The 72,089-nt window shown below is 41.7% G+C and overlaps 1 long non-coding RNA gene across 1 annotated transcript; it reads left to right on the forward strand.

Annotated features, from left to right (window-relative positions):
• Positions 1-18,851: 18,851 nt before the first annotated feature.
• On the forward strand, positions 18,852-22,198 carry LOC137495951 (uncharacterized). Its single transcript, XR_011015952.2, has 5 exons — positions 18,852-18,907; positions 20,145-20,250; positions 20,375-20,445; positions 21,758-21,942; positions 22,103-22,198. It is a non-coding gene; the product is annotated as an uncharacterized lncRNA (long non-coding RNA).
• The last annotated feature ends 49,891 nt before the right edge of the window (positions 22,199-72,089 follow it).

Here is a 72,089-nt window from a genome sequence, read left to right on the forward strand (position 1 = left end):
GGCACGACCATTTTAATTTCTCCGCTGGCCAAAAGTCTTGTGCAGAGCTTCAGTCACCACGGTGGAGGCTGGAAGCTGGCCTCAGCGAAGACTCGTCTGTCCCTGGAGCGTCGCAGAAATCAGACTCATGTTCTCCACTCCCCACGACCATCAGCGCAGCAGCAGCTCAGGATATGGCCTGGTCCCGGATATGGAAACCTAAGGATCATCTTGTCGCTGGTCTTGGATCCAATCAGTGACTCCGCATAATCTGAGGACCACGGGATGAGTATCCCCAGGTGGAAAAAGAGGATATTATTGTCTTATTGTATCAGTTCCAGTTCTTATTATTTTTCTTCTGGCTTCTTCTTCTTTTGCTTCTTCCGCTCTGGGAGTTTATGGCAGCCCTATAAACCGTTTGCGGCATTTGCGCAAACTTTATAACTGCAAACTGATAGAGGACAGTCTGATCTTTAACCACAACAAACTTGAACTCTCTTATTCCAACTCTCTTGTCTAGCAAAACCACTTATCCAAAGTTTCACTTATGTTAATCTTTATAACTTTTGAACCGAATGTGCTGGAATCAAAATTCCATCATGAATTCTTTGTAAAACCTATTTGAACAAACTTGTCCTAGGCTGTTTTTCGAATTTTTGCCAAAATGGAATTACATAATCTACAGACCATGCTGACCGAAAGTTATTGAATTCAAGTTGATTAGACCAACCTTTTTGGTTAACTTGCGAATTTAATGCATTTACGTATTCTTGGCATATTCAAACTTAACGTGTGTTTTCACAACCATGGTCTGAAGTTAGCTGCAGCGTTTTGGCGCACTACTCTATAGTGATCCGACGATACAAAAAATAGTTTTTTTTTGCTTATAACTTCTCAACTCTTTGTCTAAAATTCATTAAGTTGGTCTTTTTACATTCGGTGAAGCATGCCAAATCAAATGTTGTCTCATTTTCCCAGGTCAGCCATCTTGGTCGTCTGCCATTTTGAATTATGTCAAAAATGGCTATATTTTACGGGCGCATTGGCGAATTGTTATGAAAGTTGGTATGTGTCTTTGGGACTATACCCAGAAAGTGCACAAAATGTTTCGTCATAGTGCCATCTTTTAGTCAAACGTTATAATGATTTCTAAAAATGCTAATAACTTTTGACAAATTTTACCTATTGTTATGACTTATGAAACTTGTCTTAAAACATTCATTGGGTTGTCATGAATTATGCCTTAATTAACGGAACTTTCTATCCGCCATTTAGTCTAAAGTCAAAATCTATTTTTTCGAACTCCTCCTACATCATTTGGCTGATTTGCACCAAATTACTGCATCAACAAAATCTGAGGCTGTATCTCAGCGATAGTTAAAGATAATGACACCATGTTTTAGGTTTGTCATTGTCGCCTCACACTGACCACAATATAAAAATTGATGATAGTGTCACCTATGGGTCAAGAGTTATAAGACATTTATCAGCTATTATTAATGAAACATTCAAATTTGGTAATACATTTTGACTGCATATTCTTATTTTTATTGGTCCATCTCAAATTATTCCTTGGCTCATGCTGACAACACAGATACCAATTATGCCAAATAATCTGCCAAACTTCCTGTCCGCCATTTTGATTTTGTTCAGACAATTTTTTAACTCCTCCGAGACCGCTGGTCCAATCTTTACAAAATATGACTCGGATCATCAAGTGACTCGGACCAAAAGTTATAGAACTCATGTTGATAGACAAAACTGTTCTCATTTAGCATATGAACAAACTTGAAGTAATGTTGCCAGATGAAACTACAGGCTGAAACACTGAAATGGTTTGAAGCATTGATGTGTGTGATCTAGACCTGACTTTGACCAAACTGCGTCAGTTTGAGCACCTTCTGGGTAAAATTGACAAACATAAATTTTATCAATAGAAATCCTAGAAATTTTATGAGATGACTTTTGAATAGTTTTGCCTATTGTAATGAGACTGGTCTTGCAGATTCATTGTATCATACAGAGAACATTGATATAATTTATTCCCTAATTCCCACCATCTTGAAATAGTTTGAAAATCTGTTGTTTTGAACTCTCCAGAGTTCATTAGCCCAATTTCCACCAAATTTGGCTCAGACCAAGCTGCCAAAAAATTATAGAATTTTCTTGTTGCTCTGTAGCTTGTTGCTGTGCTCGTTTATGATGTGGCCACTGGGTTGCTTGGCCCTGATAATTGCTGCTTGCAGCTATAATTTAGATTTTTTTTTCTCCTTCTTCTGTCTTGTACTTCCTTACTCTTTTATAATCTGCACTTCTGTAAATGTTTGAAATTATTCCGACTCAATGGTCCATAGCAGATAATTATGGATATAAGATACTTAACAGTTCTGTGCATGATAAGCTACAAAAAAGCAACATTAACAACAGCAAACCTAATATGCTGAAGATTTTCTTCATAAAAGAAGAAACCAACTGTTCCAACTGTTTTAGATTGCTTATACAGTCAGAACTGAAATAAGCATACACTAATAAATGGCCTCAATGAAGTCCTCTATGACAGAAGTGTCTTAGTTTAATTTTAACCCTGCTTCAACACACTCACCTGTAGGTTTTCAAAAAAGCTGTGGTCAAACTGGGCTTTTCCTCCCATAGACTTCCATTGATATGCACGTGAATGCCTCAGACCGGAAACACAGGGTCATGCGTCAAGTTTGGCAGGTTGCTGTGGTGCAAAGTTCAAGCTTGGTGAACTCTGACCTGCGAAATTGCATCACTTGACTGCGTGAGACCAATCGAGGATCGAAACATGACATCTCTGGACTGAAATTTAAAACATGGAGCAATCGCTCGCTTTCTTAAATGTCTAATAAGCTTGTTTGATCCCGCTCCTTTTCGCATCGCCGTACGACAGAATTTCACACACACACACACAATCTCTAGTGTGACCGCAGCTTTAGCCTGAAGGACTCGATTAGTTTGATCAGTTGTGTCTAATTAGGGTTAGAACTAAACTGCCCAAAAAACAAAGAATAAATAAAAAAATATAAAAAATTTATAAAAACAAATGAAAATGTGTTGAAACAAACTTTAAAGCAATGAAAAAGAAATTAGGCGATGCTGTGGCACAGTAGGTAGTGCTCAGTACCGCCGCTCCCTATACGCAGAGTACGCAGGCTGCGTAGGGCCTCAACTCCGGAGAGAGGCACCATCTTGGCTTTTAAAAATATATATATATATTGATATTTATTTACTAATATTAACATAAACTAAGTGTAAATAAAATGTATATTGATAATATGTTGTTAAATACATAAAATAATAATTTTTTATTATTATTATGCGGCTGCTAGGTGCACATAATTATAATTGATGCAAATTGCAGCTCTATGCCCTGTAAAATACAACAGCAGTCCACAGCCGAGAAGAGGAAAAAAGAACAAGATGAATCCTGTGCATCACTTTCAGGTTACTTCCATGAATCTAGAAAACATATTTTTGGTTGTAAATTAAGTAAATTAGTGAGGCTAACGTTTAAACTTTACCACAACTGCACCAATCTGCCTTTTGTGTTGTTGTTCACATTCAGTTTTTGCTTTGCAGCTGTGCATTGTGCTTTAACTATGACAGGACATGTTCTATGACTTTTCACATTTGCTCCTCTTTCCCATGTTGCTGATAATTACACAAATTATTTTTATTAACTTGTGCAATACTTTACAATTCTGTTTGCACACCAGCTACATACACATGCACTGCATGATTATTTCACTGTATATATTGTTTATTTTTATATAGTTATTATGTATATTATTATGTATATATATATATATTTTGTCAATATTTTTTACATTTCGCCACCTTGGAATTAGAAGATTTTTCATTTTTGTACATTACTATATGAAAAAACAAAACTGAGTCATTCTGTGATTTCTGAAAGATCAATAATATAAAATGAGTCAAATTACTGTAAGCCACAGGCCATAAACCATTTTTATTGCATGAATTATTTAATTATTATTTTTTAAGTTTTTTGTTTAGAAATACATGTAATAATTCTTAAAAACCACAAATGTCTTTGATTTATTCTGAAAGCAGGGGCCAGCTTTTGTCACCTGATAGTGCAAGTTAAATCCACATGTTGGTTGTAGTTTAGACACATTATGAAGAGTGCTTGACTAGCCCATTGTTTTAATAATATGTCATGAGTTTTTCTTTAAGTGTCTAATTTCTTCTGTATTTTACATGGAAGTTTAAAGATGAATTTTGTCACAAAGAAAAAGAGGTGGAATGACTAGCACTGCTCCAGCAGCTGCACAGGTACAGACAGAGGATGCAGCCCTAAGGACCGTCCGTCTCTACAGGTACAGAGAGGGTTTTATTCCTTACCTTTTGTAAATGTTTGAAATTAGGAATGCTTCTGCAGAAGACATGTCAGTGTTTATTTTTTTTTAAGTAAGCTATTATGTTGTAGTGTAAATATTAGAATGTTTAAGTCCAATGTTGAGTGTTCATATGCATATTTATGTATATAAATAAATAAATAAATAAATAAATAAATAGATGTTTGAATACATATGTTTGTGTGATTTTTGTTCCTCTGGGTGGGGGCACCACAGTAAAATTTCGCATAGGGCACCCTTTTGGCCAGCAGCGGCTCTGGTAGTGCTGTTTCTTTCCCAGCAAAATTAAATGATTGTATTTCTTGAAAAGTAATGCTTCAATTAATGATCTGCCAGACAGAACAATTAAATCCAAGTGGAAAATGACTTTTTAGTATGAGAAGGTTCTATTTGTATTTGCCCTGTTTTTATGACCCCAATTTGCAAATTTAGAAGAATTTTGATCATTTACTTTTAGAGTATATTTAGGGTCTCTGTCATTTTAATGTATGAAAGAGAACTGTAACACACATATTGTTTGCTATGGAATGCAAAAACTTTAAAGCTCGATAACTCAAAATCATTTAGAATGCAGAGTAAACCTTATAATTCCAAGGCGACAATTTTGCCAAGTGACATCCCCTATCAATTATCTCCACATATCATCCACATTTCTTTCATATTTAATTACCTTCCTCATTGGAGAAGCAGCAGCAGGATAATCTGCAATTCAACAAATCTTTCATGCTGAGAAATCTCCACAGGTCTTTGAATAATTATGCATTCAGAAGTTAAGTTTCAAAAATATCTATTAAGTTCACATTGTTATTGCAGATGAAACATAACACAGAAGACAGGGTTTATATATGTTCCACTAATATTAATTAACAGTCATTCAAACAATTGTACCGAAGCCTCTTTACTTGATGGTTGGTCTCACGCATCTGCCATGTTTGTAGTTTATTTACACTTTTTATCTGAGTTAGTAGTTCTAATCAAATGCACGTCCAATGCACAATGTATTGTTGGCATTATTAGTGGTTGAGTATGGATGCTTGTATACTTTGAATTTTACAAAAATAGTAAACCATATGGGAACCGTTGACATACTATTTTCAACAAACTATGGTTTGTGACAACTAATTCTATTTTCAAATACTATATAGGATAGATAATAAGCAAATTGAGATGCAGCAAACCTTTTCCGTCCTCTGATCACAGCTTTGAAAAAAAAAAAGGTTACCTCTTCTTCTTGTTCTTTTTGGTGGACTGGCAAACCAAAAGGTTAATTTTTTCGCCACCTAGTGATCTGAAGTGAAATACGTATGTCCTCTCACAAGATCATATGTTAAAGATTTGTTACAAGATCTTGACAGCACAGTTTTGATTGTAATTTTTTTTTTTGGTTATGATGATTACAAACGCTTGCTTAAAGAATGTCACTTGTGGACATAATCACAACATGGTATATCGTCCTGCCTTAACCCCTTTTGGTCAGGGAGATGACATTGCCGTTGGACCAGTATAAAATATTTCAGAATGTTAAAAAAGTATGTGTTACTGTACCACTTACTGCTTAAGTTGCATTTGGTTCACAGAAAGTTGGAACAGATCTTTTCCAGTTTCTTTGCAAATCCTGCCTTGTGGACGTGATAATACGCGTTAATATTAAAATATGATAATACATGCCTGTCAATCATCATAGGTGGGCATAGGAAAATTGTACCTTGATGTAGCAGAGTGGTTTTCCCAGCCCACCAATATTTAATGACAGGTGGTAATTATCATGGAAATAAAATAAAGATAAAAAAAGAGATATGCTGTGTTTTTATCAGTCCAATATAACAATATGTGCACATATAGATGCAGCCCCCATGGAAGTGGACACTGCTGAAGCAGTGATGCAAAGTAGATACGGTTCTTGTGGAAGTGGACACTGCTTTGGCAGTGGTGCAATGTGGTCCTGTGGGAGTGGACACTGTTGCGACAGTGATGCAATGTAGATAAGGCTCCTAATGGGAACAGACACTGCTTCGGCAGTATTGCAATGTAGATAAGGCTCCTGCAGACACTATACTTTGGCAGTGATGCAATATACAGTTAAAGTCAGAATTATTAGCCCCCCTAAATTACTAGACCGCCTGTTTATTTTTTTAACCAATTTCTGTTTAACACATTTCTAAAGATAATAGTTTTAATAACTTATTTTTAATAACTGATTTATTTTATCTTTTCCATGATGACAGTAAATAATATTTTACTAGATATTTTTCAAGACACTTTTATACAGCTAAAGTGACATTAAAACACTTAACTAGGTTAATTAGGTTAACTAGGCAGGTTAGAGTAATTAGGTAAGTTATTGCATAATGATGGTTTGTTCTGTAGACTATAGAAAAAAAAATAGCTTAAAGGGTCTAATAATTGTGTCCTTAAAATAGTGTTTAAAAAATGAATATCTGATTTTATTCTAGCCAAAATAAAACAAATAAAGACTTTCTCCAGAAGAAAAAATATTATCAGACAGAGTGTGAAAATGTCCTTGCCCTGTTAAACATAATTTGGGAAATATTTAAAAAAAAAAAAAATCAAAGGAGGGCTAATATTTCTGACTTTAACTGTAGATGTGGCTCCTATAAGAGGGGACTGCTGAGGTGCTGAGGTGTATAGGTAAACGTTAGAATAGACGTCAATTTAAATTTTACCTGAACAGAACACAGACTTCCCCAAGAGAACCATTAAAATTGTCCCATCACCACAGAGCTGTTTATAAATGTCACTTTCATCTAACCTTGAAACACAAACACATACGCACACATCTAACAGAGAAAAACCTTGAAATAAAACAAAGAAGAGATTAAATGAAAGTGTGACTGGTCTAGCCTTGGTGAATGCTGTGTCTGCTATTTTTCAACCCTATCTAATATCCTGAGTTTGCTGTGCTAAGAGCCCTCCCCTAGTCTATTGCTGTATTTCAGGGGCAGATAACAAATTCCAGGTCCATCCTGCCATTAATATCATCATATAAGCACCCCCACATATCGAAACGATTGCTGTGACAAGCCACCAGGTGACAAAGCGAGTCAGAGCAGTGGAACAGATTGCAATGTGGTGGCTGCTTCTCTCGGCATCATTACCCCCACCCTTCTTCAAGCCCTGGGTCCTGCTCTTATAAGCCAAGTCTCAGTTCCCTGCTATTGCTGCTGATATTGCCTTGCCATTACATCAGTCACAGCAGCTGCCCCTTAAGGATCCACAGAGCGACACGTGGGAGGAAAAGCTATTTCACTCCTCATGTCAGAACTGGCTCCTGTTTATAACTACCCATCTGAGCTCAGAGATAGAAATAAAACACACTCAAACCCAAAAGAGCACCATTTACTTGGGTATTTTTGTACTGTACACGCTGTCATCATCGATACATTGGTAACCATTTCATATATGCAGTACTTTTGATTCCATCCAGTTTGTACTAATGCCAATACCTCTTTTTTTAGTGCCTCTATAGCTCACATAGCGGAAAAAAAAACAAAAAACGGCATTCATTCAGCATATTATTCAGAAAATCAGAACGGTCAGAAATCTTTGTTATAAATAATCTTTATTAAAAATCTATGTATAAAATAAACAAACATTACATATGTTTGTTTTAAACAAGATTTCAAATATTTACCCTCATTAATTTTACAAACCATATGTTATTTAGTCCTATACTACATGGTTGTTGAATGCTTGATTTTGATTGACTGATGAATAATCTGTCAGTGCAGTTATAATAAGCAGTATAATTAGTCTAGTATGAATTATTCCCCAAATGATAATAAATACAATTTATTATTATGAATATGATTTCTAAATTAAATTGTTTTGAATCCTGCATACAACAAAACAAAACATATGGGAATCAGGCATTAGAAGCAATTAAATGCTGTATGTTGTTTGGGTTTAAGGTCAAAATTGTGCATTAATGAATAAATCTGATGAGTCAGTGCTCATGACATTTGAATCTTGCACATGCTGCAAACAATTAGCATATTCTCTCAATTTTCCTTTTGAAACACAAACCCACCAAAGAGTAAAAAAGCTTGCTTTTCCAGATATGCTGCTCGGCACATGCCTGAGAGATTGATGTAGTTGGCAAGAGCGTTGCCATGGTGCTACCTGACGATGAGGAATGAACTGCAAAGTGAACACAGGGGGTGCAGAAAGAGGAGGTGAGTAAAAGAGGAGAGACCACGTATAATTCAGGGAATAGAGAGTATTGTTTTGACGTAGCTGCAAACTCCATCTGCAGAATTAAATCACAGGGCTTTCTCACAGACATCACACTGAATTATTTATAATCTCTCAACGTCTGCTCAGTCTCTAATAAAGTTACAGCAGCTGCTAATCTGCAATTTGATGAGGTGAGCTTTAAGCAAGGGATTCTGGGCAAAAATTAAATAAATATTGTCTTTTTGGACTTATTTTTTTAATTGATGTTTTTATTAATGCTCTAGACACAATTCCTGCAAATGCCTAATCATTACATTATTGACCCTCAGCCATGGAGCTGCAATTTAAGTTTGCACACTAAAATATAAATAGCAACCACTAGATACACTATAGTGCTATACTGAATTTTTATTTCATTTTCCTATTTTAAAAAATTTAGTACAGTAATTTTGGCAAACACCATCAGTGCTTTTTCTTCCATCTGGATTTATTAGCAAATGTAAATGTTTAATCTGTGTCCTATGTTTTAAAAATAGTTAAGGTAAATTCAAGTTAATTTGTATGGCACTTTTTTGCAATAATTATTGTTCCAAAACAACTTTACTACATGATCTATTAAGGCTACATGATAATACAATACAATTAAAATCAACCTTCTAACTTTGAAAAACTTTGCAACAAACATGACAACACTTTTTTAAACAACATAGTCATGTTACAATATCTAACAATTTTTTTTTAAAATAATTTTGAATTAAACCGACTAGAATGTAAAATAACAACAAAGATGACAACAACCACACAATTATATTTTGCAAATATTTCAACCAGGAATTATTTGAATATATTTATTACTAAAATAGAGGAGACATTTCTAGAAATACCACCAGAAAGTGACACAATTAGTTCTGGAGTGGCATGTTTCAAGCTTATTAATAGTCCCAGTGAACTGTTTTTACAGCACAAACCAGCATGTTGTAGTTATTAAAGCCCTGTCCCTTATTATGACTGCTAGTTAAACAGAGATAAAGTGACTGTTTTTTTCTGTATGGAAAGGCTGTGTACTGTAGCTTCAGTTTAATTAATCAAAACAGAACATCAATTGCCGAGATTCTCTAGGCACCCAGAAATAGCAGTCACTTGTCACTTGCAGCCTTGTCTTTATAAAGGGAGGAAAGTAGTCACCCGTTGATTTGTGTTCTTAGGATGTTTCAATTTAATAATAAAGAACAAGAAAAAAAAGTATTGTATTCTGAGCTCACAAAAGCTTTTGCAAAGATCCTCTTTAATGCATTCATCTAACTAAATGTGAAGTAAAGTGTCCTTTTGACTAAATGAGCAGCTTAGACATCCAGAGCTCTGTATGCTTTGTCTGGAATGACAGGACAAAACAGCAGGGTCTCTCTAAATAATAGCTGAATCTCAACAACTTTGACAGAGATATATCAATATGTGGACTCATTAGATGCTCAGCCATCTGACATATGGAAGTGCTGAGGCTGAATATGATTCTGAAGAACATGGAATGGAATGATGTGTAGCTTTACAGATCAATACCATGCTAAAACCACTCTCTTCCTCGCAGAAATGAATACTGTTTGAGTCACAGTGGATTCTCAGAAGAGAAAACCCCTCATAACTGTTATGAAGGCTGTCATCAATCAGAGTGTATTGACTGTTCGTGTAATAACTCCAGTTCCACTTGTTTTTACAGTGGTGGTCCCAGTCACTGTGATTCTGCTCTTCTCTAATGGTTTAGGCCTCGAGCCACAGCTGATTCACCACTTACAGGTGTCAGACTCAATCTTCAAGGCTGCCTTGATGCATGAAAGTGATATACAGTATAAACTGACAAAAGGTAAAATAATAGAAATAGCTTTCTGGACTCTTCTGTCAAAAAAGACAGTCTAAGAATGTGGTCTGTAAAAGTGAAATATTTTGTGTTAAAATTGAATGTATGATCGAACAAACAAACAAACAAAAAAACAAACAAACAAACAGATGGTCATATTTATTTCAAATACAAAGACAAAAGAACAAATACATGAAAAAAAACTTTTTAAATGAGGGTTAATTTTTATGAAGAAAATAAAACTTCCACCAACAATCAGATTTTTTAGTTTTGTTCATTCCTTATAGTTAGATGTTATTTTCACCAGAGGTTAATTTACCTGAATTTTAAACAAATAACAAGAATACCAGATGACATTCCTTTGATGACATCTTACATGACTGCCTGCTTTTGAATGTTGTCATTTTGTCCTGTTTCTTTGTCAAAATCTGCATCCTATTTGGAGGATCTATCAAGAGCAGGATACGAATATAACAACAATTTCTTTCGATCATGTTAGGTCATTATGCAGTAAGTTGGCAAAGTGATATTGCCATCATGACAGATAGGAACTTTAAACCAGTTCACCAGTTCCTCCAGGTTATTTTTTCTATCTATTCCATAAGACACAGTAATATTTAATAATGTAACGTCACCAAATCAGTTCCAGCCAGCACCAAGAACAAAAAAAGTCAAAAACAAATGCATTGACACATGTTGGCTTTAAATAACTAAATGGACAAAACTATATAAGAAAAAATTCTATACTCAACCAAGAAACTGTGCACCTACATTAAAATCATCATTTAGAATAATAACAAACGTGACCTACAAATGCAGAAAAACAGCAGAATGTTACCTCAACCAACTTCCTTTATAATTGGGCTCTATGAGTTCAGGACATCATCTTTGGAAAGGATGTTGAAAAGAGATTTTCTAAGATCTTAAAACACTGTTTTGATTTACTATGTATTTTGGGATAAGACAAGCTCCACAAAATGGAATGGTGGGAGGTAATGGGCATACATCTAAATAAGCAACAAACCAATTATATTACTTCATTTTGAGAGGCAGGGACGATCAATCCCTCCTCCAACAGGAAGAAATAAAAACATTAAAAGAGTTATAGTTTCTACCTGATAAAGAAAGAGACAACAGCACAGCCTAAATTTACTTTTGCAAGTAAATCCGCCCCACAAAATTATTTGATCACACATTACTTTTGCCTTGGATTCATGCTATGTACAGCAGTGCCTGACTTTCAAGGCTTCTTCAAGTGCACTCTCCAGTCAATGAGAATCGATCATCATTTTCAGGGCACTGAATGGCTGAAGGACAATTGACATTTATTCCACTGCAAGCCATGTGATACCCCAATAGTCCAGATTTGTCACATAATAAACTCCAAAATTAGTATAATTTATTTCATCAATCTTTCATTGATTTATTTATTGAAGTGACCAAAATCTCAATATTAATATTAATACTAAAATTAATGTAAACATTTTACATAAGCCAAATGATTGAACACTACAACTCTATTCTCCGCTTGATAGATTGACTGTGTCCCATAAAAAGTGACTTTTTACCATTTCCCTGTTTATATATGTAAAGCAATCAAAAAGTGCAGTAGAAACATTGGTAGCTTGACTTGACAACAGGTAATGATTTGCAACAAATCAACAGACTGAAAAAAAAAATCATCACATTGGAATTATAAGATTCTATCTGTGTTATGAATGATTTTGAGATATTGAGCTTTAAAGTTCTTGCATTCCATAGCAACCATTATGTGTGAAACCTTTGTTTTTTAAATACAAAGTCTTAAAATGTAAACAACTTATAAAAACATCCCATAATGTAAATAAGTTGTTAGATAGAAAAAAAAATGTTAGATAGAACCTTATAATTCTAAGGTGATGAAATACTAGAGACATAAAATAATGAAAGACAAAAAAGTGTATTTTGCTTCTGAATAAAACAAGAGGGACTGATTTACTATTGTACTACAGTACAGAATTTCACAAAATTTGCATGGTTTATGAGCAACACTCTCCAAATGCTTTACTATTTAAATGAATCAAACAGCAACAAAGAGCAGAGAGAAAAGAAGTACATTAACAGAAGTCTTGCGGCTCTAAATCTATTTCAATTAGATGACATTTTCAATATAGTGCCTGTCATTTTGAGATATTGAAATATCTTTGTTCTCCACAGAAGCTCTGGAAAAAAGCATTCTCCTTTCTTCTTTACATAAACTGTTCTGTCCATATTTGGGGAGATATTTTTTACAACCTTATTTCTACAATTTCTTGATTTTGCAACCCAGCAGAGATTTACAGCAGGCATAGGAAGAGTAATAAAAAAACGCTACGGTTACTAAAGTAACTCTCGGGGGAACGGAAATGCTATGTGAAAAACCTTCCACTATGGGTTTTCGTCAGAAACCAATCATCTGAAAGAGTATAAAATCGGGCCAATGAAATGCCAAATGACTTGGCGGCGTCAGCATGCACAGCTGGTGTCAATGACAATCAGTCAAGTATATAAGATGCGGCTAGTGCAATGCTCGACAACCTTCCACTATAGGGAAATCTATGGAAAACGCAACAACAAAAGCACCTTACCACATCCATGGCGAAGGGTGCGCCACACAGTAGAGCGAGCGCACCTACAACGCTGCGAGATGCAGTCTTCCAACGTGTCCCCTGGCCCTTACTCACCTTACTTACCTGTTCAGGTTTAGGTATATTTTTTCGGGGAGTCGAAAATAACCCAGTAAAAGGGTTTTTAATACGACAGTACGTTGGGAAAGCGTTCAGTCCCGATAGGGTGGACACTGCGGAGTTTACCTGCTACCCAAGGAGAGGAGACCTGGTGACAGCCTGTGGCCCAGCTCCGGAAACAGGGGAGGGATACATAAGAGGAGGATTAGCGGGAAGACACGAGCCCTTCTTAACACAGGGGGGACAAAACCGTGGTTGAGTGAGCTTATGGGATCGCCCGCAGGGGATCACGTATAGTAAGCACCTATGCCCAGAATGCTGGCTGACCAGCGGGCATGCCAGCAACGTAATGGGCCAACGTCTGACTCCTCCGCTGAGTCAGATGCTGGGGGCCTCGGAGGAATTCTCTAGGGTTCATCGAACGGGGAACTGAACTGACAAAGCTGAAAAGCGCACATACCTCCGTGTTAGGGAGAATGGCACAGCAAGCGTGTTTCAACACCCCAACCGAATTGTTTCCTCAATCACCAAGGGTTACCTAATACCCTTGAGGAAACCGGCTCCACTCGCAGATTGTAAAACCTAGCAAATGTATTAGGTGTTGCCCAGCCCGCAGCTCTGCAAATGTCTGTCAGAGAGGCGCCGCGTGCTAACGCCCAAGAGGATGCAATGCTCTGTGTGGAGTGCGCTTTCACTCCTGGGGGACACGGCTCACCCTCGCTCAGATAAGCTTGGGAGATGGCATCCACTCTCAAGTGGGCCAACCTCTGTGTAGATACGGCACTTCCCTTCTGCGGACCACCGTAACAGACAAAGAGCTGATCAGAGAATCTAAAGCTCTGAGTGGGGTCCACATAGGTTCGAAAAGCGTGAACAGGACACAATAATGAAAGGGCTTGGTCTGCCTCCACCGTGGGCAGCACTTGCAGGCCAGAGAGGTGCAAATAACAAGACCTGCTCTTCGTCCTCCCTGGGCTTGCACAGTAACTGCGGGAGCAGGCTCACTGGGGAAAACGCAAGTTTGCGCATGCCCCCAAGCCACCTGTGGGGCAGTCCCCATGAAAGCTGAACAGACTCGGGGTGGATTCGCCATTCTCCCGGGGCAAAGAGCTGCCGTGAGAGCCCATCGGCCGCACGGTTGGGCTTGCCCAGAATGTGAACAGCACGCAGAGACTTCAGCCATGTGTGACTCCGGAGGAGTAGACGGTGAGCGAGCTGAGACATGCGGCGGAAGTGCATATCCCCCATACGGTTGATATACGCTCGATGCTCATGCTAGATCTTCGAACGCAGACCGCAGAAACTTATGGTTGCGTAGAAGGATGGAGACATGCAGATACGCATCCTTCAGATCTATTGCTGCAAACCAATCCCGAAGACAAACGCATCAGTTGATGCGCTTCTGCGTAAGCATTACAAATCGCAGCCTGTGATGGCAGCGGTTCAAAACTCGCTGATCTTGGACTGGCCGTAACTCATCGCTCTTTTTGGGCATGATGAAGTACGGGCTGTAAAATCCGCTCTCCATCTTGGCTGGAGGGGCCGGCTCGATTGCATCCTTCGCCAGTAGGACAGCAATCTCCACTCGCGAGACAGTGGCGGAATGCAGGACTGAGCCTGGTGAAATACACGCCTGTGAACTTGGGAAGCCGTTTCATGAACTGTATCGCATAGCCGAGTCCGATCGCACGGATAAGCCATTGCGACGGGCTGGCCCGTGCTAACCAGGCTGGCAGAGCCCCTGCAAGTGATCCTGCTCGCGAGATCGCTGACATGCCAGCTCGCCCGGGGATCGCTGGGGTCCCACGGGAGAGCGAGAGACTCACTCTCGTCTTGCACCCAAACTCCGGCGGAGGGGCTGCGAGAGGGAGAAAAAGGAAACTGTTCTCTCGCGCTCTGTGAGCCATTGGCAAAATGCACCAATCCTGCGAGCTGTAAAGCATAGCGTCCCAAACTGGCAGTGTTTGGGCTGTCACATCCAGGAAAGGGGAAAAAAGCTCTTTGAATATTTTATGTCATTTTTTTTTTTTACGCTGTTAAATGAAGAGCCCTGAGCTTCAGCGGGGAAAGAGCAAATTCCCTCCTCTCCGCATGGCCCGTCTCAGGAATGCTTCGCAGTCCGTTTACTGAACTTAGCGGCATCCTGGGGCGGGGGGCGCTGGTTGCTTGCGAGATGCTCAGCACAGCCACTTGGCCGGAGGCACAGGCAGGGCGGCAGAGCAAAAAGCTACAGGCGAGTGCCCTCGGCGAAAAGCAGTGGATGTGAATGGCTCGGTGGGAGAGAGCGGTCTTACAATGCCACCGATAGAATATAACCCATCACCTCCAACTGCTCCATCACCGGCGTGAACTCCTGAGCGAGTTCTCTGACGGTGTCGCCGAACAGGCCAGCCCGGGATATGGGTAAGTTAAGAAAGCGAACTTTGTCAACATCACGCACATCACCAGATTTAGCCTGAGGTGGCGTTCCTGGCCACTAATGTGGCCATCATCCTTCCCAGGGATGCAGAGCTCATGCCCAGTCCTGGGTCGGAACCATCCTCGCACAGCTGGGCCAGCACCTGCTCTTGGTAATGCTGGTTGGTGACCGTAGCATGGAAGGTGAGGGTGGAGGCGCACGCAGCACACTGCGTAAAACCTACTGTGCGCATCCAGCCTGAAGGCAGCGGATTTACTCCCACTGTAATCCTCAGATCTGAACGTATCAACCATAGTGCGGGGAACAACTGGGGTGGGTCGCTCTTTTGCAAGAGCGAGCCGCGATTTTAACTGTGCAACAGACATGACATCAAAGAGATGGCATGCGCTGCCCATGAGCACCGCATTAACAAGCTGGACCCCCAGACATGAAACAGTGCTTATGCCCATCATCCGGGGATGAGAAACCACCGCATCCAGAAACACACAGTTATAGCGACGTCTTGAAAAAGACACGCTGCAAAACCATGTTCTTTATTTAGGGCAAGTCACCTCTGCTGCTCCCCACCAAGCGGTTAGCACTCGGGCAGGCCTGAGGGTTACAGTGGGGGCTAATCCGTCACCTTAGGGCCCGCCGATCCCTCGCTCCTCATCAGTGCTCTCTGTCTCTGCTTCGAGTGTGAGCACTGGTCCATTCTCTGGGCTAGCCGCGCTCTCATTAGATGACACCGGGGCGTGATGTCCATCAAAGCATCGGAGGGCAGTTTGACATGCTTCAATGAAGATCCGGACCCCCTGCCACCCTTCGGGGTTGTTAGCAAGGTTTCTGACCTGGAGTCATGTTAGCCGTGTTATCCCAGGCTGCTTCGGCCGGGGGACTGGAGATGGCTTGTCCCACACAACCGCGGCCAGACCGCTTAGATGGGTGATATGTGGTTGTAAAGAAGAAGGCGAAGCCTTCCAGACCCCACGTCCCCATCTTTCCCGGTACACAGAGAGCTCACACAGGCATGGAGGGCTCCGCACAGCTACCAATTATGCACTCATGACCACCAAATCAACTGCCTGTGCCCTGGGGAAGACGATGGCCACTTTAGTGGTCCAGGAACGCCACCTCAGGCTGATCTTGGCTGATATGAGAGACGTTGACAAAGCTCGGTTTCTTAACGCTCCCCTATCCCAGGCTGGCCTGATCAGCGACATCGTTGGATAGTTCACCCAGGAATTCTCCGCGGTGAAAGAGCAGTTTAAGGCGATGGGGGAAGTCATCTACCGGAAAACTGCTCTTTCCACTGCCCCTTCCATTGCAGTCGCTCCTCCCCGAGGGCATCCACCCGCTGCTTCTATTTCTGCTCCGCTTCCGCTGCCTGCTCCACCGGCCAAGCGGCAGCGCCGAGCCTCAAGCAGGGCTCAAACGCCCCTGCCCCAAGGCGCCGCTAAGTCCGGTAAATGGTCCGCGAAGTGTCCCTGAGATGGGCCATACGTAGAAGAGGGGACCTGCTCTTTCCTCGGTGGGGGGCCGAGGATCATCACATCAGTCCATAACAACGACTTTAAATCCATCACTGCCGGCCTCCGGGTTGGCGGCAACTAAATTTTAATTAAAAGAGCAGTTTCCTCTTTCTCTCTTAGGTTGCACAAACCCAAGCACTGCCAGTCTGGGACGCTCTGCCTTCCAGCTTTCAGCGCCGGGACCCTTCGCCTCAGGCCCTTAGAGTGCAGCAAAAAGACTCCTTTCTCTCACTCCGGGATCCAGGGAGGATGGTAAGAGAGATTCTCTTATTTTCAGCTCTTCCTCGGGACGCACTGCTTATTTTTTTGCTGATTTTGGCAGCCTCTTTGAAATTCATTGTGTAATTAATGTGTTGCACATTTTTGGTGTATTCCAGTTTGTTTATTTGTTTTGTTTTTTGCGACAAAAAAGCATTAGTGTATACAATTTTAGAAGAGTTGTTCTTTAGTGCCATTCATTAAGCGTTTAATTCTAAATCTAACATAGATTTGTCAGGAAATATGGAGAAGTTCAAAGGAATTTATTAAACAGAATGAAATCAACAATTCTGCTCTCCTCGGCAGTAAGTAAACAGTCACTCAAAGATATCATAGAAAACACAGGCAGTCTGTAAACGACCCTTTTCTGGGCGCTGGTGGACTGATCAAACGAAAAAGATCCTCTTGGTTTAACAGTAGTAAAGTAAGGACAGACCTCAGGGAGCCAAGCAGATGAGACCTCACTCGAGCGTGGACTGTGGGCAGAGCAGAGGTGAGCCAGAGCACAGATAATTGGATAACAAGTGAAGAAATAGTTAATACAGGACTAGACGAGACGGAGTACAAAGTGCGGATATTTATTTAACAGAGAACCGGTAGCACACGTAGCACTTGAACACAAAATCAATTAACAAGCACAGAACGAGGGAGAAGGGGAGACTAAATAGCTAAATAATCAGGGAGAACAGGTGAGACCAATGGGGACGGGGAAACAAGAGAATTGATAACAGGTGAAACTGCATAAAAATGACAATACACAAGAGGAAGACAGAGAAGTCACAAAAAACCCCGACAAGATCTCACTAATGGACAATTTCGCTACCAGAGCTTACTCACTTACCCGGGCTAAAACACAAAATAGATCATAATCTCTTTTGATATAATTTCCAGGAATTAAAACAAGTGTGCCAAATTAAAGTGTATTTCATTTCAAGTGAACAAGGTAAGTTTATATGGACATACCCTTGATCCCTCCCAGATAGCAGGCAGTAATCGGCCCGAGCTCGGCTGCCCTCCGGCGCCTCTGGCTCCGACTCGGCATCGGCGAGTGTTATCCGGGCCGAGTGCGGCCCGCAGCTCGCTCGCGCACATGCGGCTGTGATGCGGCTGTAAAGCACTGGCCCGATTCCGGTCAACCATATGGCAACCGATTAAGGCTGATGGCAACCGATTAAGTTCTTATTTTATCTAGTAATCTGTTAGCTCCACGTTTAATGATAATTTGAGAAAATATTCATGGTACGATAGCAAAAAAAAAAAAAAAAGAATATTTAGTGTGGATGGTCGCAATGTTTAGACGCAAACAAAACAATATTATTTATAAATAGATTATACATGTCATCTAGAGAAAAACTATGTAAAATTCGCTTATTTTTGAGATAGCACGCTACTGTGCTGACTGTTTTTGTTTTAAAGCAGAAGTTGGTTTCATAATAAACACATGCGTGACTAAACTCATGATCCACACTCCAATCCAGACGGTGGCGGTAATGCTCCAAAAAGCTGGTTGTCAACCACCATGGCACGAAGATCACAAGAAGAAAAAGTTTGTTTTTTTTAAATATTTCATGTGGATTCCGGTCAGAAAGGTAAGCTTTTTACTGCTTGTGTACTGTATAATTAGCGAATTTAGAGCTTAAAACATTTCCACGGTGTTTGGTTGTAACAGCGTTTAGTAATTTACAACAGTTTGATACGAAATGTAACTTGCTTTAAGAAACACGACTGGAGCTAATGTATGCTAACGCTAACAGTTACAAACACGTCTGAAAGTTCCTTTTCCTTTAACACAATGTTAGATTGTAACGTGTGTAGTAACTGAAAACTATTTTATTATTTTAAAGAAACATGTAACGAATTTGTGTGTGTGCTAACTTTGCGTTAAAGAAAGTTTCTGTAGACGAATCCATTACCATGGCAAAACGTGTTTTTTTCCTGATTTAACATTATAAAGTACCGTGGATGTTGAAAAAATCATTGTACAGGCGTTTACTTATCCAACAGTATTAATTCTGTGATTTATGTGTAAATAAAAACTAATCGTTTTGGATTAATAAAATATTATTGTTTATCTTGTTTATGCAGTTAGTCACGAAAAGTGATCGAAACTCGACTGTTTACTATTCTCTTTAAATTATCCAAGAGAAATATATTACTATGCACTTTAATTCATATGTGTTAGCCTATGTGAATCAATTATATCTTTTGTTCAAGCTGTAATGGTCAGTTAATGTAAAACTGAACGTCTTAAAGCAGATTTTGATGTTTTTTTATGTTATTGACAGTGATAAATTCTGATTTAAATGAATGGGTAACAATATTTGTTGGTTAAGTCTTGTTGTTCTTGTTTAACAAAGGTTAATGAGATCATTTTGCAGAACATCACGACCAAAGAAGTCAATAGCACACTCTTTTGAACGTGAATAGGCATGTTATAGTTGTGTGCTAAAAGTCCATTATAAGCTGTAAACTGCTGATACATTTTCAACATAGATTGAGCTTTTCAGACATTACATTACTAATTGCTTCACAAACAGCTGAAATGGTTTATTGTTATTGGCTATCATCATCATCAAACATTTTTCACAATGGTAGGTTAATCTTCATGGGTACAGAATAATGCATGTGCTTGACCATCTTACAAATCTATGTCTCAGATTCATAAGGCTGTCACTCTGCATGAATCTCCGAATAAATCTTGTGCAACCTTCTGTGTACTGATTATTTACACTATAGGTATTATATGCATTAATTAACTTTGATAGTATTTCAGGATTTGAACTTTTCTTTACCGGAGGTTAACAACAATGTGATGTTTTATTATAGATGCATATGAGGAAGCTCGACTCAAACATCCACACGCAACTGTGATTTCTGACTGGTAGACAGATGAGGACGATGATTGCCTGTCATACATCTAAAGACAGAACAGGTTTGTTTGCAATTATTTTAAACACATACTGTCAACATTATGTCATTGATCTATTACAACCTGTGAGTTTTGCCCTGGCACTATACTAAAGTGATGTTTTGTTTTGTAAATGTATCTGATTAAGGGACAGTATAGACACATCTATACCGTGATGAAGAAAAATTACTTGGAACAAAGAGGCTGGATAAAAGGCAGGTATGAAGATTTCAGAAATCAAGGCAGCACCACAAGTACCATCACCATCAATGACTATGGCAGAAATCTTAAGACCACCATCAAGATGCACAGATACTGTACATTCCAGTACACCAGGCGTGTCCAAACTACGGCCCGCGGGCCATCTGCGGCCCGCGAGGCTTTTTATAAATATCAATAGAATCTGGCCCGCTATACAAAAATGAACGTAATTCAATAAATAACCACTGGGTGTCGCTATTACATGCATTCAATTAAGCAGCAGTTCTTGTTATGATCTATCTGTCTATCTGTCTATCTATCTATCTATCTATCTATCTATCTATCTATCTATCTATCTATCTATCTGTCTGTCTGTCTGTCTGTCTGTCTATCTACACACAGTTGAAGTCTGAATTATTAGCCCCTCATTGATTTATTTCTTCTTTTTTAAATATTTCCCAAATGATGTTTAACAGAGCAAGAACATTTTTACAGTATGTCTGATAATATTTTTTCTTTTGGAGAAAGACTTTTGTTTTATTTCGGCTAGAATAAAAAGCGGTTTAAATTTTTTCATGAACCATTTTAAGGTCAAAATTATTAGCCCCTTAAGTCTTCAGAACAAACCATTGTTATAAAATAACTTGCCTAATTACCTTAACTTGACTAGTTAACTTGATTAACCTAGTTAAGTCTTTAAATGTCACTTTAAGATGTATAGTAGTGTCTTAAAAATATCTAGTCAAATATTATTTACTGTCATCATGGCAAAGATAAAATAAATCAGATATTAGAAATGAGTTACTAAAACTAATATGTTTAGAAATGTGTGGAAAAAATGTTTAACTCTCCGTTAAACAGAAATTGGGGAAAAAATAAACGGTGGCTAATAATTTAGGGGGGCTAACAATTCTGACTTCAACTGTATATATATATATATATATATATATATATATATATATATATATATATATATATATATACACATACATGTGTCTGTGTGATGTATGTAAAATTTGGCCCGCGACAACGTTTGTTTTTTTTGCATCTGGCCCTCGGCCCAAAAAGTTTGGACACTCCTGCAGTACACCTATGAACATTTACAGTCTTTGTTCTAGTGCAGTTTGAGATCAAGACAGAACTTATTGCATCTCGTGATGTCTTTGTAAGAATTGAAGACATCACTAAATTTGTTAAGGTTTAATGCAGCTAGAAAGTAAAGATCAACTAGAGAATATCAGCAGTGTCTAACCCACTGTTGTATTTACAGAAGTTGTATGAGAATAAGCTACAGGTTGATTTATACTAATCTGTTATTTTTCTTTTTTAGCACGACTGACTGAAGTTTTAAAATCATGCAACGTCATAAAGCAGCAGCTGGGCCTGATTCTCACAAAACCAAAACAGACGTGATGAAATTCCAGATGTAAACACATTTGACCTTCCTTTGGCCAATTTGATTTGGAAAAGCTTGAAAATCAATTAAAGGAGCAGCCCGAACAAATGAAGAAACTGGTAAGTTCAAGCTCTTGCTAATTTCAAAGTGTTTTAAGTTTATTTGTTTTTTTTGATAGTTTTTTTGCTTCGTAGGTAGCCTACTTTTTTCCTAATTTTTTCTTTTTTTTTACATTAGTACTTGTTCACTACTAATTATCTGTTTATCTTTTAATCACAGATGGAGTGAGGACAAATGTCTATACCACGCCACTGATAAAGAAGTGGAAAAATGCATTACAAGGTAGCTACAACTTGCCCCTGACAGGGATGGAGGAAGAAAGAAGAGAAAGCTAATGTGTCAAATGTCTACATCACTATTTTGTTTTATTTTTTAAACAACATTTTAAGTGTATTAGGATGTTCCCTGATACTTGAACAATTTGTTTCTTTAATTTGCATATATATATATATATATATATATATATATATATATATATATATATATATATATATATATATGTATATGTATATATATGTGTGTGTGTGTGTGTATATATGTATGGTATGTGTATGTATGTGTGCGCGCCAAATTCTGAAGAAACATCTTGATACATTTTTAATAAATGTAATACAAATAAAATTATAAATATAAAATTGCACAAGACGTGTATATATATGAAATGTATAATCATCTCACTCATGTCTTGCTGTTTGTGCAATTGATTTTGTTCAAGTTTATTTAAAAAAAAAAGTTTGACTTTATACTTCTGCAATTATATATATATATATATATATATATATATATATATATATATATATATATATATATATATATATATTTGTTTGTTTATTATTATTTTAATGTTTTATTAAAAAATGTTTCAAGATGTTTCTTCAGAATTCTGCAGTACTTTTTACAAGTTTGACTTGGATATTTTACGGATTGTCATTGGTATTTTTAAGATGTTTCTTGCTATATCTTAAATTGGTTTCTATATTTAGGTTTATATAAAATTTAGCTGTTTTTTACATATTTTTAATTGAAGTCTGTTGGGAAAACAGGGTTGTTTTAAAAAAACATCTGTGTTTGAGTGTAATTTTTAGATTTTATGTTTAAATCTTTCTGTGTCTTTATTGTGTTGTTTTATTGTTGTTTTTATATTGATATTCTTGTGCACTACAAAATTATTTATAAAATTTTAGTACTATTTTTTTCATGCAATCAATAAACGTTTAACATTTATTTATTTTGTCATTTGTCTGATTATTTTCGTTACAGAATATGTATGCAGTTTGCACTTTATTCAAAGGTTAAACGCAGTGCTTACACTTTGTGTTTACATTATAGCCTGTGTTTGCGTGTTATATAAATTCAAATGGTTGTAATACCATATATCAAGTACCAATGTAATACCAAAAGGTTTTATAAGGTGTATAAATACGGAGTCGCGCCAGCTCAGGGCCGCAGCGCACATTACGCTCGCGCCGATTCCGGCGCGGATGCGCAGCTTCGGCTCGCTTACGGCCGCCGCATCTGGCCCGCTTGATTCGGGCCGGAATCGGGCAGTGAGTCCACAGGCATCCGGCCCGAGTCCGGCAGCCGAAGTTGGGCCGAGGGGTTAGTCTCCGGCAGGCGACAATCTTGCCGGAACTGGCCCGAGTGTATTTTGCTATCTGGGCTGGATCTCGAGTCGGCTCCTTATGTCCACTCCAGCACTTATTTGACCGAGAATGCAATGCAACTGACATTACAATGTAAGGATGGCTAAATCTCTCCCTTTACTTCTAATCTAAAAAGAATATCAGCTAGGAAACCAGTGTCACGAGACCAGACAGAGAGAATCCAATTGCAAGTATTTAATGAGAAAAAAAAAAAAAGAATGCATCAAAGGATACCACTGGATGTTCTGGAGACAAAGAAATGTTTAAAAATTAAACAGAGCTCACTGGCCACAAAGAGGACATCAACTGATGAACAGACTGTGAAGCATTCTAAGGAACAACAGACAGGAACAAGGACAAACAACAGACTGATAACCAGCAGTAACCACAGGCTGAAATCTATAGTCAGTTAAACAGGGATCAGCTGGAGGATGATTAAGTCAGCTAATAAGTCAGCTAATTCAAAAGCACGCCATCAACACAAAAAGGTAAACAAGAACACACCCTCGCACAAGACAACACACAAGGCATGACACATAACATACAGAAAGAACACTGTCTCAATCATGCATCCTGAGCCCTCCTTTCTGCCCTTGACTTTACCTTTTCCACCAGAGCAGATCAAACACATTCCACAAAGAATGTCCAAGTTTTTAATACAATATTAAATGTCTCTGTGTCGTTGGTAAAGTGGTCTCAATTTGACAGTAATATTTCACAATTCCCTTGTATATGTTGATCTGTGTTTCGGCTTTGATAAGATCTTTGCCAGATGCTCCACTCCAGGCAAAATTATTTACATATCAACTCATGACCGGACGAGGATCTTTGTGAAGCTTTTTTTGTCTTGAATTTATGATCGTTTGATTTGATTTGAGTATTCAAGGTGCAAAATTGTCTGGGGTGTCCTGTAGCCAGGATACCCCATTGCAGTTTGTGGGTCTCTGAGCTCTGCAAAAACACTTATACAGTATGCTGCAACGTACTTCTACACGGACAGGCATTGATCTCAACTCTTAAATATATCTTTGGGTTATTGATGTTAATTGTACATTTTTGAATTGGCTTATTTTGATTGAATATTGTAAATTAGCATTGAAAATCTTTTCCTGACAAATAAAATGTTATATTTAATATATTTTATGTTCCACTGAAATCATTTAAATATAGTAGATTGTTTAAGCTGATGTTTCCACAGCCTACGACCTGGATTGCTCATACATTAAGGCTCAGTGGATGGAGCATAGACACAACAAATAAGACCTGTTGATTTCTGACAATCACTGACTTAGTATGATATAATCTAGTGGCTAAATCAAAATTTATTTATGTATGAGCAAGCATGGAGCAAGCAATAGTTTACAGTTATATCCTCTATCTAAGAACAAGAACTGGCAAGGTTATGACCTTGAGCAGATGTAACTAATCAGCATACTGACTCTAAGTGACTTTGGGTAAACGATAAACCATTAAATGAAAAAAATTGATGTTTAAAATATAGTCTAATATCTAAAATCAGTTCTCATTTATGAATGTGATCAGTTCCTTATTATGAACACATTTGACATTAAATGATCACTTGAAATTGGAATCAGATTAAATTCTGAGCTGCAAGCAAATTAAAATAAATTCTAATGAATAAAAAAAAAATATTGTCAGTGCTTAAGTGTTTAGGGCAGTGGTCACCAAACTTGTTCCTGGAGGGCCAGTGTCCTGGAGATTTTAGCTCAAACCCTAATCAAACACACCTGAACAAGCTAATCAAGGTCTTACTAGGTATAGTTGAAACACCCAGGCAGGTGTGTTGAGGCAAGTTGGAGTTAAATCCTGCAGGGACACCGGCCCTCCAGGACTGAGATTGGTGACCCCTGGTTTAGGGCATCCCATGTAATCTCATTCAGTTGTTTTGCCAGTAGTGGACACTTATGCAGTGTATTAAATGATGTACATCTGAGTGAACAAGAAGCATGGAAGTTAGCGAATTAAGTAGCCAACTTGCCGACAGGTTTTGAGAAATCACAGACAAATGCCTGAAATCACAGGCAAATCGGTGCTCATTCATGTGAGTGACAATCACACAGTTTTAACTATCAAAGATGCGATCTAAGTTAAAGGGCATATTTTGCGGTCTAGTAGAACTCAAGAAATGAAAGGAAAATCTGTGCAAATTTGGCAGCAGCACCCGTGTCTGTCTGACATGTAATCTGAGCAATACCACAACCAGCTCGATAAAGAAAAAAGTGAAAGAGAGAAAATGGGAATTACCTTCAAAGGCCAGGTGAGTAAAATAAGTACATTTTCTAGCCCACTAAATGCTTCTTTATAGTTAATAACAAAACATATACTACATGACCATGTTAATTCTTGCGTGTACTTGGTTGTGAGACATAATTTGTGTACCAAGACAAAGTTGTCAGCGATTCTCCTATTGTAAGGTCATGCAGTGTAAAACCTTCTGTCGACAATACATCCTGCACTGTAAACACAGCACCGACGGAATGCTGCCTGAGATAAACATGCAGTGTGAAAACATCTTTGACACGACTTCTTCGTGCAGTCTGAACTCTACATAATTGTTCCTGAATTTACTGAACAAACACAGGTGGCTGAGAAAAATGGCCATTTTAGATAAAATTACAAATGGCACTTTGAGGATTTTAATTATGAACTTTTTATATTTTACTTTTTCATAAAAATGGGACTGGTATGATTATGATTGGTATGAAAAGTCTGATTATCATTATATGATGATTTGTGTGTAAGCATATGCTACTATTATGGGCAAACATAAGCAGTAGCTCCTGTAAAACAGTTGTTGTTTACTTTTGTTCAGAGAGTGAGAAAAATCACTGTATTTCTTCTAACCCAAACTTGTTATAATACAACATTTCCCTTAAAACTTCATAATGTTAAAAATGTAAAAAGACGTTTATTTCTGCATTAAAAGCCTTTTTAAAAAATCCCTATACTGACATACATCCGATTGAAACAGTTTCTGACATAGGATAACTAAAATTTTATAATTTCATCTTTTGGGAGCTGATAGGATCATATGAAGACAAATGATAAAGAAGATTTTAATGTCAATTTGCACTCAGTTGAAGAGAATTACTATCCACAAAGCACCTATAGTGCAGAATTTTTACAGATGCTCGATGATGATGAGAACAAGGAGCTAATTTTTTAAATGCAATTACATCTTATTCAAACCACATTTGCAGAAGTATTTGCATAAATGAGCATAACATAATAATTATGTGCACGTGTGTCTGTGTTTATCTGTGTGTTTTATCTTTCCTTTTAATTATTCTTGTTGTTTATTCTTGTATTGCTTTGACAACATTGTGCTTTATTTCACACACCCATGCCACTAAAGCTCTTTTTCAACGGAATAGAGTGAGATGGCACTCTATTTTTTCCATGCTGTTCATCTGCACTGTTCTTCAGACAACAGCCATTGTGCCACAGATACACTGCAGCCATCAGCTTTGTTCAAGTCAGAGAGAGAGAGAGAGAGAGAGAGAGAAAGTGAGAGATGGGAGAGCTTGGGAGTCAGAGGACATACTGCTCAAGCCATGAATTTCCATTAATCTTAACTCCTCTATTCGTTCACTCACTATCACCACATACAGGGCCCTCCAGAGAAAGTGGGACCTGTTAAAAATAATAAGCCACTACAGAGATGTGAAGCGCTGATTAAATTAAACTCTCGTTAATCAGTATTCTGACGCAGACTCATCTCCCCCCTCTCTCTCTCTATACCTCAGGGCAGACTTATGTTAATATATGTGCCATAAGCAAATATCTATACAGATTTAAACCATATTTAAGTCCAATTTAATCACTTAAAAGGATTCTGACCCCAAAATCTCCCATGGTTCTATCAAACAGCAAAAAAAATATTTGGATATGTTAATTTTTGCTAAATAAGCAAGCAAATTTTTTGATAAAAGCAGAAAAACAACTCAGTAGAGAAGGTCAATTTGTGTGTATAACCTGAAGAAAAATAATCGCTTTGAACAATGGGATCTTGTCTTTAATGTGTCTATGTTTGTCTTATATGTCTAAGGACATGGCTTAGGCCCAATCCCAATTCTACCCCTTAGCTCTTACCCTTACCCCTACTCCTCGTTTGCCAAGCCTCAGTCTTCCTCGTGGCTAGATTCAGGGTATCAGGGTATTGCACCCTCTTGAAGGCAGTTCTTCTAGCCTCTTCGGAGTAGTTTTATTTTCATCATTTTTAAAAACTTTATTTCCTAACGTCTCAGTTTTTGAGTTTTTTGTGAACTTTGGGCCTCTATGCCAGCTTTGTTACGGAGGAATTTTCAGTTTCCTTTTTGAAGATTTTTTTTGTTCACAAATTTTTCTCTTTTTACCCCGTGTTTGTTTTGGGCTTATTAAATAAACTTTGTTGAGACCTGCGCCTGTGTCTTACCAATCTCTTCTCTCACCCAGATCTTGACTTTACGATCTGACCAGGATAGACACAGCAAGTCAAGATTCTGTCAGGTCGGCTTTGACTCAACAAGGAGCTCTATCGGGTCAGCACAAGTCAAGACTCACCAGCACCTCCAGAGAAGTGGAGTATCTAACCAATCAGGTGGCTGATCTCATAACGCGTCTACAAGAGCTTCAGTTCGAGACCCAGGCCCCTGAACTGCGCTGCAACAATCCCCCCACCTGTGATAGAGATCTCACTTCATTCCGGGCATTCCTGTCCCAGTGCCCGGTTGTCTTCACCCTCCAGCCACACACTTATGCCTCGGAGGAGACAAAAGTGGCCTTTGTACTTACCCTTCTCACGAGCAGAGCTCGTGACTGGAAAACGTCCATCTGGGAGGCCAGAGCACCATGTGTTTCCTCTTTTAGTAGTCTCCGTCATTAAATGATCAGACTCTTTGACCGATCTGCCAGGGGTCAGGAGGCGGCAGACCAACTAGCGCGTCTTCGTCAGGGAGGTCAGTCTGTCATGCAGTACGCCATTAAATTTAAGATGTCGGTGGCCTCATGTGATTGGAATGAGGGAGCCTGTCATGCCATGTTCTGGGCTGGACTGGATGAAGACATCCAGGATAAACTGGCGATCCACGACCTACCACAAGACTTTGACACCCTCACAAACCTGGCGCTTCGCACAGAGGGCCGTCTTTGCCGTCGAGACCATCGAAGACTTCTTTGCTCTTCAGCCAGAAGGGAGGACCCTTGTTCCCTTTCTACCATGGTACCTCCATCGGATCCTGAACCCAACCCTGATGTCCAAAGTGGGATGTCTCCATCTCACAACCCAGGAGAAACAGCAGCGACTGGCTCAGGGTCTGTGCCTATACTGTGGCAAGCCGGGACATTTTGCAGCGAAATGCCCAGTAAAAGCCAAAGCTCACCAGTGAGATGAGGGATCCTGGTGGGCGCTATTCCTTTCTCTTCCCCCTCATCCCGCACTATCCTCCCTGTAGTGATTCAGTATAACGGCATTTCCAGTTCCTGTTCCTGTTCTGCTCTCATTGACTCTGGGCCAGAGGGAAATTTCATGGACCGCTCTGTGGCTGCCCAGTGCGGAATCCCGACTATCCCTCTCGCTGAACCTGTTTCTGCCCATTACCTTGATGGTAGTTTTATTGCCACCGTCTCTCACACTACCCTAGTGTAAGTCTTATTGTATCCGGCAATGAACGTGAGGTCACCATGCTGTATCTTTAAGACTCACCCAATGCACCTATAATTTTAGGGCATTCTTGGTTGGTAAAGCATGCCCCTCACGTGGATTGGTCTGAAGATTCTGTCTCGTCTTGGAGTCAATCATATCTTAAGTCTTGTCTTATATTCCGGCCCCGTTTCCTGTTTCTGTGTTACAGGTGGAGTTAGTGGATCTGACCAGGGTTCCGGCGGAGTACCATGACCTGCACCTGGTCTTTTAGCAAGTCCCGGGCCACCTCCTTGCCTCCGCATCGACCTTATGACTGTGCCATTGAGCTCCTCCCAGGCACTTCTCCACCTAAGGGACATTTTAATTCCCTGTCCCGTTCTGAAAGAGAGGCCATGGACAAGTATATTATTGAATCCCTTAAAGCCAGCCTCATCTGCTACTCCTCATCCCCTGTGGGAGCTGGGTTCTTCTTCGTCAAGAAGAAGGACGGCTCCCTCCGTCCCTGTATTGATTATTGTGGGGTGAATGACATCACCATTAAGAACAGGTACTCCTTACCTCTTATGTCCTCAGTCTTTGAATTCTTGCAGGGAGCCCAAGTTTTCACCAAGTTGGACCTCCGTAATGCTTATAATCTGGTTCGCATTCAGGAGGGGGATGAATGCAAGACAGCCTTCAACACACCCACGGGACTCTTTGAATATACTTCCTTTTGGTCTGACCAATGCCCCGGCTGTCTTCCAGGCCCTGGTCAATGACGTGTTGAGAAATATGGTAAACCAGTTTGTCTTCGTGTACCTGGATGATATCCTAATATTCTCTCCCTCTCTGCAGGCACACACTCAGCATGTTCGCCAGGTGCTGCAATGACTCTTAGAGAACCAACTGTTCTTTAAGGCGGAGAAGTGCGTCTTCCACACCCAGTCAGTTTCGTTCGTTCTTCGAAGGTAAGGGCTGTTGCAGAGTGGACAACTCCAGACTCTTGCAAGGCACTGCAGCGGTTCCTAGGATTTGCCAACTTTTATCGGCGTTTCATCAGGAACTTTGTCCAGATTGCTGCACCCCTAACATCGCTCACCTCCTCCAAGGTACTGTTTAGGTGGGGGAATAAGGCTCAGGAGGCCTTTGATAAACTCAAGTCCCATTTTATCTCTGCTCCTATCTTATCTATTCCAGATCCTAAACAGCAGTTCATAGACGAGGTTGATGCTTCTGAGGTCAGAGTAGGCGCAGTCCTATCACAACGATCTATTCAGGATGGGAAAGTACACCCCTGTGCTTTCTTCTCCCACCGTTTGACCTCCACGGAACGAAACTATGACATAGGCAATCGGAAGTTGTTGTTGGCAGTCAGGCTCGCTTTGGGTGAGTGGCGCCACTGGCTGGATGGCGCAGAGCAGCCTTTTGTGTTCTGGACAGACTACAGGAACCTAGAATACATAAATGGTTCCAAGCCAAAGGGCTTAATGCAAGACAAGCCCGCTGGTCTCTCTTCTTCAGCCGGTTTAATTTCACACTCTCATACAGGCCTGGGTCCAAGAACGTTAAACCCGACTCTCTCTCTTGCCTGTTTAAGGCCCCAGAGAGGGTGATTTCAAAGGACACCATCCTGCCCAGGAGTGTGGTGGTGACCTCCCTCTCTGGGGAAATTGAAAGTCTGGTCCTGAAGGCCTTACGATAGTCCCAACCCCCTCAGAGAGTTCCAGCAGGCAAATTATTTGTTCCTTCTGCTCTGCGTTCACAGGTCATCCAGTGGGGTCACTCATCCAAGTTAGTCTGTCATCCAGGGGTTCGGAGATCGCTGCCAGCCATCCGGCAGCAGTTTTGGTGGCCATCCATGGCCAGGAATGTCAGGCAGTTCGTGGTTGCCTGCTCAGTTTGCGCCCAGAACAAGACTTCTAACTCTCCTCCCACTGGTCTGCTCTGCCCCCTTCCCATCCCTACTCACCCCTGGTCACACCTTGCCCTTTATTTTGTAACTAGGTTACCAGTATTGAAGGAGAACACTGTCATCGTTACAGTGGTGGATTGGTTTTCCAAGGCGGCCCACTTCATTCCTCTTCCCAAAATGCCCTTAGCCAAGGAGATTTCTCAGGCGGTGGTGGACCACGTTTTCCGGATTCATGGTCTTCCGGTCAATCTGGTTCCTGAATGGGGTTCCCAGTTTGTCTCCCGGTTCTGGAAGGAATTCTGTCAACAGATCGGGGCCTTTAAGAGTCTGTCATCGGGATTTTATCCTCAGACCAATGGGCAGTCTTTGCAGGCAAACCAGGATTTGGAATGCACTCCCCGCTGCCTGGCATGCCAGAATCTGAGCTCCAGGTGTCAAAAACTGTCCTGGATAGAGTATGCTCATAATACTCTACCAGTCTCCTCCACAGGCATGTCATTTCAGGCATGACTCCAGGCATGATGTCATTTCAGGCATGACAGGCATGTCAGGCATGACTCCTCCATTTCAGTGCTCTGTTGGTTATCAACCACCTCTTTTTCCCGCACAGGAACCCGATGCTGCAGTCCCGTCTGCCTTGGCTTTTGTCCAAAGGTGTCGACGCACCTGGAGTAGAGCCAAGGAAGCTTTGGCCCAGGCTAGTAGGCAGACCAAAGCAGCAGCTGACTGTCATCGGCCTCCCGTCAAAGGGTATGGTGGTCTACCAAGGACCTGCCTCTCAGGGTAGCGTCACGTAAATTGGCTCCCAGGTTTATTGGCCCATGGCGGATCACCAAGGTGTTGAGTCCCATGGCAGTTCGGCTCAAGCTCCCTCCTACGCTTGGTCAGGTACATCCAGTCTTTCATGTTTCTAGGGTTAAACCTGTTTTGTACTCCCCTTGTTCCCAGACCCTTCCCCCCCTCCCTCCGTCTAGTGGATGGTTCCCCAGCTTATACTGTCAGGAACTTATTGGACGTCAGACGTAGGGGTTGTTGTTTCCAATACCTAGTGGACTGGGAGGGCTTTGGCCCGGAGGAGAGGAGCTGGATCCCGGCCCGAGATATCTTGGACCGGGGGTTGGTCGAGGAATTTTGTCGAAGACGAAGTGAGGGGGGATGTACTGTCACATTCTCGGTCTGATCACCAGTTCAATCCTTGTGTTTGTTAATGTTTCCCTTTCACTCGTATTGTTTTGATCACTTATACCCTGCTTTGTTTACCTCTCGCTTCCCCACCCATCTGCTCTATTACTTTCCATTATTTTATCAAACTAATTTCACTCACCTGGTTATCTTGATTTCTCTCCCTATTTATTCCTCCCTTGATCATAGTTCGGTGTCAGATCATAGTTTTTCCCCTTCCGGCATGTCTGGCGATCTCCCGGTCTAGTGATGTTCCTTTTTAGTTCTGTGAGTTTTCTCATGTCTGGTGTCATTCTGTTGATTTTTCAAGTTGTTTTTCTCCGTCTGCCTTCAACCCTTTTCCTGTCTATTTTTGTATTGCTGCCCATCTGACTCACTGTCTCGATGCAGCCGGCCCTCATCTCCCTCTCACCGGCCTCCAAGAATCAGTCTTCCTCGTGGGTGGAGTAGCTTTATTTTCAGCATTTTTGAAGACTTTATTTCGTAACGTCTTAGTTTTTTAGTTTTTTGTAAACTTTGGGCCTCTATGCCAGCTCCGTTACGGAGGAATTTTCAATTTCCTTTTTGAAGATTTTTTGTTGGCTAATTTTTTCTCTTTTTGCCCCAGAGTTTGTTTTGGGCTTATTAAATAAACTTTGTTGAGACCTGCACCTGTGTCTGACCAATCTCCTCTCTCACCCAGATCTTGACAGTAAAGGGCTAGGGGTGTCCCAATTCTTTTTAGCTTGAAGGTGTAGGGCTAAGGGGAAGGGCTAGATACCTCTCGAAAGGGAGATTTAGGAACCAGCCACAATGGCAGCATAGCTGCACCCAGATGTCAGGAAATGCACAAATTATAATTTTTTTTATCATTATTATGAATTCTGACAACAAACAAGCATATGTTTTAATACATTTATGACCATGTTTGTATTTTACTTTCATGTTAAAAAAACATGACAGTATCTGACATATCATGACAGTATCATTTTGTCAGTATCAAAATCTAAAATAAAAGCCACCTAATCTGTAATTCCTAATAATAACTAAACATACTTTCATATCTGACACTTGAATCCCACCTTAGGCAGGTTTAAATATTTAACAATTTGACTGTTTTTTTACATTTAATAAATGCTGCCTTTATGATCAGAAAAATTTCCTTTAAAAAAAAAAAACATGATAAAACTGACCTTAAACATTTGACCAGTAGTGTATGTGTTATTTTTTATGCAAAGAAATTTGTGCAGTGAAGAAACTATTAACATTTTCATTATGGCCCAGTGGTTAAAAGCGTACTCACACTATACACAGTTGGCTTGAACCGGGTCAAAGCACGCTTGTCCCCCCTCCCGTCAGTACAGACCAGCCACTTTCGACACTCCTAAACAATCATAAAGTCCTCGTGCTGCAGGAATTATGAGGTTTGCATTTGTAATAAAATACAACAGCTTGCGTTCATTGAACAGTAAGAATGATTAATTAATCCATGTAAATAAAGGTCTCCAGCATCGTCTAGTTATTACGGAGCCGTTTTGACGGGAGCAGTGATGTTCATGACTCGTTCAAGCATTTATATCTCAAAATTAACTTTATTTTTCTTACAAATGCTACAAACAAACACGGTCTGACACGGCAAAAACTGTTTCGTTGCTACTCCTGTCCGCTGATCACCAATCTCCTGTGAGCCCTTACGTAAGCAGGTGAGCTGACGTGACATGTAGGTGGAGTTTATCTATATCAATAAACCACTCGATCAGTGACACAGAATAATACTTTATAATATTATTAATCTTAATCAATCATGCAACAAATAAACAAATAAAATCTAAATATATATAAATATGACAAATGACTCCAACACAGCTCATTAAAAGTCACGTCTTTTAGTTTCAGGTGTGTTTTGCACTCACACACAAACAAGGCTCTAAGACACAGCACACCAACCCAGGACACCCAGGTTCAGATCCCGCCCCAGCAAAGTTTTTTGCTGTTTGTTCATTTTTCCCTTTTCTTCATTGTTTATACAAACACAAGATTTTAATGGAACTGTACCTTGCCACCGTTACAATGAACATTTTAAATGCAAGGTATATCTGTTAATGTTTATTTTCTTACAGACTGGTTCAGAATGTAACTGTTTCTGGTGTAACCTCACACACTAGAGACTGCATGGATGTATATTTGTATTTCTTGTGTGGTCGTTTGAGTAAGTGGCATTTTATGTGTCAAGCTGGAATTGCAGACTGTTTATTGTATCTGTTAATTCCTCACTGGACAGAGCTGGAGACTCAGAACCAGAGGTTTTCCTTAACAAACTGAAGATGTACTGTAGGAGTGTCAGATAAAAGATTAATGTATTCCTTTCTGACAATGAGAATATTCTAAATGGGTACTTCTGTATTAAAGGGATAGGTCACAGAAAAATGCCAGTAACCAAACAGACCATAACCATATCTCCATATTTATTCTTTCTTTCTCATTCATTCATTCATTCATTCATTTTTACTGTCCCTAGTATTATTGAGCTGAAAAAAGCAGTTGACTGATGTTTAGACTTACATTTTTCACAAGTAGATTGTCATAACATAAATGGGCTTAAACCTGTCTTAGTCTGCAAATAATGTTAATTCTTTTATCCCTTTCTCTCATTTAATCCTATTCCCCCCCTCTGACGGTGCAAGATTGATGAGTTCCTTTTGATATCTCACCCTGTATTTCAAATGTCACTATATCACGAAATTCAGGGTGAGTGAGGGAGAGGGCAATGAAAAAAAAATATAGTGGAGGTGAGAAAAAAAGGGATAGCCAGGAAAATGAAAAAAAAAAAATAGAGACTCGTCCATGTGTGAAAGACATAATAGAAAATGTCAAAAGATGTGAGAAATGGTGCTTCTGAACAGGCTGCAAAAGTCCCTGTGCCATCAAACTGTACAGGCAGAATTTCAATCTGTTTCTTGTCTTTTCACTACGTCTTTTTTCTAATGTATGACCTGTATGAAAGTGCAATATAGATTTAATGATTGGCATTATATGTTTAATCTTTTATGTGTTCCCCTTGTTTTCCACCACTTATCAGTTCATAACAGATATTCCTTTTTTACTTCATTATTCCCTTATGAACAGTACTTAAACCCCTAGTTCTTAGCCCATCTCAGTTTTTAATTTTATGCCTGTTGATTTATTGCACTAAGTTTGTATTGTCTGGTTCTTAAATTTAGAATACCTGCTATGCCCTGTCTTTGTTGTCCCCAGGATGCATCTGTGAAATTTCAGTTCTAAATACCTTGCAAATATATTATGTTTAACAAGTAATATATAATGTTAAACATGTAACATATTTAGATAAAATAGTTGTTTTTGTGCATGTGCCTTTAAAGGCAAATAAGCTGGTTTTTCCTGTCTCCTGTTCTCATCAGAGTGGTCAATATAAGCAAACTGACAACTAAAACAGCTGTGTTCAGCACTACATGAACTGTCATCAAACTGATAAAGTAGAGACTCAGTCAGAAGTACATATGTCTACAATGAACCAGAAAGTTTTCAAATGGTTATTTGATAAATATATCTAGTTGTTGTAGAGGTTTGTTTAATCTTTTGCAATGATAATTGAGCTATTCACAAAAAAATAGACTTATGTCAGAACAATGGACCCTTTTTACAAGCCTGTTATGACACGTTTAACTGTCATCAGCATCTTAAATCCTTGAAAGTTTTTAATATTTAGATTTTGTTTAAAGGGTATGAGCATTTAGATGTATTTCTGTATGTAGTATATCATCTTTGCTTCAAATTATTAAATACGAATTACAGATTGTGCGAGGCATTTCTAATGCAGTGTCTATGGGACAGGACAATAAATTTGGAGATTCTCTCCTCTGGCTGCCGTTCTCAGTCTCACACAATTGTTTTTTTTTTTCTTTTTCTAAAAGTCTTTATAAAATCATCATGGAGTTTTTCTTTTATGTTTTGAACAAATAAGATTGTAAAAAAGTTATTTGTTGTGTTCTCACATTCACTACGCTTGAAGTTTTCCCAACTATCTACTAAGAAATGCGGAAATGTGAAAAGGTCCTATATTTACTTTAGGCAACAAATAAATATCACACACATTAACATGCAGAAACATATTAACTACTGTACAAAATAAATATGATTTAACATCAAACAAATACCATTTGGTGTGTGATTGAAGCAATAAGCATTGAAGTATTGATACAGTAACTGTGAGGCTACCAACATTATGCAGCTGTGCTGACTCATGTAGTTATGAATTACACTACAACTTGTACTATGAATTAAGGGTCCCAAAGCTGTATGTCTGGGGATTGTCTTTTTATAAACAATGTTCCTCGTAAGATCCATAATTTCAATAACTTTTAACATTCATGTAGTGTCTTTTTCTGTTATATTAACAGAAACTTAAAAGAGACCACAATAATGTGCTTCTAATAACAAACATGAACAAGTTGTATGTCAACAATACTGTTCACTTCACAGTCAATAATTCTTTAAATAGCAAACAAAATGTAGTTTTGCTCTATTTTCCTCACAGAAAACACACAGTGTATTATAAGATCATGTCACTGAAGTGCTCATAATGAATTTTAAGGTACAGAACTGTTCTTTGTGACTATTTACATATTCATTGGGGACCTGAATAACACGTCTAAATATGATTATTAAAGCCAATTCTCAAAAATGAACCTTTACAGAGACTTCTTTATACAATACACATACTTCTGGAGGTGTAGCTGAATCATGACTACTGTTAAATCATCGAGGAGCAACATTTTGTTTTTTATCTTTGATAAATTATGACATTCATTGATAAATCATTAATTTTCCTTTGGCTTAGTCCCTTTATTCATCAGGGGTCACCACAGCGGAATGAACCACCAACTTATCCAGTATATGTTTTACACAGCGGATGCCCTTCAGTCTGACACACACACACACACTCATACACTACAGTCCTTTTAGTTTATTAAATTCACCTGTACTACATGTGTGGACTGTGGAGGAAACTGGAGCACCTGTTAAAAACCCATGCGAACAAGGGTAGAACGTTCTAAGTCCACACAGAAATGCCAACTGTTAACCAGCGATAGAATGCGCACTTCAGAATCTTGCCGGAAGTAGTAGGTCATCCGGGTATTTCTCACACACTGATTTTCGAATTCTTTGAATTCTGACATACTACTCAGCTCACATACTGATTTTAGCGTACTGTATGGTATGGAAGTATGCGGTTTTTGATGCAGCCCAGGTTCTCCCCTCTCACAATCACCAATATTACTCTCACCTGAATAATGATTAGTCCCTTACCCGCACATCATCAACGCTCATCACTCCTGCCCCATTAAAGCACAACTTACTCTGCAATCAGGATCTGGCCTTGTTGCATTCATGAAGGACTGCACTAGCCAAATGGTCAGTGATGATAACATTCTTCTTGTTACGTACCTCTCCAGTGTCTGTGTCTCTCTCCTAGTGTTGGTCTCTCCTGGTTCCCCATCTGGTCTCTTTCTGGTTCCCCATCAGCATCCTAGAGCAATCCATGTATCTATAATTTCCTGCATAACTGTCTCATGATTCGGTTTATCTGTCATCCTCTTATAAATAAGCTGTGTATTTGCCAACCTACCTGGCTCCCCTTCCTTCTGTGATACCCATGTATCCTTTTAGAAGTCCTAAGTGCTTGAGGGCCAGTATCATGCAGAGGAAATTTTAAGTATACCAAGACATTGATTGACAACAATTGGCTTGTTCAGGTGTGTTTGTTTAAATCAAGCTGGAAATGCTAGCTTATACTGACTAGCATGATCGGTGCTGGAATGATTAGATTTAATTTATTATTATTTTTTTATTATTATTTTTTTTTTATCAATGACAAGCTGAATCTAATTAAAATAATTTTAAAGTGTTTTCTAACTTACCTTTCAGATTTCATTTCTTAATCTAAAATTTGATTTAAGATACTGTTGCCATAATGATAATGTTCATATATTTTTTTTCTTGAAGAAATGTGATAATATGAATTTAATTGAAAGTTACATAATGTCAATAAATGGAATGCTGAATAAATATATTTGTTTTTGGCAGTGATCTGATCTCAGACCAATGCTCTTTAAACTACTGTACATAAGCATGTAAAGATGCAGACACAGTAAACACAGTTTTGTATGGAAGCTAATGGGATAAGTGGGGGTCTTTCCAAATGTGGTAAGTGAAGTGTGAACTTTATATGATATGCAAATAAAACAGTAGGTCTCACTTATGTTGGATCTGTTCACTTTACTGCTTCGGCGACCAAACAAGTGTGGTGCCTTGAAACATTTACACCCATGATCATTATAAGCTGCACAGTAACACAAAGACATATGCATGCCATTCTTCTCTAGTGTGTATGTTAGCAATAAAAAATAGACATGACATGCACAAAATCTTCAACTCATACATAACAAGTGGCCACAAGGGGGCCATGTGGTTAATGAGGTGTACTGCTAAGATTTCTGACTGCAAATTACTCTGTCATTCTAATTTTGTTAAAATAATATGCTGAATATACAGTATAACAATATGCTGTATCACACTCTTTAATCAGGTGTGTTAAAAAAAAACACAACCTGTGTTATTTTTAACACGCCTATTTAAAGACAACACATTTTGTGTTATGTTTTAACTAAACATGTGACTTTTCCTAACACAATGTTTATATACCATTATGTCATAAATCACACAATTTGTGGTGTAAATGTGCTTATTTTTAACACCCACAATCTTTTTTTAACATATAATTATTAAAACATTACTTCAACATTTACTTTTTTTTATTATTATTATGGCGCAGTAGGTAGAGCTGTCACCTCACACCAAGAAAGTTGCTGGTTCAAGCCTCGGCTGGGTCAGTTGGCATTTCTGTGTGGAGTTTGCATGTTCTCCCCGTGTTCATGTGGGTTTCCTATGTGTATGTGTGTAAATGAGTGTGTATGGTTGTTTCCCAGTGATGGGTAGCAGCTAGAAGGGCATTCGCTGTGTGGAACATATATGCTGGATAAGTTGGAGGTTCATTCCACTGTGGCGACCCCATATTAATAAAGGGACTAAGCCAAAAAGAAAATGAATGAATGAATTAAATAATTATCAAAAAGGCTTATTTGAAAGCCACAAAAAAGCCCTTAACAAAAATGTTATGATATGTGGCATGGAGGGTAAGAGAAAGGTGATGTAGGTTAATGTTTTGTAGGTGGAAGAAGGCAAACCAGATAATGTTTTGATGTTAGAATAAAAAAATAAGGTACTGTAAGAAAAAAAGAGGAGGACGTTGAAGATCTCAATGAAGATGTTTGTTCAGCATAGCAGTCTCAAAGTACATCGCAGTACCCTGGGATCAGTAGAGTCTGAATGAACCCTGAACCTTCCTAAACATAAAGCTTTAACACAGTTTAAGTTTACTATGTTTAAATCTAATTGATGTTGCTCCTTGGCTATTGCCACAGCTGTCATTTGTATGTTAAAGCAGTTTCATTACCCCTTGTTTGAGATGGTTCTTTGTGCCTGACACCTATCCCCATTCTACAGTTGCTACCATTTGCTCAAGATGTGGTCACCTCAAAAATGCTGGGACAAAAATTCACTTCTATATTTTTCTATTTTTATTTTCTATCATAATTCAGCCCTTTTGGGAAATTAGCATCAACACACAATTTAGAGTGGAAGTTGAGTTGAGGCAGGCTAATTTCTTACTGTACTATTGAGGATGACACTTTGACTCTTGACCTGTTTAGAGGGGTAAATGGTCATCAATAGAAAGAGAAAAAACTGTCAGTTCTGGTAAGTGTTGATTTGGTACTGTACCAATGATCAAAACCTTAGATTTAGCATTGCTTAATTTACAAAAGTTAAGAAAGAGCCAAAGTTTGATTTCTGTTAGGCAGACTGTAAGGGACAATGGTGGAAAATTAGAAGAGGGTTTGCCAAAGAATTAGAGCTGAGTGTCATCCATATAACAGTTGAAGTATATGTTGTATTTAAGGAAAATATTAACATAGGCATGGAGATGGATGATAAAGAGGAGGGCCCCCAGGACCGAGCCCTGGAGTACACCTAAAACTTTGAAATGCTGAGATGTGAATCATTTGAGTTAAATGAACTGAGTATGGCCAGAAAGAGAAGATTTGAACCAGTCGTATAGTATATTAGCGATGCCAGAAGAAAATAATCTATTGATGAGTGTGCTGTGACTAATAGTGTCAAAGACTGCACATACTGTAGGACAAGGAGAATGAGTTTTTTTTTAATGATTTTTTTTTAATCCAGAAACAGCTGCAATAAGAATGTCATTGGGGATTTTTATAAGTGCAGTTGCCATTCTGTGGAGTGGGTGGTGACCAGACCAGAACTATTCATGCGAGTAAATGTATGAGATGTAAATGTATGAGAAATGTACCTGGATGACAGGGGAAAAATAACAATGGCAACTTTATTCTATTTTATTTTTCATTAAAATTACATAGTGATATTAAATATACTTTTTTGATCTGTCATAATTTAAAATTTGATCCAGAAGAATTGGTAATTTAAGATACTGTTGCCATAATGATACACAATGAAGAGTTTTTATAATCCACTGACCATGTTTTTTTCCATACTCTAAAAAGGCTGGGTTGTGCAAACCAACATATATAAAATATAGAAAAAACGAACTACTGTGTAAACCTAAACCCATCATTAACTTAGAAGCTGTGTTTGTTCATGCTCTAATCTAGACAAATCCACAACTTTGCATGCTTGGCACATTGATGCCCTTCCAGATCAGCAACACATCACTGGGAAACACCCATACATTCTCATTCACATACATACAATTCTTACAATTTTAGCTTACCCAATTCACCTGTACCTCATGTCTTTGGACTTGTGCGGGAAACCAGAGCACCTGGAGGAAACCCATGCAAATGCGGGAAGAACATGCAATTTCTACATAGAAATGCCAATTGACCCAGCTGAGGCTCGAACCAGTGACCTTCTTGCTGTGAGGCGACATTGCTACCCACTGTGCCACCACGTTGCTCCTGGCACATTATTGGACATTTAAAAAAGAAACCATCAATTTGGAAATGCTATTGTAAGGGTACGTCTATTAGTCCTATGACGGAACTAATTGTATGGGTAAAGGCTAATTCTTGTGAACCTTTTTAGCACATGTAAAAAAAATATTTTTATTTGTTAAAATCTATTTAAATTTTTTCCAACTTTTGATTTAGCCACTAGATTATATCATACTAAGTGTGATTGTCAGAAATCAATAGGTCTCTAAAGCTGTATCTATTCTCCGTTCAATAAGCCTGAATGTATGACTAATCCTGGTTGTAGGCTGCGGAAACACCAGCCTAAACAATCTACTAGATTTAAATTATTTTAGGAGATATTAGAGTTAAACAAAAATTTTACATTTATTTTTCAGGCAAAGACTTTTCCCTTCAATTCACATAATTAAACAAATCAAGCCAATTCAAATGGTAAAACATCAATTACCAAAAGATACATTTAAGAGTTAGAGATTAATACCTATGTAAAAATACATTGCAGCATATAAGTCCTGATACAGAGCTTAGAGACTTATACACTGCAACAGGGTATCATGGCTACAGAATTCCTTCTGCACCTTTCGCATGAATACTCAAATCATCATAAATTTAAGACAATAAAAGCTTAACCCAGGACCTTGTCTGTTCATGAGTTGATGTGAAGACAGAGTGGAGTGGAGCATCTGGCAAAGATCTTATCAAAGTCAAAACCCAAGTTACTGATTTAAGAGAGATTGTAAAAGATTATAGTGAAATTATGACCATTTTACCACTCACACAGAGACATTTAAAATATCACCAAACATTGATATAGAGCTACATGATGCCCAATATTAAAAAGTTCTGTGTGGAGCTGCTCTGGTGGATAAGGTAAAGTCCAGGGCAAAGAGGGGAGCTCAGGATGCATGATCGAGACAACCTAAACAACTGGTTTCCTAGCTGATCTTTTTCTCAGATCAGAAAATGTATTGTTTTAGTACCTGACCATTCTTGTGGAGATGTCTCATTTGGAGTTCTTAGGGTTTAATATTATGGAGAGAACTAGCCATCCTTACACTATGTTCAATCGCAACAGCGATTGCCCCAAATATGACTCTGGGATCCACATCGGGCATATTTATACAATACTGATTGTAATTGCTGCCAGCTGTGCATGCTGACACGATATCGGCGATATCGGTAAGCACAAATATTTATTTATTTTTTCTGTGCGGGGCACTCGTATGTGTGTGTGTGAGTAGTCTCTGTCAAGCTCTCCTCTCTCTCCCGGCTTCTCCTTCTCCTCCCATTATGAAGGTGTCTCTCTGGCCCAATCACTAAAGTGTTAATGATTATTTAGGTTGAACCACTGACCAGCCGCCGGTGTCTTCGCTTTTTTGAGTGTTCGATCATGCCTTCCCCACCACATACCCCCGCCCCCCATCTCAGGCCAGGCAGCTGTCCGGCCTGCAGCCCTCGTTGGTATCCTTTATGCGGTGGAGCCACTGAAGGGGGCCATGATCCGAACAGAGTACGCACTCTCTGCCGAGGAGATAATAGTGGAGGGTGAGGACAGCCCACCTGATTGCCATGCACTCTTTTTCTATGATGCTGTACTTAGCCTCCCTGTTGGACAGTTTGCGGCTAATGTACAGCACCGGCCATTCCTCACTCTCCACCTCCTGGGCGGGAACTGCCCCCAGACCCCGATCGGAAGCATCCGTCTGTAAAATAAAGGGGAGAGCTAAATTAGGAGCATGCAATAGCGGCCCCCGCAAAGTGCAGCTTTAACTTTGGTGAAGGCCTGTTGACACTGCTCCATCCACTGGACGGTATCTGGTTCCCCCTTTTTAGTGAGATCAGTTAAGGGACTGACGAGGGTCGAATATTTAGGGACAAACCGTCTATAATATCCCGCCAGCCCCAAAAACTGTCTCACCTCCTTTTTGATCTTGGGCATCGAGTAGGTTGCAATAGCTGTAGTTTTATCAATTTGTGGCCGCACCTGCCAATGACCCAAGTGGAAGCCCAGATACCTCACCTCCACTCGCCCAATTGCACACTTCCTCGGGTTGGCCATAAGCCCGGCCCGCCTCAGTGCTGATAATACTCCCCGCAGGTGCTGCACATGCTGCTGCCAGTCATTACTGAAGACAATGATATCGTCTAAGTAAGCAGCGGCATATGCTGAGTGACGGGCAAGTATTTTATCCATCAGGCGCTTAAATGTAGCCGGAGCCCTAAACAGCCCGAACAGAAGTGTTATGAACTGGTGTAATCCGAATGGCGCTATAAAGGCAGTTTTCTCTCGGGATATTTTAGTGATACGGGAATCTGCCAATAACCTTTTGTTAATTCCAATGTTGAGTAAAAGTGAGCAGTTCCTAACCAGTCGAGCAACTCGTCAATCCACGACATCAATTTGATACGGCATTTAATTTGCGATAATCTACAAAGAACCTGGACCATGCCGTCTGTCTTAGAAACTAAGACGATCGGGCTCTCCCAGTCACTGTGTGATTCTTCTACTACCCCCATCTCTAGCATTTTCCCCAATTCTTCCTGAATCACTTTTTTTGTGTGTTCAGGCAAGCAGTATGGGCGGGTTCTAATGACCACGCCTGGCTCGGTCTCGATATGGTGCTAAATCATATTAGTACGACTGGAAAGGGGTGAGAACACATCTGTGAATTCATTTTGTAGGAGCCGAACATCAGTGAGCTGGGCGGGCGAGAGATGATCACCCCCGTTGACCAGAGCGCTCGGCCAATTTTGGCCTCCGATCCCAGGTCGACCTCGCCCGTAATCACCGTTGCTAGCGCCACCTCCTCTGGCTCCCTCCACAGCTTTAATAGATTAAGATGATAAATTTGTCATGCTCCACTCCTGTCCGGTCGTACCACCTCATAATCAAGATCGTTCACTCGCCGAGTGACCTCAAATGGCCCTTGCCACTTGGTGAGTAATTTAGAGCTGGAAGAAGGCAGCAGTACAAGTTCTTTATTTCCCTGTAAAAATGTTCGTAACTTAGTGCCCTTGTCATAACGCCAGTGTTGTTCATTCTGGGCCTTGAGCAAATTCGCCATGGATAGCCACCCCAGTTCATAGAGTTTTGCCCGCAGGTACAGAATGTACTGAATTTCATTTTTGCTCTTAGAAGGCTCGTTCTCCCAAGCCTCTCTGATGACATCCAACAACCCTCTGGGCTGTCAGCCATAGAGAAGCTGGAATGGGGAAAACCCACTGGAGGCTTGGGGAACCTGCCGCACAACAAATAACAAGGGTTCTAACCATTAATCCCAATTTTTTGCGTCTTCGTGAACGAATTTACGAATCATTGCTTTAAGTGTGTGATTAAACCATTCCACCAGTGCGTTTGTTTGTGGGTGATAGACACTAGTGCAAATCGATTTAATGCCCAATAATTTGTAAAATTCGCGCAAAGTGCGTGACATAAACATGGTGCCTTGGTCGATGAGGATCTCCTTGGGGATTCCCACCCGAAAGATTAGGCGGAAGAGAACCTCCGCAACATCTCAGCCAAGAGTGAGCCACAGCTTCCGGGTACCGGGTTGCATAATCCACTAGGACCAATGCAAATCGGTGCCCGCGTGTAGATCTCTCTAATGGCCCGATGAGATCTATACCAATTCTCTCGAAGGGGATCTCCATTATTGGTATCGGGCCTAATGGCGCTTTTGGGGTGGCCGGTGGATTTACCAGCTTACAATCAGGACCTAAATTAACCTAAACATTAACCTAAATGTCTGGCCATAGGGTTAGCACGAGCCGCCTGTAAAAGCATTTCCTGACGGCTTTTAGGAACCAATAATTGGGTGGTATCTTCTTTTGATTGAATGTCTTGGATCACTTGATACACTCTATCTTTAATGATCGCAAAATACGGATAGTTGAGCGGTCGTTTAGGCTGGAGGACATGCCTATCGATCAATTTCACTTGGTCGATGGCATTTTTCAGCGTGTCATGGCATCACCAGGGATTCCCCCAGCTGAGTGATCCACCCCCTAGCCGTCGATCCTTTCCTCCAAGAAGCACCCACTGTCAAAACCCCTAATAGTTTATTCAAATCTGTCCAATTCATTCCCAAAATCAGCAGGTGCTTGAGGTGCGGGTTAACTGCTACCTCTACGCTATGTTTTTTCCCCAGAAATTGTATTTCTATGGCCGCTAGTGGGCAGTGAATTTCATCACTGTGCACACACTTCACCCTAACCGTGCAGCTTTTATCCAGTGCCGTGTCTTGCATCAGGCATGGGTGGATAGAGGTTTGGTTAAACCCTGAATCCACCAAGCCCTGATATTTATCCCCCTTTATACTCACCGGTATCTGATATAGCCCATTGCGACCGGGGGCGACAGCCGGGGTGTCGGGTATGCAGAACAAGGCCCCCACCTCCATCGCAAAGCAATTCTCAGGGGCATGATCCACGCCCCCGCACCACCAACACGTCATCCCAGACCACACCACTGCACCCCCAGGGCCAGTTGGTCCAACCGAAACTGGGTCTGGGATAGAAAGAGAAGGAGGGAGAGAGAGAGGAGAGAGTGAGGTTAGATCGCCGACCCTGGACCTCGCTACCAGGTGATCCTCCGCCAACTGGATGGCCGTTTCGAGATCGGTGGGCCGGTGGAATTGGACCCACTCAGATGTTCGGGAGAGTAGGCCGGCAATGAGTTGCCCCAGCACCACGGCGTCCACCATTTGGTCGATGTTCTGGTCATCCAGGATCAGCCATCTGCGGCAGGCGTCCCGGAGCTGCTGGGCGAACACGAAGGGCCCAGTTGGAGAATATAAATATTTCAGGCCGGTAGCTGCTGCGCCGCGATCTGGGCTTCGCCCGACAGCAGTGGGATGACTCTTACCGGCAACTCAGCACGCGGCCAGCCACACACCTCCACCATCTTTTTGAAGAGGTCCAGGAACACTTCCAGGTCGTCCTGAGGCCCCATTTTCTGAAGGGAGAAGGGAGAGTGGCGTCAGATGTCAACGCGGGCCGGATCCCCTGGTCCAGCAGTCGTGTTGTTCGTGGTGGAGGACCGCGAGCGCCTGGATCACTTCCGCAAATGGACTAACTAAAGGAGTGGTCATCTTGGCAGCGAAGTCTCTTCTTCTTCTCGGGTTCTCGGGTCTCGGGTAATAAAGTTCGTTGTGTGGGAAGAAAAAGACAGGGCCGGCGATATCGGTAAGCACAAATATTTTTTCTGTGCGGGAGACTTGTGTGCGTGTGTGTGTGAGTACTCTCTGTCAAGCTCTCCTCTCTCTCCCAGCTTCTCCTTCTCTCCTTCTCTCTCCGGCCCAATCACTAGAATTTACAGGTGTTAATGATTGTTTATGATTGGACCACTGACCAGCCGCCGGTGTCTCTGCTTGCTCTCCCCCTGGGTGTTCGATCATGCCTTCCCCACCACATCCCCATAGGGGAAGTTTCCATACATAGTAACCGTTTAGTTTTTCTGATTAAATGATCCAATAGAATGTAAAGCCTTCAAATATTATTAGCAAACAAAGAGTTTCAATGCTTCACACTGCATGTATTCATTGCTTCATTAATTAATTAATTAATTCATTTTCTTTTTAGCTTAGTCCCTTTATTAATCTGGGGTCGCCATGAACCACCAATTTATCCAGCATATGTTTTACACAGTGTATGCCCTTCCAGCTACAACCCATAACTGGGAAACACAAATACACTCTCATTCACAGACATACAAATACACTACGGACAATTTAGCCTACCCAATTCTAATAACATTAGTCTTTGGACTTATTTGGGGAAACCGGAGCACTCGGAAAGAAACCCACATTAACACAGAAATTCCAATTGACCCAGCCGAGGCTCAAACCAGCGACCTTCTTGCTGTGAGGCGAACATGCTACCCACTTCGCCACCATGCAGCCCACACAGTATTCATCTCAGTCTTAATGAAGCACTAATATGTTAATGTACCACTTGTTTTTAAACAAACAGACATGCATTGATTGATATGTATAGACATGTAAATTTTAAGGCTGAAATCAGCTAGGCCTGAACTTATTATTTAATTAATTATAAATTTCCATGAAACTGAAACACAAAACAAAAAAAATACATAACTTTTTTATATATAAAATACTGTAAATCCAGAACTATATTTAAGATTATGATAACACAGTAAACGATTGATTCTATATTTTCTATCCTCCAAATGTCTAAACATTTAAAAATTTCACAAGATCAAAACAGTATGATGGCAGTGAGATGTTATTTCCTGCAGGAGAGCAGATTAGTGGGGGAAAAAAACAATATCCAATCTTTGAAGCTGCTTGTTATTCATACTGTGGTTCATCCAGGGGGGTATGTTTCCTGCTGTGCATAAACAAATAAGGTAAGAAATTGATGGGGGTTGCAGAGAGCCTAATGAAATGGTGAATTGCTCTGCTTCTTTTGAAGAACAGCAAGAAGCCCTTAAGGAGAAATGTGATTTCTCTTACACTTTCTTTTCTTCTTCTTTGTTCTTAAGCCCTCCCATCTCCCTAAATCTTACTGCTTCTATTGCTCATATTCTCTCTCTCTCTCTCTCTCTCTCTCTCACACACACACACACACACGCACACACATTCCCCCTCCCTATTTTTCTAATTTTCCAGAGACAGAGGAGCTTGGCATATGACATTGATTTCCATCAGCATTTGGAAATAACCTCACTGTTGCCCAGGCAACACGCATTTACCTTTTCAGTCTTTTTTGCATACTGGTGCGAGTTTTTCCATCAGCGAGGGAATGAATGTGGAACGGTAATGACAAATGTGCTCAGGTGGGGCAGTGAGCATTAATGCATGTGAGTGTATATGTGTGTAAGTAATAAATGGTGATGCCCACCACAAGCAGGGCATTTCATTGGAACTGGGGGAGGGAAAACATTGTTTAGGTGAATATTAAGATGAATATTCTTCTGTGATCAAAGAGCAAGCAAGATGATCACTCTGATTATTCCATTAGCACAATTCACAAAATAACAAACCCAAAACCAAAACTCAAAAAATGTTTAAAACAGTAATCTAGAAATATTCCTAGTATTAGCTGTACACTTACATTTTACTCTACATTTCCATAATATATTTAACCTCAATACATTTATTATACATTTATTATACATTGTTATTTAATAAGTTATTTAAGTGTTATTAACTAGTCTTTATATGTCCAGTTTTCATTTTAACTTTGCTTTCAGTTATAATAATTTTGTTTTTGACAGAGAAGAGAGGACGATAACAAAGGACGTTAACAAAGGACTTAGTAAACAGTTTATTGCAACAGATGAAGTAAGCAGATGCAGGGTAAACAGTCTATTGTTCTACAGGTGAAGGGCAGTGGAGCCTTGATGGGGTGTACTGATGACTGATGATGGTGAAGACAACACAGCATCAGGAGCCACACAACCAGAGGAGGTTCACACTAGGATGAGATCTCACTGACAGAATAGATGGAACCCTCTTCAACCCGTAGATAAATTGGGAGTTCTTTTGTAGGACCAGGTTCTGTAGAGAGATGATTGTAAACTTGTTTTAATAGTGATACGCGAAAAAAAGGGTGAATTTAATATTGTGGTGGGAGTTGCAGATGATACGTGACTTGATTGATTCTTTCGACAATGGGGAAGGGACCAACATAACAGGGACTCTGTTGGAGGCGTGTATCGTTCGTGGACACCCAGACCTTCTGGTCAATCTCAAAGTTGGGAGCGTTTAAATGATGTAGATCAGCATAAGTTTTGTTCCCCTTCGGGGGGAACTCCAGCACTATAAGTGGATTTGATTGTTAAAATCCACGCATTGGGAGGTTCGGTTCAGAAGCTACTCGTCTGAAAGAGTATTGAACGGGCCAATTAAGAATGAATTGGCAGCGCAAGCCTGCGCAGGTGAGCGGCATAAGCAATCAACTGAGTATATAAGCTCACCTGGCGCCAGCAGACGCTATCCTTTTCGCTTCAGAGACTTTTCTGATCGAGCTTCATGAGGGTTCCTCCTGCTGTCTACAGCCACTTCGAGCGAACGAGTGTCTCCCGGTCCAGAGCGAGTCCACGCAGCGGCAGATGGTCGAGCTGGGTTTCTCCCTTGCCTGGCATCCCTTTGGGTCCGGTCCTCCAGAGCGGTGCGTATTGTTGCAAAGCATCCTAAAAGAGCAACACAGTCGTGCAACACGTCCTTTTCAGGACGGCGCTCCGACTGTGCGTTTCTGGTTGCGGGGGTTTCCTGGCTCCGGATGATGGGCACGATCACTGCATTACATGTTTGGGGGTCCAGCATGTTAATGTGGTGCTCGGGGGCGGTTCATGTCGTCACTACGATGCCATGACCGTCGCGCAGTTGAGATCGCGGCAAACTCTCGTGAGAGAGCGAGCCACCCCAGTCGCCCCCTGTTCTGCAGCGGGCGCTCGGGCAGATCTGAGGGTTCCAGCGAGAGATAATCCGCCGCCTAAGGGCTCGCGGACCTCTCGCTCCTCCAAGCGCTCCATCCAAGCTTCGGGCGCTGGGAGTGATCCGTCTAATCAGATGGTAGCTCTCACGCTCGCTGTCACCGGAGATCAGATGTCCTCCGCGGCATCGGAGGGTGGGCTTTCATTGCCCGACGAAGATCCGGACCCGCTCGCCCCCTTCGGGCAGGTGAGCGCTGTCAAAACGGATACTGAAACGGACGTGTTAGCCGTGCTTTCCCGGGCTGCTTCGGCCGTGGGTTGGAGATGGTTTATCCCCCAGCTCCGCGGCCGGACCGACTAGAGGGGCGTTCCCTTCTTCCCGGCGACGCACAGTAGGCTCACGCGGTCTTAAAGAGCACCTTTTTTCTTCTCGTGGTGGTGGTGGTGGAGCAGCCAGGGGGTATGTGGCGATTCCTCAGGTTGAGTGTGCGATGGCGGTTAATCCGCGCAGCGCCTCTTCTTGGCGGGGTCTGCTTCGTCTCCCATCCAAAGCCTGTGAGTTTTCGGCTCCCTCGGAGCTTGAGCTTACAAAGCTACGGACCAGGCTGCATCCGCCTTGCATGCGATAGCCACCGTCCAGCGCTACCAAGCGCAGGCGCTGGCCGAGCTGCACGAGGGTGGGTCCAACCCAGGCTTATGAGCTTTGCACCGCAGCCGACTAAGCTCTTCGGACTACTAAGTCCGCTGCGTGTGCTCTGGGGAGGACGATGTCCACACTAGTGGTCCAGAAGCCCCACCTCTAACAAAACTTGGTTGATATGCGCGAAGTTGACAAAGTCTGCTTTCTTGACTCGCCCATATCCCAAGCTGGTCGGCGACACAGTCTGCGAATTCACCCAGGAATTCGAGGCAGTGAGAGAGCAGTCCGATGGGTGATGTCTAATTGGCGGCCCCGTAAGCCCGCTCCACCCGCCGTGCCATCCATACCTGCTCCTCGCCGAAGGCGCCCGCCTACGAGAGCTGCACCGCCCCCGCACTCGCCTCTGGCGAAGCGAGCGCGTCGAGCACCTCGGAAGCAGGCCACTCCCCCTGCCCAGAACGCCGCTAAGTCTGGCAAACGGACCGCGAAGCGTCACTGGGACAGGTCATCTGGAGAGGAGGGAACTTGCTCTTTCCCCGCTGGAGGGCGGGGCGCCATTTCCAACGGCACATTTTACTGCCATGAAATGAAAGGGCACTTTTCCACTTCTCCGGAGGTGACAGCCCGAAATCTGCCAGTTTGAGCTCAGCTCTCTAGCTCGTAGGTTCGGTGCACTCCGCCAGTGGCTCACGGGCACTGCAGGCCCTGCCAGCCTGGGACGCGCCGCCTCTCAGCTCGCAAGGTCTGCATGCTCCGCCAGCGGCTCACGGGCGCTGGGGGGACGGTCTCCCTTCTCCCAGCCCCCAAGCCCCCCCTCCGGAGTCAGGGTGAGGAGCCAGAGCGAATCGCTCTCCTCCAGCTCTTCTGTGGGACCCTCGCGCTCCCCGGATCAGCACACCCGCTCCGCGCAGGAGTCAGGGTGCGGAGCCAGAGCGAAACGCTCTCCTCCAGCTCTTCTGTGGGACCCTCGCGCTCCCCGGATCAGCACACCCGCTCCTCGCTGCCCCTCCGCGGGTACGTCAACGATTGCTGCGATGACGTCATTAGCGAGGGCTCTGCCTGCCTGGTTAGCGCGGGCCAGCCCCTCGCGGTGGCTCATACGCACGATCAGACTCGGCTACGAACTACTGTTCTCCAAACGGCCTCCCAGGTTTACGGGCGTGTATTTCACCAGGGTCAATCCCCTGTCCGCCCCTGTCTTGCGAGAGGAGATTGCTGCCCTCCTGGCGAAGGGTGCAATCGAGCCGGTACCTCCAGCCGAGATGGAGAGTGGGTTTTACAGCCCGTACTTCATCGTACCCAAAAAGAGCGGTGGGTCACGGCCAATCCTAGATCTGCGCGTTTTGAATCGCTGCCTTCACAAGCTGTCGTTCAGAATGCTTACGCAGAGGCGCATCCTCCGATGCGTTCGTCCTCAGGATTGGTTTGCAGCCATAGACCTGAAGGACGCGTATTTTCATGTCTCCATTCTTCCACGCCACCGTCAGTTTCTGCGGTTTGCGTTCGAAGGTCGAGCATGGCAGTACAAGGTCCTCCCCTTCGGGCTCTCTCTGTCTCAGCGGGTCTTCACCAAACTCGCGGAGGGTGCCCTATCGCCTCTGCGGCTTGCGGGCATCCGCGTACTCAATTATCTCGACGACTGGCTGATTTTAGCCCACTCTCGGGAGCAATTGACTGCGCACAGAGACGAGGTGCTCCGGCATCTCCGCCTATTGGGGTTGCAGGTCAACTGGGAAAAGAGCAAACTCGCCCCGGTGCAGAGGATCTCTTTTCTCGGGATGGAGCTGGACTCGGTCACCATGGTAGCGCGCCTCTCCGGAGAGGGCGCTCGCCTGCTGCTAAACTGTCTGAGGGAGCTCGACAGCAAGTTAGTGGTCCCACTGAAATATTTTCAGAGGCTCCTGGGGCATATGGCTTCCGCTGCGGCCGTCATGCCACTCGGATTGCTCCATATGAGACCACTTCAGCACTGGCTTCAAGATCGAGTTCCGAGACGCGCATGGCATGCGGGCACACACAGAGTCTCTGTTACTGCGCTGTGTCGCCGCACCCTCAGCCCCTGGAACGACCCCTCGTTCCTGCAGGCCGGTGTGCCTCTGGGACAGGCGTCCAGTCATGTTGTTGTTTCGACAGATGCTTCCAGCACAGGCTGGGGAGCCGTGTGTCGCGGGCATGCAGCTGCGGGCCTGTGGGTAGGTGCCCAGCTGCATTGGCACATCAATCGCCTAGAGCTGTTGGCAGTGTTCCTTGCTCTCCGCCGTTTTTCTCCGGCGCTGGGGCAGCAACACGTGCTGGTCAGGACGGACAGTACGGCGGCGGCAGCGTATATCAACCGCATGGGGGGTATGCGCTCTCGCCGCATGTCTCAGCTCGCCCGCCGTCTGTTCCTCTGGAGTCACCCGCGGCTGAAGTCGCTGCGCGCCATTCACATCCCAGGTATGCTCAACCGTGCAGCCGATGTGCTCTCACGGCAGCAGATTCACTCTGGAGAATGGAGACTCCACCCCGAGTCTGTTCAGCTGATATGGGCGCGATTCGGGGAGGCCCAGATCGATCTGTTTGCTTCCCCCGAGAACGCTCATTGCCAGTTGTTTTATTCCCTGACCGAGGGCTCTCTCGGCACAGATGCACTGGCCCACAGCTGGCCTCGGGGCGTACTCAAGTATGCGTTTCCCCCAGTGAGCCTGATCGCGCAGTTAATGTGCAAGGTCAGGGAGGACGAGGAGCAGGTTTTGTTAGTTGCGCCCCTCTGGCCCAACCGAACCTGGATATCAGAGCTCTCCCTCCTCGCGACGGCCCTCCCTTGGCAGATCCCTCGAGAGAGGACCTACTTTCTCAGGGACAAGGCACCGTCTGGCACCCTCGTCCCGATCTCTGGAACCTCCACGTGTGGTCCATAGACGCGAGGAAGACTTAGGTAACCTGCCGCCCGCAGTGGTTGATACCATCACTCAGGCTAGAGCCCCCTCCACGAGGCGCGCCTACGCCCTGAAGTGGAGTCTATTCACTGAGTGGTGTGTCTCTCGCAGAGAAGACCCCCGATCTTGCCAGATCAGTGTTGTGCTCTCTTTCCTTCAAGAGAAGCTGGACAGCAGGCTGTCGCCCTCCACTCTCAAGGTTTACGTTGCTGCCATCTCCGCTCACCATGACGCGGTGACTGGCGGCACCGTGGGAAAGCATAACCTCATCATCCGGTTCCTCAGAGGCGCTAGGCGAATTAATCCAACTCGCCCCCCTCTCACGCCCTCTTGGGATCTCGCCCTCGTTCTCACGAGCCTGCGATTTGATCCCTTCGAGCCACTTGATACAGTATCTTTAAGATTTCTGTCCCTGAAGACAGCTCTGCTGGTCGCGTTGGCCTCCATTAAGAGGGTCGGGGACCTGGAGGCATTTTCGGTCAGTGACTCGTGCCTGGAATTCGGGCCGGGATTTTCTCACGTTATTCTGAGACCCCGCCCGGGTTTTGTGCCCAAAGTTCCTACCACTCCTTTAGAGATCAGGTAGTAACCCTGCAAGCGCTGCCCCCGGAGGAGGCAGACCCAGCCCTGTCCTTACTTTGTCCAGTTCGCGCTCTGCGCATTTATGTGGACCGTACTCAGAACTTTAGATCTTCTGAGCAGCTCTTTGTCTGTTATGGCGGACGGCAGCAGGGAAGTGCCGTGTCTAAACAACGTTTATCCCACTGGATTGTGGAGGCCATTCATGTGCTTATTTGAGCAGAGGCCAGCCGCGCCCCCCAGGAGTGCATGCGCACTCCACTCGGAGCGTTGCATCCTCTTGGGCGTGTGCGCGTGGCGCTTCTTTAACAGACATTTGTAGAGCTGCGGGCTGGGCGACACCCAACACATTTGCAAGATTTATAATCTGCGAGTGGAGCCGGTTTCCTCAAGGGTGTTAGGTACCTTTGGTGATTGAGGAAACAACTCGGTAGGTGTTGTACACGCTTGCGGTGTCTTTTTTCCCTAACACGGAGAGATGTGCACCCTCCTGTCTGTCAGTAAAGTTTCCCATTTGGTGAGCCCTGCAGATTCCTCCGAGGCCCCCAGCACTGACTCAGCGGAGGAGTCACTTGCTGGCCCATTACGTAGTAGGTCTGCCCGCTGGTCAGCCCGCGTTTTGGATATAGGTGCCTGCTATGGCCGATCCCCGCTGGTGATCCCCATATGCTTTTTCCGCCACGGTTAAGTTCCCCCCCTGGGCGGACCCGTGCTTTCCCTATCTGCTAACCACCTTTTATGCGCACTCCCCCTTTTCAGGGTTAGTCCATATGTAATTCCATTTGTTTCCCCCTATTGGGTGCGGATGGTCTCCGCAGCGTCCTCCCTACTGGGATGGCACGCTTCCCAAAGTACTGTCGTGTATTCCTAGAATTATCTAGACGCTAGCGACTCCCAAAAAAGATACCTATTCCGTAAAACTTCTTTTGAAGTAGGATAAGTTAGGGCCAAGGGCACGTTGGAGGACCACGCCTCTCGTGATCTGGGTACGTCACGCTTGCCTGACCGCTCTCTCATGGTGGGTGTTGGTAAGGTGCAGTCATTATGGCGCTTTCAATGGGCTCCCAATGCGTGGATTTTAACAATCAAATCCACTTATAGTGCTGGAGTTCCCCCCGAAGGGGAACGTTCGAGGTTACTAAAGTAACCCTTCGTTCCCCGAGGAGGGGAACGGAAGCACTATACTCCGTCGCCATAATGACTGTACCTTAGCTGTTAAAAGTCTCTTCAGCTTAAAAAGGATAGCGTCTGCTGGCGCCAGGTGAGCTTATATACTCAGTTGATTGCTTATGCCGCTCACCTGCGCAGGCTTGCGCTGCCAATTCATTCTTAATTGGCCCGTTCAATACTCTTTCAGACGAGTAGCTTCTGAACCGAACCTCCCAATGCGTGGATTTTAACAATCAAATCCACTTATAGTGCTTCCGTTCCCCTCCTCGGGGAACGAAGGGTTACTTTAGTAACCTCGAACGTTTCTCTGAACAGATCTCTGGAGATGGTGATGAGCTGAGTCAGAGACCTCCTCACTTGCTTGGAACCAGTAATCCACATGCGGGACATCAGATGGTTTCCGCAAGTATGCACTGAAAAGGCATAAGTCCAGTGGCAGGCTAACACAGGGAGTTTTGTGCATACTCGGCCCAACCTAGAAACTAGCTGATTTCTGTCACACTATAATGAAAACAAGGGGACCCAAGTGCAAGTAACAGTTTATTAACACAGAAAGTTTCACAAAGAGAGACTGGGTGGCTGGAAGTCCGAAGGTAACAAGATGAGCAAAAGTTAAGGAGCAATAATCTCAGTCAACAGAGCAAATTAAATGTTCATCAGGAAGAACTTCAATCTCCGTCAACAGAGCGAATCAGATGTTCGTGGGGAATAACTTCAAACTCTGTCAACAAAGCGAATCAAAAGTTCATCGGGGAGAAACTTTAACCAGCACACAAACCAGCGAACTCATCGGTAAGAGCCTGACAAAGATACAGAGACAAGTGAGGACAACGAACTGACAAGTTGAGACAGGAACGCTGAACATTTATAGACACAGTAATGCGCTTCACCTGGAGCGCTGATTATCAGCTGAGCGGTGCTAGGCGACCGGTGACCATGATCATGTGACCGCTCAGCTGATGACATGAAAACAACCACACTGACAGCCACGCGACTCTCACACAAACACAGAAACAAGCACACACACCACGAACACAGATAAACAATCACACCACGCAGAAACATCATAGAAGAGCAGATAGATCCACAACCGTGACAACCGTGTTCCCTTTCTAGGACACATTGTGTCAGTCGGGGGGGGTGCGCATGGATCCAGAGAAGGTTCAGGCTGTGGTAAATTGGCCAATTCCGGAGTCTCGTAAGGCCATGCTGAGATTTCTGGGCTTCGCCAATTTTTACCGGCGTTTTATTCGCAATTTCAGCCAGCTCGCCGCTCCTCTGACGTCCTTAACCTCCTCCAAGACTCCCTTCAGGTGGTCGAGTGCAGCACAGGCTGCATTCTCCAAACTGAAGAGCCGCTTTATTTCAGCTCCCATTCTAGTGACACCTGATCCCTCCCGGCAGTTTGTGGTGGAGGTTGACGCGTCAGAGGTGGAGGTGGGCGCTATCCTGTCCCAGCGCGCCACCTCGGATGACAGAATTCATCTGTGCGCGTTTTTCTCTCACCGATTATCTCCCGCAGAACGAAACTACGACATTGGTAATAGGGAGTTGTTGGCTGTCAAACTCGCTTTGGAGGAGTGGCGTCATTGGTTGGAGGGGGTTCCCTTTATCGTTTGGAACGATCATAAGAACCTCGAATACATCAGGTCCGCCAAACGACTCAGCTCCAGGCAGGCTCGGTGGGCATTATTTTTCGGACGTTTCGACTTTACCATCTCTTATCGGCCAGGTTCCTAAAACATCAAACCCGACGCGTTATCCCATCTTTTTGATTCTTCCGAGCGCAATACGTCTCTTGAGCCCATCGTTCCCCAGAGGATTTGTATTTCTGCAGTGACATGGAAGATCGAGAGCAGGGTTCGCACAGCCCTGGACGGGGTAACGCCCCCGGTCGGATGCCCACCCAGTCGATTGTTTGTGCCGGAGGGGATTCGGTCTGACGTCATTCAATGGGGACATTCCTCCAAAGTGGCTTGTCATCCAGGGGTAAGTCGTACATTGTTTTTAGTTAAACAGCGATTCTGGTGGCCAGCTATGGCACGGGACATACGCAAGTTTGTTTTGGCCTGTGCTGTTTCTAAGACTTCTAATCGCCCTCCTGCTGGACTCCTTCAGCTGCTGTCAGTGCCTTCGAGACCCTGGTTGCACATTTTGCTAGATTTCATCACCGGTCTCTCGCCATCTGGTGGCAATACGACTGTTTTGACCGTTGTGGACAGGTTCTCGAAGGCTACTCATTTCATTCCTCTGCCTAAATTACCCTCAGCCAGAGAGACAGCGGATGCTGTCATTAATCACGTCTTTCGCATTCATGGCCTCCCGACAGACGTGGTTTCTGACAGGGGGCCTCAGTTTGTCTCTAAATTTTGGAGAGAATTTTGTCATTTATTGGGAGTGACTGTGAGTCTTTCTTCTGGTTTTCATCCTCAGAGTAACGGACAAACAGAGAGGGCCAACCAAGATCTCGAGCGAATGTTAAGTTGTTTGGTTTCCCAGAATCCCCCCACTTGGAGTCAGCAGCTCCCATGGGTGGAGTACGCAAACAATTCATTACCAGTGTCGGCTACGTGCCTTTCTCCAATTCAGTGTAGCTTAGGTTACCAGCAACCAGCTTTTCCCAGTCTGAAATCCGAAGTCGCGGTCCCCTCCGCCCACTCCTTTGTCCAGAGGTGTCGACGCACTTGGAACAGGGCCAGACAGATCGTTAGTTCGGTGGCAGTCCGCCTCAAACTTCCTCCAGCATACAGGAGAATACATCCCGTGTTTCACGTTTCCAAATTAAAGCCTGTTTTTCATACGGCGATTAACCGCCCACTCCGGTCCTCGAATGAATTCTAGTACTTATTACTAGATCTTAGAATTACGCCTGAGAAACAACAAAAAAGTAATTTGGTTTATCTTTAAGTACTTAAGATCAATTTGCACCAGGTAATCAAGAGACAACAATTGTTTCTGTTATTGCGCTTTGCTAAAATCTTGAGTTTTCCTCGCCTGGCTGGCCTCTGGGAAACATGGCGCTTCCTAATGACCACTAGGGGTGATAAAAGCTGTCTTCCACTCGTCACCCTTCCAGATTTTGATGATGTGACATGTACCTCTAATGCCTAGTTCAGACTGCGTGATTTTAACCCTGATTTTGGCTCGCCGACAGGTTTTGAGAAATCGCAGACAAATGCCTGAAATCACAGGCAAATCGCTGCTCGTGCACGTGAGTGACAATCACACAGTATGAACGATCAAAGACGCGATCTGAGAGAATCGCCGATGAGTCGCCGATGCCTGCGAGATATTTGGCATGCTAAATATCTGGAGCTGTCGCCGATTCAAATCATGTCGTGTGAATTGAGTTTTGACTGAAAATAACATCGGCGATCGCCTACAGCCAATGAGAGAGCAGCTTTCACTTGTGTGTGCGTGTGTGTATAACTGCTGCAGGTCAGCGGGAGGCTGGGGGAGAAGTTAAAAGCGCTCTTTTTCGGTTTATTTGGACCCACGAAATGGAGGAAAAACTAGTGGAGGTTTGACAGGACTCATCAGCAATCGTGTCTGTTTGACGTTTCATACAGAAAGAAATTAGTTTATTATCAACGTTGAGGAGAAATGGCTAATTCCCTTTAAACACCAGGTGAGCAAACATGTACATGTTCTACCCCATTAAAGGCTTCTTTCTCATTATGTAGTTAATAACAAAAGATATGCTACAAGTTTTTGGCTGTGAGACGTAGTTTGGACGAAGTTGTCGGCGATTCTTCCTATAGTGAAGTCATGCAATGTGAATGTCCGTGTCGCCGAACCATCTTGCTGTGTAAACAAAGCAGCGACGAAACGCTAGCCCAGATAGTCATGCAGTGTGAAAACATCTGTGACACGACTAGTTTGAAAATCATGCAGTCTGAACTCCGCATAAGGTCAAGCTTGGTGAAGATGTTGGCCATATGTAGATGTTCCAGTGCAGCCGGGACGAGAGGATGGGGGTAACTAGATGGTTTTGTTATTTAGAGCCCGATAATCTATACAGGCTCTTAACCCCCATCCATCTTGGCCACAAAGAAGAAGCTGGATGCGGCAGTGGACCGATAAAACCTTGAGATAAAGCCTCATACACTGTTGTAAGAATCAGCTCTTTGGTTTAAATCATGTTTAAACTTTGGGGATTCGAATCAAAGATTCGAACATGATTCACATAGAATTATTTAAAGCTTACACTTAACTTAAGTATTTGTCCAGCAAATAGAACGTTTAGTGTAAAGCAATCCTGTATTATATTATTACGTGGCCAACAATAACAATATAAAAACAGTTTCTAATTATTTAATAAGCAAGGTAGCAGTATCTGAAGCTGAGGCATTAACTTATAAAGCACACAACACACCAACACGGATCTTAAAACGAAACAAAAGTTTATTGCTACTCTATAACACAAAGTACTAATCTACGTAAAACAAACAAACGCACATACATACACACACGCACAAGCAGTTTGAGGAGAGTTATGACTGAGTGGATTTAACTTCTAGCCTTTGCTAAGTTCTTAGCATTGCAACCTGAGAGAAACCATAAAAGCAGAGAATTTCGCTATTCTTTACTACTTAAACATAATTCACACCAGAGTCAGCAATGGATAGAAACCTTGTTTGTGCTACTTGCGTTCTGATGTAATTTTTGGTTTCCTCGACTGGTCCAAAGGGAAATCCCGGCGAAGCTGATTGGTCAGCGTAGCAACTTCAGTGACGTGATGGAATTCCCTTGTCGGTGAAGAGGGGTTTCCTTAGTCGGTTGCTAGGGATACAGATGTTGGACAAAGCGGCGTTCGAAGTCCTTCCTGGGTTCCTGTAGTTATGATGAGTTTCAGAGTTTGGATGTGTTGACCCGATGGCTTGTTGTTGAAGCGGTTGCACAAGCAGATCGGGGGTCGAGCCGGCAGCAAGTGAAGGTCGCGGTCTGCTCCGTGATGTAACGAGGCTTCCGGCGAGGCGATGTAACGGCCACAGCACGAGAAGAGCGACGTCCGGGCAGCGACGGCGGTGACGACTGGCAAAGATGACCGGCAAAAGACGACGATGAAATTCCTTTGTTCAAAGTTTTATAGGCTTTGGTAGAGGCTGGGTCTACACAATACTTGTCCAATCAGATAAGGTGCGGGGTGGAGTCACACCCCAATTCTGCCCTCTAGGAGGCCGGGTTGACACCTGGTGTGGGTGCTGCTTTGATAGCATAGTGGTTAAAATAAAGTCTTATAACGTCAACACTTTTCATAGTATGGTTTCTTCATATAAACCAATGCATTTAAAATGTTCCTAGCTTTCAATCGATACCAAACAAAGTATTTCACAAACATTCTGTAGATTTCATTTGTCACTGAGGGCTATTACTCAAGAACTATCCATAACAGTTTTGTTAAACACATAGAACATGTACACACAAAAACCTACAGAAACATAAAGTAAACATACATTACTCAAATAAACTGTTTTACTTAAATGTCCATTAAACTTTGGAAGCGTTTCTGATCGCTTCTGTGTCTGCCTGAGAATGTGTATTCCTTGCAGACGCCAAAGGACAAGCGAACCAAAAGGTACTTCTCAAAAACCGGTTTGGTGGGTTTTTGATTGTAGAGCCTCTTATTGTTTTAGGGTGTAAAGTTAATTAACACGCAACTGTGATGTTGACTGGCTAGGTATCCTGTGGATTTGCCTTTTGCTGGGTGCCTGTGGATTGCTTTGAAAATGAAATCAATCTCAGACTCGTAGGCACCAACCAATCTTTTAAGGATAACATGGTCTGTGGCTTGTTCGGTTCTGGAACGATCCGTTGACTCCCCACACTGTAATCATTTATGAACTTTCTTTCTGGAATGGAGAGGGGATGAACATGTCTACGGGGCACTGGCTGACTCTTTATCAAATCAATTGTGCAGTTCCATGGCCTTTGAAGTGGTAACTGGGTGGCTTTCTTGGGGTAAAAAAAAAATCTTGGAATTCTTTATAGCAGTGAGAAATCTTCTCAGAACAAAGTTCAACTGGACTTTTTAAGGAATTGCAACTCACAGACATAGGAATAGTAACTTTCTTGACTGAACATTCTGGAATACATTCTTGGAAACAATCTTTTGCCAATTTCAGGACCTCTCCGCTTCCCCAAGAGAGCACTGGATAATGCTACGGTCGCCCTAAGATTATGTCCGTTGTAAACCCCTTTAATACCAGCTAATCGATCTTTCCTCATGAAATAGACCCACTCGTAGCTGGACTGAATCCTCAACATGGTTGGTAGGACAACAATTTTAAAGCTTTCCGATGACAGATTATACATAATAGCTCTTCTCGGAGGACAAGGTCTTATAGTGGAGCTGGTGACAGAGAGTGCCGGAGATGAAACTGGCTGAACGTTGGAGTTGGGTGCAGTAAGCATCACAACTCACTGATGGATGTGTTTTAAAATATAAAACTTCTATAATTGCACGATTTATTTGAATATATTTTTTTTCATACACAATATTATACACAAAAAAAATTCCATAAAGGCATAGAAGTGTAATTCCAAACACAGCTGGGCCAAATTTAGGCACACTCAAAAAGGTACTGTCCCAGTGACAGAACTTTTTCCTCCCCAAATATGCAACTACTTAAACTTTAAAAAGCGTACAAATAATTTCTTTTTTCCAAGACATTTTGCACCTAAAGTGGGTATTGACTAGTTCCTCACATCATAAATATACTGCCGTTCATTCTGTCAGTTTTCTTGCACAAATCAAGACAGTTGGTTACATCACAAAGACTAAATGAGGTTATCCACGTTCACAATCAGGGGTTTGATTTGCAGGACTGAACATTTAATGCGAGAGAGGGAGAGAAAACAACAACAATAAAACATCTACTTATGTCATCACTAGATTTATTGGTAAATGTAAAGAAATTAAAAACTTATTAAATAATTTTTGGAGATTGAGAGTCCAAATAAGGTTCAGCTGGAATTCAAAATCATCACACTTGTTTATTTAGAGTTCATTTTTTATGTAAAGACAAAAGTCAAATTCCCTGAAAAGGCTTTAGCTGGGTCTGTATAAACAAATTTGTTATTACCAAATTCATGCAGAGGGAAAAGGAACATAACTTGGATGTGGATTCTTTCAGCAGAGCAACGTTATTATTTTCAGCCACTGAAAATTTATTCCCAGAGATCAGGTTTTTGAGAAAGGACAAATTTACATAGCTACAGCAGGAAAGTAAATCTGATTATATAAATGTAAATAAGGAAAGATTTTTTTCATATCAAGTCAAAAAATTGCATATGCCTGGGTATGTGTGTGGGTGAGGAATCATTGTGAAGAAAAAAAGAAAGAAAGAATATGATGGTTGGATGATACTAGAATTGTTTTAACATTTTTATAAACAGCTTTTATTCTAGGCAAACAAAAAGAAAAAGGGTAATACTGTGAACATTTCTTTGCTCCCTTAGACAGCAGTTTCTTTTTTGAAATATTTCAAAAAAAGTATTACAATTTCATAGGAGGACTAAAAGTACATTGTCTTTATGGTAAATTAGAATATCTTTTAGAAGCATTTCACAACACGATTAAAACTCGTAATTTGTATAATTATATTATAATGACATTACATAACATGCAATCACTGTTATTACTGTCTTGTAACTATGCATATATATATAAACAAGTAAAAGTGTTAGTTTTTTTTTTACAATCACTATTTTTACAATACATTTAACAGGTTTCCATTTCCTTTTTCTGCTTTGACACAAAATACATCCAGTTAACACCAATTTCAAATGCTTAAATTTCTTTTACACGCAAGCTCAACCAAGACCAAAACAATGTAATTTTACAGTCAAATTTACAAATACTTTCACACTGTATGTCAGAAGAGATAACATTATATCCTAAACTTAACTTAGGCTAAAGTCAAAGTAAATAGCTGTTCATATTTTGAATTAAAACACAAATATATTCCCTATATTTTAATTATTGTAAATGAGAAATAGCTTAATGCAGTTATGCAAATACATAAATCACAGCAGATTTGGGCTGATCTTGTGTGGAAAAGGAACAACAAAAGAATTTTTCTCATTCGTTGCCAGAGATATTAGGTGTGATGTGGATGAGAACATTGGGCCAAATGGGCTGAAGATTGTTATTATTATTATTTTTTATTATGATTGCAGTGTTTGTTGCTGTCTGTAAATGTTGCAGTAATGTCCTTTTGCAAATAAAGTCTGTACTGCAGCAATTCTGTGTGTGTATTTTTTACACAAACTGTACATTTTACAAGATGGTTATTCATGTTTTGTTTTAAATTTCTGCTGCAAAAGAAACACATATGAGTGTTTTTGTCAATGTGTTATAATTGACTAAATGTTCCTGTTGGAAGAGTTGTGTTGGTGTTTTGAATAATTATTTGATTTAGAAACGTGTTTGCAGGGTTTTGTTAGACATGGTTTATTGTGTTAGTTTATGATTGTATTTTGAAAAATAGTTTTGGGGTTTAGTTTACAATGTGTTATTTTAAGCATGAAATTAACTATTTTTCCAAATGTGTGTTTTAGGTGTGTTCATGCATTTACAGTTTAGGAAACTGTAGCAATTGAAAAAAAAAAAAAAAACATGTCATTCTTCTCACAACATTCTTTCAGCTCACTTTCAGGCATTCTCTGCCACTCCCTTTCAATATTGTAATTAATAAATAAATAAATTATTATTTATATTGTCAAATTATTAGGACTTTAACTTTATATTGTATCTCATAACATCCCTGAATTTACCATGTTGGCAACGTTGGTTTGATTTATACAACTAAGAATGTAGTCCTAGTTATTGCGCAACGGTTGGAAATTTATAATATGTTGTGTCATTACAGTATATGAGCTGTTTACACCAGGTCACTTTAAAACAGTTCCATTTACAATTGCCCACATGAATGCATCTCTCCGCTAAACATTTATGGTATGACTAAACATCAGATACACTGCAATTTACATAATTTATATTAGTTTTTAATGAAAAGTCTGCTATATATCTTGTTTGGCATTTAATAATTGTATATAATGCTGTAAAATGTCACACGTAATAATAATACTGAAAAGGATCCAATATGCAAATAATAGAATATTTGACAATGTTAGAATAGCCCAAACAGGGTGGGGTGACGTGCAAAATCACGAGGAGACTGGGCTGTAGAAGACAGGAAACAGAAAGATGAACAGGGTCCAGCATCCACTTCTCAAAGTCCTGTGCACAGACAGAGAAACATAAACAAATATAACAAACTGACAAGGAAACATAGACGCGTTGCCCAGGTTAATGAACCTCAGCTGGCCAGCTAATCAAAACAACTGAGTACCATCATAACACGTGACCTACCCAGATGCAACAAAACAAACATTCATGGACGACCAAAACAAATCAAACCCACGTGACAAAACAGACACTCCGAAGAGCGCACAAACCTGCAACCGTGACAGTACCCTTTCTCCTAGTAGCACCTCCTGGCATGGGCCGATTAGTGGAAACGGGCTTTAATTTGGAAACTGGAGGAAGTTTGAGGCGGACTGCCACCAGACTAATGATCTTGACGACAAATTTATTTAGGTGCAATAAATGCCAATAAATTTAGATGCAAGTTTATTACATATGGAGCGCAAAAGAAAATTCTTGGTTGAAAGCAACAGCTTTTGACTGATGACAAAAACGTGAGTCTTAGGCCCCCTTTACACTAATGCTTTTTCATTTTAAAACACATAAGTTTTGCTACGGTTACGTTTTACAGTTACGGTTACGGGTCCACACTACGCGGGAGTTTTCGACCACCGAAAACGGAGCGTTTTGAAAACGCTGGAGAGGCCGTTTTCATTCTAAAACGCTGCTGCTCCTATAACACATGGCTTTAACGCTACCGGAAGACAGTACTGTAAACAACAACACGGAAGCGTTGTGCAAGCGTTGTTTGCACTATTGTCTGTTTTAGGCACCATTGTGCAGTTATTCATTTGTTACGTTTAGAAACAACTCAACCTTGTCATCTGAGCGAGACGCATGCTTTCTGTTTAAACTAGTGTAAACGGGGCCTTAGACCGGTGGCGAACAGCTTCAGCCTTTGTGTGTGCACCCACCCTTTGGGGGAGGCTCCGAATTGTACCTGGGTGCCTAGTGTGAGTATACACCAAGATGTGTATGTCTTGGGGGTTTTAGGATGTAATCACATTTAAATGTTGTACAGGTTGTAATGGCATGATGGAGCAACGTGTAAACATCTCTTTTCCAGCTCTGCTTTCTCTTGCTCTGGATTCTTTCTTCTCTAACTCTCCTGCTATCTGACTTTCTTTTTGGGGCCTACTCTTTGTTCTTTGTCTCTATATATATATCTCTCTCTAAGCTGAATACAATTAATATCATGTAATTTCATGTTTTATTAACTTATACAGTTATTTGTAAATAACTCAGTTGTAACTATAGCGAATTACTGTCATCAATTTTTAAGTATTTTGTGAATGACTTTTGACTTAAAACGAACACATATTACAATAAAATACAATCACATAATAGCAAGGCTCTCTCACATGTTTAGTTCAAGAGTTCGCATTTAGCTGATGATTAAGTATAAGCTACTTTGGCATGCTGTCCTGGGAGAAAGCCCTGGCTCATAAGATCCTCGAGCCCGGGGCTTCCTACCGTTGCAATGCGAGAGGGGAGTTTGAGCTCAGGTAGATTTCGAGAACTCCCCTGCTGTAGTAACTAATGAACAGGGGTGAGTTTTCCAAACAACAACGTTACTCATGGCTGAACTATCATAGTATGATACATTGTTTGGGAAAAGAACGATGTAGTGACAAGTGTTTCCCAAAACGCATAGTTTCTCTGTCGCAGATCCATTGCTTGAACCATCCTAGTAACACTGTAAAACGCCCATAATGACGTTCTAAACGGAGCGGAGGAACTTCTTCTTTAGAGAGGAACCCCATCATTTATTTATGCAGTTTATATTGTTTTACACAAACACTCATTTAAAATAAAATCCTATATTAGTTTTGGTAAAAACATGTACTCGCTTTCCATAATAACTGAAATATATGTAAATGCCACATATAGAGCCTATATGTTTCATTTTCAAATATTATTGAGAATATGACATCTTTTTTTCAAACACTTACTTACAAAAGCTAACCTGTATTCTAATATATGTAAATCATATGAATAAATAAATGAGGCTATTTATTATAAAATGAAATTTATTATTTAATAGGAAATGAAAAAAAAACGAATTTAATATAATAATATTAATAATACATTTACATTTAGTCATTTAGCAGACGCTTTTATCCAAAGCGACAACTATAAGAGCAACAATGAATAAGTGCTGTAGGCAAGTTTTAGGTTTGGAAAGTCTAAGAAGAATAGCATTATTAATGTAAGTTTTATTTATTTATTTTTTTATTTTTTTGAGTACAGTTAGTGGTATAGCCAGAGAGGCAATTGCAGATTAGGAAGTGAAATATATACTAAATAGTTGAGTTTTTAGTCGTTTCTTGAAGAGAGCAAGTGACTCTGCCGTTCTGATGCAGTTAGGGAGTTCATTCCACCAACTGGCCAGATTGAATGCGAGAGTTCGAAAAAGTGATTTCTTCCCTCTTTGGGATGGAACCACGAGGCGACGTTCACTCACTCAACGCAAGTTTCTGGAGGGCACATAAATCTGCAGAAGTGAGAGCAGATAAGAAGGAGCAAAGCCAGAGGTCGTTTTGTAGGCAAACATCAGAGCTTTGATTTGATGCGAGCAGCAACTTGCAGCCTCTGCAAACAGGTAAGTAGCGGAGTGACATGTGCTCTTTTAGGTTCATTAAAGACCACTCGTGCTGCTGCGTTCTGGAGCAGCTGAACAGGTTTGATAGAGTTAGCTGGAAGCCCCGCTAGTAGAGAGTTGCAGTAATCCAGTCTAGAGAGAACAAGAGCTTGAACAAGGAGTTGAGCTGCATGTTCAGATAGGAAGGGTCGGACCTTTCCGATGTTATAGAGTGCGAATCTGCAAGATCGAGCAGTTCTAGAAATGTGGAAGTTTAGTTGGTCATCAATCATTACTCCAAGGCTTTTCACCATTTTGGATGCAGTAATGGTTGCCCCATCCATCTGGATTGAAAAGTTTTGCTGCAGAGTCGGGTTGACAGAAACTTCAAGCATTTCCATTTTCGCGAGGTTAAGCTGAAGATGATGATAGGCAGGCTGAGATGCAAGCTGGAACCAAGGGATCATCCGGGTGAAAAGAGAGGTATAGCTGGGTATCATCAACATAGCAGTGGTAGGAAAATCCATGTTTCTGGATGACTGGTCCTAGAGATGTCAAGCAGATGGAGAAGAGAAATGGCCCAAGAACAGAGGCTTGAGGTACCCTAGTGTTTAGATGCTGTAGTTTGGACATCTCTCCCCTCCAAGACACCCTGAATGACCTGTCAGAGAGGTAAGATCTGAACCATCGAATAACAGTGCCTGCAACGCCCAGTGACTCAAGCGTAAATAGCAGGATCTGGTGGTTTACAGTGTCAAAAGCAGCTGATAAATCCAACAAGATGAGGACTGATGATTTAGAGTCTGCTTTAGCCAGTCTAAGATCCTCCACGACAGAGAGCAGGGCAGTCTCAATTGAGTGGCCTTTCTTAAAGCCAGATTGCTTGTTGTCCATGAGGTTATTTTGAGTAAGAAAGTCCAGGACTTGATTGAACACTACTTTCTCCAGAATCTTGGCCATGAATGGAAGCAGGGATACCGGTCTGTAGTTTTCAAGTAGCGTTTGGTCCAGGTTGGGTTTCTTTAGCAGTAGGGTTACCCTAGCCTGCTTAAATGAAGTTGGGAATAAACTAGAGTCAAGAGATGTGTTAATTATGTGAATCATGTTGGTATGGCTGCAGGAGAAATGGCTTGCAAGAGATGAGAGGGAATGGGATCAAGTGGACAGGTGGTTGCATGGCTAGATAGCATGAGTTTGGACACCTCAGACTCAGAGAGCTGAGAAAAAGAGGTGAGTGTGTGTGGTGTTGGTGGTGTATCTTGCGTGTTTGCTGTAGGTGCAGCAAATTGAGCACTTTTTTGCAGTTTTGGTGATAGGTGATTTGTTTAATGTAGCAAAGTCATCAGTAGTAAGTGTGGAGGATGTGGGTGAAGGAGGAGGATAGAGGAAGGAGGAAAATGTTTTAAAAAGTAGGCGATGATTGGTGGCAATGTTGATTTTCTGACGGAAGTATGTCTGCTTTGCAGAAGTAACCTCAGCCGAGAAAGAAGACAGAAGAATTTGGTATGTTATGAGCTGTTCAGGATTTTTAGTTTTATGTAAATTCTCTCTGCAGCAAGTTTTGAGCGATGCTCACAGAGAACATCTGAGAGCCAGGGTGCAGGAGGACTGGCACGGGCTGGCGTGGATGTAAGAGAACATAGTCTGTCTAGACATGATGCTAGTGTGGAGCAGAGTGTATCAGTGGCACTGTGCGTATCAAGTGCAGAGAGTTTGCAAGATGGAGGAAGAGAGTCTGAAACAATGGTGAATAGTCTATTGGGTGAGAGAGAGCATAGGTTTCTGCGAAAGGCAACCAGTGTTGGAGTGTGTGGCAGCTCAGGAGTAATGTGGATGTTGAGAGACAGAAGGAAATGATCCAATATTTGCAGTGGAGTTACTAGTGTTTGATCAGTGAAGCAATGTCGCGTGTAAATAAGGTCTAGCTGATGACCTGATTTGTGAGTAGCAGAGGTGCTCTTTTGAGGTCAAAAGAGGCAAGCAGAGTCTGGAAGTCAGCAGCTTGAGGTCTTTCAATGTGAATGTTAAAGTCACCTAGCACTAACAAGGGAGTGTCATAATCAGAAAAAGATGAGAGAAGAACATCGGATTAATCTAAGAAGTGACCTAATGTACCCAGTGGGCGGTATAGGACAACCACATTTATGTAAAAGGGGTGGATAATGGAGACTGCATGGAATTCAAAGGAGCTGATTATTGGCAGGGACAGTCTCTGAGTGAATTTCCATTCCTTGGAAATCAGTAGTCCAGTCCCACCCCCTCTCCCTGTCTGACGAGGAGTGTGGGAAAAAGAGAAATTAGCAGAAAGAGCTGCATGTGTAGCAGTGTCCTCCGGTCTCAACCAGGTCTCAGTTAGAGCTATGAGATTATAGTCAGAATGTGTAGCTATGGAGGTAATAAAGTCTGCCTTGTTAACTGCTGATTGACAATTCCAGAGGCCCACGGAGAGAGAGTTTTGAAATAGCAGATACATGTATTAAACGAAGGTTTTGAGGATTACGCTTGCAGCATACCTCCTGTACTTTTGCGAGTGTTACTAACAATAGGAATTAGTAAACACATAATAAATGTGCAATGAAAACAATAATAAGTTCATAGATAAAGTAAAATAAATAAGTAAAGTACTCAGTGTTTTGTGTCTTTGCTCGGTGGAGTCGCGCAGGTAGAGTCGATGGAGCAGGTAGAGTCAATGGTGCAGGCAGAGTCGATGGCCCAGGCAGAGTCAATGGCGCAGGCAGAGTCGATGGCGCAGGTAGAGTCGATGGCGAAGGTAGAGTCGATGTTCTTTACACTCGTCGATCTTCACACAAGGCTGCCGCGACTGCTGCCGCGGTGAGACTAGCTGCTTATTTACACCCCAGAGCACTAGCTGATTGAATTCAGCTGGACACGCCTTGAGAGTAAAAACACCCGAAACTGTGGTGGGGGACGTGAAACCGTCCGCGCACGACACACAAGCTCTTATAGTAACCAAGGAAACAGTGGGTAAACTTTTCTGGTACCATACACAAAGCTGAAAACAAGTTTAAATGTCCTACAACCTTATACAAACAGCTGAAAACAAGTTTAAATGTCCTACAACCTTACACAAACAGCTGAAAACAAGTTTAAATGTCCTACAACCTTACACAACAACTGAAAACAAGTACTTACAGGCTGTTGGTCTCATTGCTAAAGTGCTTCTCCTGCTAACTAAAGCAATAACTAATTCTAATGATGATCATGATGAGTATGATGATGACAATTATTATTTTATTATTATGTATTAGAAATGAAAAAAAAATCAATAATAATATAAATGATGATTGTTATTATTATTATTCTGTATATGTCATATACAGTACAGATACTTGATAATAATAATAATAATAATAATAATAATAATAATAATAATAATAATAATAATAATAATTTGTTACATTTATATAGCGCTTTTCTGGGCACTCAAAGCGCTTTACACAATGGGGGGGGATCTCCTCCACCAGTGTTCAGCATCCACCTGGATGACGCGACGGCCAGACCGCACACCACACACCAGCTGATTGGTGGAGAGGAGACAGAGTGAAGATATACCAATCATGATATGGGGAGGGTTAGGAGTCCATGATGGACAGAGGCCAGTGGGCAGATTTGGCCAGGATGCCGGGGTTAAACCCCTACTCTTTTTCAAAGGACATCCTGGAATTTTTAACGACCACAGAGAGTCGAGACCTCGGTTTAACGTCTCATCCGAAAGACGGCGCTCACTGAGCAGTATAGAGTCCCCGTCACTATACTGGGGCATTAGGACCCACACAGACCGCAGGTTGGGCCCCCCCTGCTGGCCTCACTAACACCACTTCCAGCAGCAACCTAGCTTTCCCATGTGGTCTCCCATCCAGGTACTGACCGGGCGCAGCCCTGCTTAGCTTTAGTGGACTGATGGTTTTGGGAAATGCACCCCAGATAGTGATTGCTCTTAAGAGATAACTATTTACTAGGAGCATATCTATGGTGCCGATTTGAATTAGCCAATTAACTTAAGTTGCATGTTTTTGGATGGTGGGAGGAACCCGGGGACCTGGGGGAAACCCACGTGAGCACAGGGAGAAAGTGCAAACTCTGCACAGAAATGTCTGCTGGTTTGGTAAAGCCTGGACCCACAGGCGTTTTTGCTATGAGGCAACAGTGCTAAGTACTGCGCCACCGTGTCACCCATCTAGGAAGAAGAAGGAGTAAGGGTGAAAGATAGCGATAACGAAGATAATGGTGGTACGTAACCCAGGGTATTTGTAGTAGCTTAGGAGTCGTCTGATTATTGCATTGAGTATTGAATAATGCAGTTCCAGCTGCTAGCAATCATAAGCATGTGATCCTCTCGAAATTAATTTATAAATAAACTTTGCCCATTAAAACTGCCCTTATTTTTGTTATTGGTATAAGTTGCAGAGGATTGTTTGACTAGAAATTTATAGTTTTTTACCATCATTCTTTTTTAGGGATTTGGCAGACCAACAGTACGAACTGCTGTAAATAAATCACATTTTTACAGTGTCTACACTACACATAGATTTTAAAGTTTTATTACTTGTCTTTACATAACTAAAAGACATAGGACCTCAATTCATTACAGATATGCTCACTGAATACAAACAGAACACTTAAATCTTTAGGATCAAATAAATTTCAAGAGTTCAGTCAAAAGAGGGTGAATCGGCCTACAGCTACTGCATACCCGTTGCTGGAATCAGCTTCCAGAAATGATCTGATGTGCTCCAACATTAGGCACATTAAATTCAAGACTTAAACCACATCTGTTTAGCTGTGGCTTTGCTGAATGATCACTGTGCTACGTCCAACAGATCGCACTATTATGTATTTTTTTTCTTTTGCATTCCTTTAAAACTTGTTTTAATACATATTAATCTGTTTTATCTGTTTTTAAATTATTGTTATTCATTGTTGTTTCTACTTTCTACTTGTTTCTTTTATTCTTGTTTATGTAAAGCACTTTGAATTAACACTGTGTATAAAATGTACTATAAAACCTTGCCTTGCCTTTGAACAAAAACTGGCATGTCCAAAATTACTCTTACCCTTTGCAAACTGTCACAGTCTAAGGGAAAATTCAAAGTTCTATACCATTCCAAATATTCCCAGACGGCAACCCTTTTCAGATGTTGTGAATCCCATGTTTTTATAAAATTCACACTTCGTCAAAGTTTTGCTCAATGTAAAGTCAATGGGATTTTGGGTTTAGGCTTTAGGGTTAAGGTATTTAAATACTGTGGGTGTGTGG

The sequence above is a fragment of the Danio rerio genome, chromosome 6 (genome assembly GCF_049306965.1).
Source record: "Danio rerio strain Tuebingen ecotype United States chromosome 6, GRCz12tu, whole genome shotgun sequence".
NCBI classification, from domain to species: Eukaryota; Metazoa; Chordata; class Actinopteri; order Cypriniformes; family Danionidae; genus Danio; species Danio rerio.